General features: G+C 37.5%; 5 protein-coding genes, 1 long non-coding RNA gene and 1 pseudogene across 7 annotated transcripts; 4 read left to right on the top strand and 3 right to left on the bottom strand.

Moving 5' to 3' along the window:
* Positions 1–14411: 14411 nt before the first annotated feature.
* LOC149187578 (uncharacterized) lies at positions 14412–15306 on the top strand. Its single transcript, XR_016255578.1, has 4 exons — positions 14412–14547; positions 14816–14873; positions 14967–15023; positions 15232–15306. It is a non-coding gene; the product is annotated as an uncharacterized LOC149187578 (long non-coding RNA).
* Positions 15307–19025: 3719 nt separating this feature from the next.
* Positions 19026–21078, bottom strand: LOC149187577 (uncharacterized). Of its 2 annotated transcripts, XM_089412854.1 has the most exons (3): positions 20579–21078; positions 20330–20426; positions 19026–19365 (listed from the first exon to the last, which is right to left on the bottom strand). In XM_089412854.1, exons 1-3 carry the CDS (start codon positions 20704–20706, stop codon positions 19255–19257), a joined length of 336 nt encoding a protein of 111 aa, XP_089268980.1. In that variant the 5' UTR covers positions 20707–21078; the 3' UTR covers positions 19026–19254. The 2 variants fall into 2 exon arrangements, 1 of the variants encoding a protein (XP_089268980.1); XR_016256204.1 differs by lacking the exon at positions 19026–19365 and having other exon boundaries at positions 19379–20489.
* A 143-nt stretch (positions 21079–21221) lies between these two features.
* Positions 21222–22108, bottom strand: LOC149187576 (uncharacterized). The gene is made up of 3 exons (XM_089412853.1): positions 21706–22108; positions 21508–21598; positions 21222–21294 (listed from the first exon to the last, which is right to left on the bottom strand). The coding sequence occupies exons 1-2, from the start codon at positions 21975–21977 to the stop codon at positions 21544–21546; spliced, it is 327 nt and encodes a 108-aa protein (XP_089268979.1). The 5' UTR covers positions 21978–22108; the 3' UTR covers positions 21222–21294; positions 21508–21543.
* A 6576-nt stretch (positions 22109–28684) lies between these two features.
* Positions 28685–40905, top strand: LOC149187575 (heat shock cognate 70 kDa protein 2-like; annotated as a pseudogene).
* A 3043-nt stretch (positions 40906–43948) lies between these two features.
* LOC149187574 (NADP-dependent malic enzyme-like) lies at positions 43949–46314 on the bottom strand. Its single transcript, XM_089412852.1, has 3 exons — positions 46283–46314; positions 44822–44896; positions 43949–44544 (listed from the first exon to the last, which is right to left on the bottom strand). Exons 1-3 carry the CDS (start codon positions 46298–46300, stop codon positions 44338–44340), a joined length of 300 nt encoding a protein of 99 aa, XP_089268978.1. The 5' UTR covers positions 46301–46314; the 3' UTR covers positions 43949–44337.
* A 265-nt stretch (positions 46315–46579) lies between these two features.
* On the top strand, positions 46580–48245 carry LOC149187573 (uncharacterized). The gene is made up of 2 exons (XM_089412850.1): positions 46580–47201; positions 47291–48245. The coding sequence occupies exons 1-2, from the start codon at positions 46936–46938 to the stop codon at positions 47937–47939; spliced, it is 915 nt and encodes a 304-aa protein (XP_089268976.1). The 5' UTR covers positions 46580–46935; the 3' UTR covers positions 47940–48245.
* Positions 48246–48359: 114 nt separating this feature from the next.
* On the top strand, positions 48360–50424 carry LOC149187572 (uncharacterized). The gene is made up of 5 exons (XM_089412851.1): positions 48360–48544; positions 48633–49592; positions 49684–49764; positions 49852–49938; positions 50119–50424. Exons 1-4 carry the CDS (start codon positions 48400–48402, stop codon positions 49935–49937), a joined length of 1272 nt encoding a protein of 423 aa, XP_089268977.1. The 5' UTR covers positions 48360–48399; the 3' UTR covers position 49938; positions 50119–50424.
* Positions 50425–72089: the final 21665 nt, after the last annotated feature.

The raw sequence follows: 72089 nt of genomic DNA, 5'->3' as shown, positions 1-72089 counted from the left end.
CGATAGGCTTGTTGTGCCAAGGTAATTCTTTTTGTGACCTCGCATTCCATGTTGACATTTTCTACTGGTAAAGCATCTATGGTTTTATTTGACTATTTCCCATTTTCATTTGCATTGCAGGCGTTTACTCTCCGGAGGGTTGCCCTGCTCTGACAAGCTATGTCGATGGACTCATTTAATGGTAGAGAAAGGCCAGGGTCGTAAGGGAAGGAATTCTCCAAAATCCTGTAATCACTTCTCTAGTTAATTCCTCAGAGTTGATCTAGAACAATTACCTCCATATTCCACTAGACTTACATATTTTCCTTGTATTCGGTATTGTGTAGGCTGGACTAAGTGGGGTTTCTGAAATTTTGTCTCCCAACCTTAGATATCTGACACAGGTGCTATCTTATAGGCACATAGTTTAAGATATATGACATTTTGGTCTAGGGTCTTAATTTGGGTTGCGTTAATATGTTGTTTAAGGGCCATGGAAGAGTTCCTGGCTCAAATTGCATTTACCAGTTATTATGGCAATGGGTTTTGCTTTCACTGGTGTAAAGACGTAAATGTATAATAGGACTATCTCTATTTTTTGTTGATTTTTAAGTTTCAAGACTCTAAGCTTCGAATTTTCTCTGCTTGAAACAAGCTACTCACAATTCTTGTATTTATTCATTCTTTTCCAGTAATATGTTATAATGGGGTTTTCATTCTATTTGGGATTTACCATTACTCTTTCACTTTCCCTTGGATTCTGCGTGTCATTGCATAGAGTTAAGCATATTTGCAGGAAATGGAATTATGTTAATGTACAATTATTAGCTTTGTTTGATATTTTTATTTTTCTGGTATTAACTGTTTAACTTTCTATTAATTTGCTTATCGCGCATGTACATAACCATGGAGAGGAGTGGACAGAGCCGCTGCCGTAGCGGTATCTCAGTCCTAAACTCTCCAATATAAGCCGGTGCGTTGACCTGAGCGTTGACAGCTCCTTTTGGTTCATGCAACTTTTCTTTGTCGATGTAGAAAAATTCAATTTCATTGTTAAATCAAACTCGAGTGCCATCTGGTTGGGGTCACAAGTTTCCATGCCACTCTAGTCTTGATAATTTTTTGTTACCCTCTAACCCTCTATTAGTTCCCTTTTGTCTATTCTATCAACAATATTTTAATCAAGGTTGATACCCTTCCTTAATATGGCCCCTACCAGACACAACAATTATCACGAAATTCATTTAGTAATTCCAGGTTACATTCACTAGAACACATAACTCAAAGTTTACTTACTCATTACAATTCTAATGCATAAAGTATTCTTAAAACAAAGCATGGATTATCAGATTACTTATTTGTTTGTAGCAATTTCTATGAATTCAGCAGGGTAAGACCTTTTCCACCCAACCGTAAGAAGGGCAATAACGTCCTCTTCTACCCCCGAGCTTCCACTCCAGAACAACAGGCAACAATGCTCAGTGGTTTTTTCTTTTTGAATCAAGTTGTAGACCTCAGGATTGCAATCCAATCTCTCAGCCTCTGATTCTTTTCATAACCAGGTTGTCCACTGGCTTCACCAACTTCAGACATATCCCTCAATTACTCTTTTCCACATTTCTTTTTCAGACCAACTAAACCTCCTCCCTTCCTCTGAGATCTCTTTTTATCTCTAGGAAGAAAGAGTATAATTGTAGGTTTTAACCCCATACAAAAATTACCTGCATACGAATTCTAAAACACGGAAAATAAACAATGCGAGAGCATAACACATATACATAGATATTTTCCCCTGGATCCAAAAACCGGGACTACCAGCTTGATTTTTCATTATGTTCCTTTCAATGTCACAATACATATTTATACATGCCGAAGCATTCAATACCATGGACTGAAAACCATTGCGTCCAAAACCATGGACTGAAAACCATCGCGTCCAAAACCATGTGCGAAAATCATGCACAAAACCATAGGTAGGTCCGCCCAACCTAATATAGGGTCCAAAAACAAAATTTTCCGGGGCATTGCCCCGAACCCCATAGAGGTGGGTTACCTGCACCTCTCAAACCCCTTGTGACCCCCCCCCCCGCTACGCAATTGACGCAACAAAGTGGGGGCCCCATCCCCCCTCTCACCCCCTGTTAACTACGTGGGCTCATCATGGAAAGAATATAACACAACCCAACATTCTCCCATTTGTTGTTTTCTTTCCATAGGGGGCCACAAGAGAGCTTAGTCATTTATCCAGCCCTGCAACACCCATTGTTTCTCTACACCAAGAGAACTTCTCAGAGCTCATAGATTTTGTCAATGCATCTGTAGTATTCTTCAAAGTGTCCACCTTTACTAGCAACACCTTTTTGTCTTCTATCATATCCCTCACAAAGTGATACTGAACATAAATGTGCTTTGTCTTTGAATGATATGCAGGGTTCTTTGCCAAGAAAATTGCACTTTGGTTGTTATAGTCTATCCTTATAGCTCCCTGTATTAACCCCATACTTGAACACAATCTCTACAACCAAATTGCTTCGTTGCTTGCATGATTGGTTGCCATGTATTCTGCCTCTGTAGTTGATAGTGTCGCTATAGATTGTTTCTTACTCATCCAACTGATTGCACCTCCAAATAGGTTAAACACATAGCCACTTGTAGATCTTCTCTGATCCAGATCTCCAGCCCAGTCTGCATCAACAAAGCCACGAATATCCAACACTCTGTCCAATCCTGGTCTTCCTTGGTAGCACAAACCATAATCACTAGTGCCACGCAAATACCTAAGAACCCACTTCACTATTGTCCAGTGCTCCTTCCCTGGTTTTGACATAAATATGCTCAATACTCCCACTGCATGTGCAATGTCTGGTCTAGTACAGACCATTGCATACATCAGGCTACCGATTGCACTTGCATATGGAGCACGGGACATGTCCTCTTCCTCTTCTTGTGTCTTGGGACACTGTTCAGAAGATAACCTCACACCTACAGAAATAGGAACCTTCACCGATTTACTATCCTGCATATTAAACCTCTGCAGTATTGTTTGGACATACTTCCTCTGGTTTAACCAGAGTTTCTTCTTTTCCCGGTCTCTTTTAATTTCCATGCCCAAAATATAGTTTGCAACACAAAGATATTTCATGTCGAATTTGGAGGACAATTGGGTCTTCAAATCTTGGATAATTTCGTTGTCATTTCCAACCAGCAACATATCATCCACATACAAGACCAGATAAATCACACGATCACCAATTAATTTAAAATACACACAGTGATCTGCTTTTCTTCTGGTGAAGCCAAGTCCTCGTATAAATGTATCAATTTTCTGATACCACATCCTTGGTCACTGTTTTAACCCATACAGAGACTTCTTACCAGTTCTTTCTTACCCTTCACCACAAAGCCTTCAGGTTGCTTCATGTAGATTTCCTCTTCCAAATCACCATAAGAAATGTTGTCTTCACATCCATCTGTTCTACCTCAAAATCAAAAGCAGCAACAACAGATAAAAGTAATCTAATAGAAGCTACCTTGGCAACAGGAGAAAAAATATCACCAAAATCAATTCTTGTCACCTAGGAATAACCTTTTTCTACCAACCGAGCTTTGTATTTCTCCACCTTTCCTTATGCATTTGTCTTCTTCTTGAATACCCATTTGCTGCCAATGGGTTTCCTTCCATCCGACAACTCCACCAGATCCTAAGCCTCATTTTTGTGCAAAGATGTGATTTCCTCAACCATGGCCTCTTTCCAGAGTTTGTCATCCTCTGAATCTACTGCTTCCTTCACAGTTATGGGATCATCATTAGTAACAGATAAATCAAAATTTGAACAGAAAGCAAATGGACTATACCTTTCTGGCTGCCTTCTTTATCAAACTGATCTTCTCACACTCGGAGTTTGTGGCTCTTCATCTTCTTATTCCTCCTCTATTGTAGAGTCTAATCCTTCCTCCTTAAGCTCAAACTCTATTTTATCAGATTCCTTTGATTGGAATTCATGTTTAATAGCATCTTTCACCTCTCTGAACACCACATCTCGGCTGTACACAGCCTTCCTTGTTACTGGGTTCCAAAGTTTATAACCCTTTAAACCATCCTTATACCCAATAAGGATGCACTTTTCAAATTTACTATCCAACTTGGTTCTTTTCCTTTGGAACATGTACATATGCATCACATCCAAATACCTTCAGATGTGAAAGAGAGGGTTTCTTACCAGTCCATACATCTTGTAGAGTCTTATCCTCCAATGTTGATGAAGGTGATCTATTGACTACGTAACATGTTGTCTCCACCGCCTCTGCCCAGAATTCCTGTCCTAACCTGGCACCACTGAGCATGATTCTTGCCCTTTCCATCAATGTCTTGTTCATTCTTTCTGCAACTCCATTTTTCTCAGGTGTGTATGGTGTAGTCTTTTGCCGTGCTATACCACACTTCTTATAAAATTCTTCAAATTCCTTGCTGCAAAACTCTCCACCATTATCTGTCCTCAACATCTTTATCTTCTTTTATGTTTGGTTTTCCACCAGAGCCTTAAATTATTTAAACCTGTCAAAGACTTCAGATTTCTTCTTAAGGAAATATATCCATGTATTCCTTGAGAAGTCATCTATAAATGATACATAGTACACAGATTTACCTAGTGATGGAACCTTCACAGGTTCAAACACATCATTATGCACAAGTTCTAATATATGTTTCGCCCTTTTACCACCATAGGGGAAACTCACCCAATTCTGCTTCCCATATACACAATTTTCACAGAAATCAAAATCCAGAGAGCTATTACTCATACGTTCTACCATACCTTTACCATGAAGTATTCGAAGGCCCTTCTCTCCAATATGTCCAAGCCTTTGATGCCACATCATGGTCTTCTCTCCAGAGACCACTAGATTTTATGCTCCTCTTTCAGGAACCACAGAACTGTTACACCCATCAACAACAGTGCTACCTTGCAACTTGTATAGAGTTCCAATCCGAACTCCCCGCATCAATACCAGTTCTCCCCGAACCATCTTGCAGGTATCCTTCTCGAACACTGTTTTTACACTTGCATTATCTAGCTTGCTTATGGAAATTAGATTTCTTGCCAATGCAGGAATATGTAAAACACCCAGAAGTGTTCTAACCCTTCCACCTTGCAACTTCAACTTTACTTTTCCATGACCAATGATTCTAGCCTTCCTATCATCCCATAAGAAGACATCACCACCATCATATTTCTCATACTTGCAGAACCACTCTCTATGGGGAGTGAAGTGAAAGGATGCACCTGAGTCAATCAACCATGCCTCATGATCTACATGTGTACTTGAAGAAGCCAAATACACATCCCCACCTTCATCTGAAGTGGTTTTCGCCTCTGCAGAAGGAGCATCATGAGATCCCTTTCCTTTATCAAGAGCTTTATATTTATAGTCCCTTTTGTAGTTCCCTTCCTTTCCACATTTCCAGTACACCACCTTTACAGGTTTTCCTGGAGATTTAGATCTCCCTCTAGATTTAGACTTCCCACTCGATGAATTATTTTTATTTTTGCTCTAGGATCGTCCTCGTACAAACAAGGCATCACCATTCTGGCTCTCCATATTTTTCCTTCTCATTTCCTCCATCAGCAAGGATGAGACTATTTCATCAAACTGCAAGGCATTTTCATTGCTACCTATTGCAATAACCAGACTATCCTGCGAATCTGGTAGAGAACACAACAAACTGATGCACTTATCTTCATCTGAAATTTTAATATCAACATATAATAACTTACTTACCACAGTATTAAATGCATTCAGATGCTCTGTCACTGAGTCTCCATCTTTCATCCTTAGGTTATCCAACTTTTTCCGTAGGAATAGTATATTCACTAGAGACTTAGATTGGTACAAAGTCCCTAACTTGTCCCACAAAGCCTTCATGGTAGCTTCCCCTAATACATTCAGCAATACTGATTTTGAGACACACAATCGTATTGTGCTCTTTGTCTTCCGATCAAACTTCTTCCATTCTTCATCAGACATTCTCGTTGGTTTAGTACCTGGATCTACCGTGATCCACTGATCTTTATCCACCAACAGATCCTCCATCTTGAGTTTCCATAACTCAAAACTCTGGCCATTAAATTTCTTGATCTCTATCTTTCCACTGCTCGTCGTCTTCTTTCACCACCAGAATCGATCCCATAGATCTCCCACTGAGCAGGGTCTACCATAGGCTCGAGCGAAACCCCTCAGCAACAAAGGCATCCCCTTGAAGCCAAAACAACTCTGATACCAAATGTAGGTTCTAACCCCATACAGAAACTACCTGCATACGAATTCTAAAACACAGAAAATAAACAATGTGAGAGCATAACACATAAAACACATATACACAGATATTTTCCCCTGGATACTAAAACCGAGACTACTAGCTTGATTTTTCATTATGTTCCTTTCAATGTTACAATACATATTTATACATGCCGAAGCATCCAATACCATGGACCGAAAACCATCACGTCCAAAACCATGGACCGAAAACCATCGCATCGAAAACCATGGATCGAAAACCATCATGTCCAAAACCATGTGCGAAAATCATGCACAAAACCATAGGTAGTTCCGCCCAACCTAATATAAGGTCCAAAAACAAAATTTTCTGAGGGTTACCTGCACCCCTCAAACCCCCTGTGACCCCTCCGCTACGCAATCTTCACAACGAAGGGGGGGCTCTGCCCCCCCCTCTGACCCCCCGGTTAACTACGTGGGCTAGTCGTAGAAAGAATATAACACAACCCAACAATAATTGTTTAACTGCTCCTAACTGCTTGGAGTCTGAATTCGTTTTTGGCGTTCCCCACCTAAATTCTGAAATTTCAATCTATATATATGTGTGTGTGTATTTATATAAAAGAAAGTAATATAAAATGTCATTTAATTATCAATCCTGCATGTCATGGAGTTTTCCTGAGTTTTATTTTTATTTTTAACTCAACAAAGAAAGTAAATATAAAATCACATAGTTTGACTGTTACCTGAAATATGTCACATGCATCCACATGTGTTGTAACATACTTTTTATTAAATGCTTTCATAATCTTCATATATCATACCTGATTACATATTTATTTGACATCTCTTCACTTTTACCATATTGTAAAGTTTTCTAAGAGACTTATGTTTAAAGGGTTGTAACATTCACATCGTGTGTTCGACATATTTTTTAATTTTAATGGAAATGTGGAATTAGTATGAAATTTCAAAAAGTGTCATTTAAAAAATATATAAAATGGTTATAAAAAGGATGCTATTATTATTTTTTCTATGTGGTTCACAGACCCCGAAGATCGGTGACCACTACATCCAAATAATATTTGTACGGGAATATCCACTTGAAGGGATCACTTCTTACCAGTTCAACCCCAAAGGCTAACCCTAAGAATGTATTGAGAATTGAACCCATGACATCTCAATGGCAAAGGTGCTTACTCAACCAATTGAACCAACCTTCGAGGCTAAAAACCAAAGGACTTTATTGTTGATTTAAAGGAGAAAAAAATATGATATAAATGTTATTGTGAAAAAACGATCCATTATTTTATATCAATGGAGGTGTTATAATATATTATTTTGTAAATATAATTGTTTCAACGGAATGATCGTAACATTTGTAAAACATATTTTTTATTTGTTGTAGTGAGTTGAAATATTATAATTGAGCATATGTGTTGTAGGGGGTGCATGACCTGTTGTGTTCTTAGTAATTTTATATGTATATATCTTGCTACATTTTATCAAAGAAAAGTTTGAGGCTTAATATTCATAGGTGGGTTAATTTTCGATGCTTTAAATTATTTTTTGCCAATTTTATCTTCTCAAAAAATGATTTGACCAAATTTTATAATATAAAATTATTTTATAGTATAAAATTATTTTATCTTAAAAGTCACCAAATATAAAATCACTAGAATTTTGAATATTGAAAAAAAAATATATTTCCAAACATTTTATAGATTTCATATCAGGGACTAGTAAGATTCACCAAGGTTTCTAAGCTTTAAGATAAATTTCCATCCTCAAAATTCTCCCTGCATTTTATCATCAATCTAGGGTACGCAAAATGAATCTATACCTCCATAGTTACAACAATTATTTGTAGTACATCCACTTTCTTCCATCTCTTCTCATAGATATAATTTTATGATACTATAAATCTAATAAATTGATTTGTTGTCTTTTGTATGGTGTTTTAATAGAATACTTATCTCCAAAGTTCATAGCTATATGATCTCAACCAATTTTAAACAAATCACAATGAACCCAACAACGAGTATAGGTTTGCCTCATACCCTTAGAATTTCCATTTATGAGTTAAAAGATAAAAAAAATTACAATAAAAATGTATAGCTACATTTGTTCCTTTAAATTGCAGTTATTCTAAGGAAATCCATAGGAAAATAACAAGTAAATTGCAACTTCTGTGGAAAAATCCATAGTCAAGTAGTAAGTTGCATTGAGAATTAAGAGTATTAGGTGCTTGTGGGAAAATAATAGGAATTCTATAGTCGCGAAAGATGTTGATGCAATAAAGTACATGATAGGTGCTTGTGGGAAAATAATAAGAAGTCTATAGTCGTGAAAGATGTTAATGCAATAAAGTATATGGTTGGTGAAGTGGGGCCTAGTTGGTTTAGATTTAAATCCATTTTTGAATATGCCACTTATGCTTTTATCCTTAATCTTTAACTACAATAATCATTGGCAATATTAACTTTGCTTTGAAACCATGCTCTATGTGCTAAAATAATAAACCACATTACATTAGCTTTATATGACAATAAATCTTAATGCAGTGGAGCCACCCCTTACATAGTGGAAAAATAGAACAAAAATACTAGCTAAATGAGGGGTGAGAATAATAATTCTCACACCTTTAGAAGATGTAAAGTTTTGTATTTAGAAAAAGACTCCACAACATAATTCATGGTAATCAAGCAAATCCTAACTCCTTTGCATCAATAAAAATATTTTCCAAATTTTTAAATCATGCAACTTACCACTTAATGTTATTATATAATTTTTTTTTGTCAAAATTAAATAAAAAAATCTTTTGAGTATCCAATATACAGAAATCACAAAAGCATAACAAAATGATTTAGAAACCCTAAAGCTTATAATAATTAAGGCAACTATTTATTTTCCAAAACATACCTATACAATCAAAATTTCAATGTTATTAGTTATCCTATATAAAAGATTGACATCCACCCGTTCGATGTCAAAAATCTAAATACATTTTTAATACAAACAAATGTCACATATAGAAATGGAAATTTAGGTGGTCAACCAATTATAAAATAGTTAATTAAATTTTAGAAAATTAATTAAAAAACTATAATCAACTATGTTTGTGGGTTAAAAAACTAATTACATTTTATTTAAAATTAACTAGCAAGCAACTAATAATTAGATTTTCTTCAAAGTATCAAATAATTATTATTATCTAATTTTAAGGTCATAGTCTAGCCAGATACCATATTGGTATATGAGACCTCTTTGTTTGTGGGACAAGGGACCCACCTCGATGTAATGATTTGGCTACTAAGTCTACAAAGGCATACATACTCTTCCCCACTCTCCTCTTAAAAAGAAACACATATTCTTAACCATTAAGCCCACTCAAACTATATAATAGTGAATAAAATAATTATCAAACTAAAATTTAAATTCAAATTTAAAATAAAAAACAATGAAATAAAAAATTCCAATTAAAATTTTTTAATCAAAATTCATCCCATCTTACCCAAGTTCACCAACATTTTACCATATCTTCTAATAAAATTTTTGATACAAAATCATCTCTATCTTATTAAAATTTGCAAATATTTTATCATCTCCTCTCTTAATTCACTTATGTACCAAACTTTATAAGTTTACTAATCTCTTCATATCTATCGTAATCTATGGCAATACTACATAGGCCTCATTTACTTTTTAAAATTCACTTACAATCTTATTAATTTCCTTTTATCTATCACAATCCTACATATGCCTCATTTATTATTTAACAAGGATGGCTGCGAAGCAGCTAGTCCCTGCACATAGTTCTATCTAGCCGCCTTTGAATTCGTATAGCAGCACTATATGCCGACAGTTTCCGAACTAGATCAGGAGATTCAGAGTTGATGTTTGAACGCAAATAAGCATCTTGGCTTTCTTTAGGCTTCTTTAAGAAGTGCTAGCAAGAGCTAAGAGCAAAATGCAGCTTCTGTATACCAGAAGTTTTAAACAAGAAAGAAAAGACAATCTGAGGATAAAAAGGCATGTTTGCAAGGCTAGCAAGAGCTAAGAGCAAAATGCAGCTTCTGTATACCAGAAGTTTTGAACAGGAAAGAAAAGACAATCTGAGGATAAAAAGGCATGTTTGCAAGGCAGAAGAAATGTATTCCTGCAAATAGGCTCGTTTCAATTTAATTTAAACTTGCTAACATTTGACACTAATTTCACTATTTACAAGATTTCTCCCCAGTAAGAAACTCTTCATGCTATAGCAGGAGATATAATTCACCAGTTTCAGTAATACATAAATCACACAATTGCAATATATATAGTCACATGAACAAGTTTCAGTAATACATAAACACGATTCAAGATACACCAGTTTATGTTGCTAGCCCAAAATGACACAAAATGACACAACTGCAATAGAAATAGTGACATGAGAATACAAGACAAGAACGAATGCTAAGAATTAGGACATTAGTGCCGCAGTCGAGCAGAGACGATAGAAGCATAAAAAATGCGAGTTGCAGCACCATGGCGGACCCAAATGCATATTTGAAGCATCCGTCGTACACCTGTAACAGATAAGGAAGCGGGGAAATAAGACATGTGAAGAATACAAGACAAGCACGAATGCTAACAATTAGGACATTAGTGCCGCAGTCGAGCAGAGACGATAGAAGCATAAAAATGCGAGTTGCAACACGATGGCGGACCCGAATGCATATTTGAAGCATCCGTCATACACCTGTAACAGAGAAGGAAGCGGGGAAATAAGACAATGCGTAAGATGATGCAAAAGAGATGTTATTGTTTTTTTGGTTTCTTTTTTCTTTGTCTTTCGACTTTTACGATGTCAATAATCAGAAGAGTCATGAGAATAAGTGCTAAGAGAAACAATGCTGTGAGTTCAGTAAGTTGGCTTATGCTAATGGATTCCATGTTATGTGAAGTGGGGAGGTGTATGTGAATATCCAGGTGCAGAAGAGGTCAATTTATACAAAAGTTCAACGTGTTTGTAAGGTGGTTTTAAGTGTGAATGGAGCTAAAATACTTGAGGCTCGGATGGAGCAGGGCAGAATTTAATGGTCGGCATAAAACGAAAAGCTTACGTTAAGTGAGCAATCAGTGCAATTAAGTGGTCGATATGACATGGGGAGCAAATGGCATATCGAATGATGTATGTGGCGGCAGAAGTAAATGCGAAATTAGGTGATGTATCTGACGTCGGGCAATCTTGGTGGTAGATTGGGTCGGATAGGAAATCTATGTCAATATCTAGGTGCAGAAATCTTGAAGATAAGATTGGAGCAGGCCAGTATTTAATGATGGGCATAAAACGAAGACCTTACGTTAAGTGAGCGATCGGTGCAATTAGGTGATCGATCTGACATCGGGAGCAAATGGCATATGGAATGATGGATGTGGCGGCAGTAGTAAATGCGAAATTAGGTGCCCCTACCTAGTCTTTATCATAGCTGTATAGCTCGTATGTTAAGTATGCGTATGCTGTCGTACATCTCCACCACCATTATAGGTGTAAGTATGCACTATGTGCTTTGAATAGGCAACCCCTGTTGACATCAAGGGATAATAAAAGTAACACAAAAGCTGGAAAAGACACAATGCTTGTGCAACAGCTTTCAACATGTAACTTCTTACCAAACAAATTGCCAGCTGGACTCCACACAACACGGTTGTCATACCTGTAGAGACCTTCTGTTTTCAACATTGCAAACGAAAGATTCTGCCGAAGACTCTATACCCTGATGTCTGTTGATTCCATGGAAGTGCCATCAACAATTTCGCATATACTAAAAGTACCAGCTGAGAGCTCCAGTGCTTCTTTACATAGTTTACTCCAGCACTTCTTAGATAGACGATCTGCCTGGGACAAAGTGGAGGGTTAAACAGGTATTGTTTATTCATTTCAAAAGTTGAATTGCTAAAAGCTAGCTGCCTTAAACTAGATCCAAGGAGTGCAGCCCCCCTCTGCACAATAAAACAGAAGAAAGTTAAGGTCATAGGCCTCTCAACCACTACAATAATTCAGGTTGCTAGCTTTGCATCTACTTATACTGACCTTGTTGCAAATCTATTTGTAGTAAGTTAATTTTTATTATCCTTTTATACATATGATATTTCTTTCTGGATAACATAAGATGTATTATTTCAAAAAAACAAAATGTCTCTTGTCAACCTAGAGTGGGAAGTACCTATCATTAAGAACAATTCAGTATGGGATTGAGTGTTTCCTGTTTTTCCTACAATGGTCCCTTTACCCTGCAGCTTGCATTTTTTAAACGATTCTTTGGAAGCCAATTCATTTTTATAGCATATGAGTCATACCCTGGGATATTATGAATGAGGATTTATAGTTTTAGGGACTTTTGAAACAGGCCCTGGTGATTCAGGGCATGTGCAAAAACAATGTAAAGCTGGAGACAGCGTGGTAAAGATTGTCTGCAAATTGACATATAATCCATTTTTAACACAAAAGCTTTGCTCCTAATGGTCACATACAATAATTTCAAGTTGCTCCTAACAGTAAGAGACAATAATTTCAATACAATAGCTACACAGAACATAAAACCTACGACTCATCATAGGCCTATATCTCTTAGCTAAAAGTGGTTCTATAGCATATGAGTCATACCCTGGGATATTATGAATGAGGATTTATAGTTTTAGGGACTTTTGAAACAGTGAGAGCTCCAGCTGCAGCTTGCATTTTTTAAACGATTCTTTGGAAGCCAATTCATTTTTATAGCATATGAGTCATACCCTGGGATATTATGAATGAGGATTTATAGTTTTAGGGACTTTTGAAACAGGCCCTGGTGATTCAGGGCATGTGCAAAAACAATGTAAAGCTGGAGACAGCGTGGTAAAGATTGTCTGCAAATTGACATATAATCCATTTTTAACACAAAAGCTTTGCTCCTAATGGTCACATACAATAATTTCAAGTTGCTCCTAACAGTAAGAGACAATAATTTCAATACAATAGCTACACAGAACATAAAACCTACGACTCATCATAGGCCTATATCTCTTAGCTAAAAGTGGTTCTATAGCATATGAGTCATACCCTGGGATATTATGAATGAGGATTTATAGTTTTAGGGACTTTTGAAACAGTGAGAGCTCCAGTGCTTCTTTACATAGTTTACTCCAGCCACGACGAATACCGGTCTCACATGACATCTTATTCATTTCACAGGAGCAAGAAATGTTTTAGGAAACAAACATACATGCGCCACACCAGCTTATTTCTTGGGGCTTTTTCATTTCATCAGGGCTTTTTCATTTCATCACAGAAAGCTGAAATAGAGACATTCTAATATATGTGCTGACTCAGAGAAGGCATCCCTGGTGACTAAATGCGGAAGAAAGCACCAAATAGCTTCCGGAAGCAGCAAATACGTAGACTGATTTTATTTCAAACTCAAATTGTATACTAAAATTATATTCATTAAGTGGAAAAATTTGAAAAGCGTTTTACAAGTGGCATGGGAGCAAGAGAGGAGACATTCCCCATCAAGTCTCCAGTCTATTACGCACTACAAAGTAGAGGAAAACACATATCAATATATAGTCAATGGCATAAAACAATGAGAGCATAATCATGATGACAAAGCTCCAGTGCTTCTTTACATAGTTTACTCCAGCACTTCTTAGATAGACGATCTGCCTGGGACAAACTGGAGGGTTAAATAGGTATTGTTTATTCATTTCAAAAGTTGAATTGCTAAAAGCTAGCTGCCTTAAACTAGATCCAAGGAGTGCAGCCCCCCTCTGCACAATAAAACAGAAGAAAGTTAAGGTCATAGGCCTCTCAACCACTACAATAATTCAGGTTGCTAGCTTTGCATCTACTTATACTGACCTTGTTGCAAATCTATTTGTAGTAAGTTAATTTTTATTATCCTTTTATACATATGATATTTCTTTCTGGATAACATAAGATGTATTATTTCAAAAAAACAAAATGTCTGTTGTCAACCTAGAGTGGGAAGTACCTATCATTAAGAACAATTCAGTATGGGATTGAGTGTTTCCTGTTTTTCCTACAATGGTCCCTTTACCCTGCAGCTTGCATTTTTTAAACGATTCTTTGGAAGCCAATTCATTTTTATAGCATATGAGTCATACCCTGGGATATTATGAATGAGGATTGTATCTATATGCTCTGTTCTTACCAGAGAGCTGAAAGTGACTTTAATGGCAGATTTGAGCAGTGCAGGCTGTATCCAGGGATTCTTATTGCACAGCAGCTGAAGGTCCTGTCACTCGACTCTGGTACAGTTTCTTTCTCTATGCTTATGCTTCCTAAACAAATTGCGAACCTCACTTTTGGTTACTGTGTTTGAGGAACTTAGCAACATAGCTTCTTGTATATAGGCTGGATGGATGTTTAAGCAACTTGGTCTCAGATTCCATTACAGTATAAGCATATATTCAAAATAGATGAGGATGCTCATTCTCATTATAGTTATACTGTATAGTGCCTTTGGAACAGACAAATATGAGCTAACACTATTCGTGCATGTTTGTGATGTGGATTCAGGCTTCATGATTTCGATAAACGGGCATTTGGGGATCGCACTGTTATGCTCTGTGACCAAGTACAGATACTTTCCTGTTTCATGCTGTTGCATATTGTTTGTTTTAGTCGTTTTGAGTAGTGAATGCTTAATTATCATATGTTGCATGGTCAGTGTGAGAAGGATTTCCACGTTGGCTGTTTAAGAGAACGGGGCATGGCAGATTTAAAAGTAGGTCAAATCCTTATGTCTGAACTCCATATGAGAAATGCTACTCTTTTAACCAATTTAAGGATCATTGTAAATACTTTCTGTTTTATTTCTTTGATGCAAAGGATTGGTTTTTAATTAAGAATTCTGAGCAGTTTAGGTATCTGACAGAGTAGCGTTTTTGTTACTTTATTGTGTTAATCCTGATAGGGATTTTTATGTGCAACAGGAATTGCCAGAGGGTGAATGGTTCTGCTCCAATGATTGTACAAAAATTCATTCTGCACTGCAAAAATTGGTTTCACATGGACCAGAAAGCCTACCTTCTTTTATAACTGATGAGCTGATGAAGAAGCGACGTGATAAGGGTCTGGAAGAAGTTTCTAGTGCCAATATATCCTGGCAGCTTCTTCATGCCAAAACAGGGGACCCTGACAGTAGGGTACTACTTTCAGAGGTTGCTGCTGGTCTACAGGTGAGGCAATTTCGCAGACTTTAATGCCATGAATTGCCTTTTGCTAGTGCTTATGCTGCCACCGTTGTGGCTCTTTTTTCTGTAAAAAAAGCCCTGTTTGTGCATACATGAGCTTACTATTGAAAATAAATAAATAAAAGCAGACAAAAGACTACGGTGATCTATTACGCATTTGCTATGACCAAGCGGGGCGCCATGGCAGCCATTACTTACATGACTTGCGCAGGTTCTTTCTTAAAATCCCTATTATCCTTACGATTCTGACTGTAAAATAATAAATTCAACAGTTCTGTATGTGCCAATCTCAATGATAGTTTCAACGCTAGTTATCTCTCTACATATTTTAATAATTTTTCCTATATTGATGTTAATATTTCCTACTGTGTATAACTGGTTGAATCACAATTACAATACTCACCGCAATGTCATAAATTGATGCAGTTAACCTGGAGTCAGAAGTAGCCCTGCCAAAGCCTACTAAGGATTTCTGAGTCGTCACTCCAGAAAATAAGCTATCAAACCATGCATGAGGTTCTTCTCCTCCTCTGGTGTGAACTGATACAACTACAGTGCTATTCATCAATGCAACTTCAAGTTTTTTGGGATCAACTGGCTTGACAGAACCATCATCCATAATCTCAGGGAATTGATCACAATTCTGCTGGGTGGTTCTCAGAAGGGCTGCAAGCTTATGTACATTGACGTCCAGTGGATTGGTGCTCACATGGATTGGAGGAAGCGTTACTCTTCTGGAAGATGGCTGGATGCCTTCGGCCCTTACAATTGTATTCCTTGGGTTTAGTATTCTCAGAGGAGATGATACCCAGCTTCTATATTTGTTCAATTCATACGTTTTAGCGGCAGAAACCGGTGCTGAAATGTGATATGGTTACCTCTTGCTTAACCATGAAATGGCTAGGCTGACGAATCTTCTTCCGTCTCCTTCAAGGGAAATACAGGATTCCATACAAGATTATTTTCTCACCTTCAATGAGATTTTGTATCACAATGTTGTAAACCAGGAAGCTTAAAATCTGCTCACGAATCTTCTTCCGTCTCCTTCAAGGGAAATACAGGATTCCATACAAGATTATTTTCTCACCTTCAATGAGATTTTGTATCACAATGTTGTAAACCAGGAAGCTTAAAATCTGCGTCGAGGCTAAACCATATTTTCTCATCGTCTTCACAAGAATGAAATGCTTCTGCCATTTAAATGTATTATTATATGAGGCTTTGTTGTGAGTCGTATCTTTGCAGCTTTATGTTGACGTGCCTTCGGACTTTCAGACAAGACTCAAAGCGTCGTATGCGGGTATCAAGCCTCTCTTCTTCAAAGGGGTAACTACAGAGTTCAGTGCCACGAAATCCTTCACAAGTTGACAAATCTCAGCTCAGAAGCATACACCATTTGGTAGACATGCAGGTTGTGGTTCAGCATGAGCGATACGTGGCTGTGTTTATCATGAAAAAACAATCATGTGGGTGCCTTATTGCTTTGACACTAGCACAGGACGGTGGGACCTTCTTTTGTGACGTGGCGTCTCTTGCCTTGCGTGATGTGGCTGGATTCAAGAAGTGCCTTATCCAAACTAGACCCAGAGACCTCACAGCGAACCCCAGATTGAAACTGTCCGTTCAACCCAGTTGACCTAACGCACTGGGTAAGGTATGACATCTGTTTATGTACCGAGATGTTAAATTATATGTCTATAGGTCTCCTTTTATAGCACGTCAGGTTTCTTTTTTAATATGAAGGGTTTGAAGCGCAAATACGTATGTAATGCCATAATAGCATAACTAGATATGGTTTACTGGTGCTCTATGTGGTTTGGGGAGTTTAACGTGCAAATTAAGAAAAAACAGATCTGTTTTCTTTACCCAGCAAAAAGTCATAATCAGTGCTGAAAAAATGGGGAAAATGTCTTGTTTTCTTCTCTGTTCTACATAACATACAGCATGCGAGTTTTTTCCTTGGCTAAATAGCAATAATATTAGTCCAGTGCACAAACCCTGTCATCACAGAGAAAATCAATATAAACAACTCATGAAAAATACTCTTATCGTCAAGATCTCTGAAGTAGATAATGAAATATCCCCAAGCATGAAGAAAAATTGTAAAGTCCTCAGTGCTGTAAAGTTTTATCCACCATTCCAGTACATCTGCAAACAAGCAAATACAGTTGAACTTGTAGATCACAGTGTCTTCTTTTTAATCCTTCGAAGCTTTGATAAGTTTCTCTTTGCTCTAAGACAAAACTGGATCTTCCTTGTAGTCTTGCAATATTAGTCACTGCTTTTTTTAAAATTGCAGCCTCTCTTTTTGAGTTTGAGAGCTAGACACAGAATCATACAATATTACTGTGTACTCTGTTTTATTCAACTAGTAGTTGGTCAGATGTTTATGATCATTTTGGAAGAAAATCTGCTCACAGATCTTCATACAGATGACAGTGGCAAGCTTAGCAGAAATGAGTTACTTGAAAAATCTTATGTTCCAGCAGTTGGATGTGAATAAAGATGGTAAAGTTAGCAAATCAGACCTGCGGTCTTTAGAAGCCAATGAAACAGTTGAAAAATCTTCTCAGCAGGAAGTCTCTTTTAACATTCGGTAAGAAAAGGAAAAGGCTCATTCACAGCTGTAGAATTTTGAACACTTTGAACATTGTGGCTGAGATAGTAGATACTAGTTTGCTAAATTCCATGGGTAAGGTTCTCCAGTCTATCCACTGCCGAGACAAATAGCATTGTGCATTTTTTGGAAGCTGCCAGTTCTCACAGAAAATGAAAATGCTGCTTGTTTGGCTGAGAAAATTGCAGAACAGTTCAAAGGTCAATCTTGTAATAATGCTAGTTGTAATAATGCTACTAGTGGCAATGAACCTCAATTTTCAAACTATTCGCAGTTACCATAGCTATGACACATCACGTATTATGCAGGCTCCACTTTATTTATGGCTCAATAGAGAAGCCCCATATAGCAAACCCAATTCAGAGCACTAGTCCATTGTCTGTCTTGGACACTAGCTCTAGCTCATGGAAAACCCCCAGCTTTAGCCCAGAAACTCCAATGCCAGGGTGCGCACGAAGCAAAAGGTTAAGAGCCCCTGCTTGTGTAAATTGAAAGCATCATAAAGTTAACGATTGATTGTGTAGGCATTTTGTTGAAGGAATCTTCATAAATGTATGGTTTTAGAGATTAACTTTCCTTCATGCAATAGTCAATGTTTACCAAAAGACACAAGTATGAATTAAGATCACTGTCTCAAAAGAGTGAGTGAATGTACAAGCTCTGTGAATCAAACAACAGAAGTTGAATATGCAAGTTTTGTAAATTAGGCAACCACAAAAATTAAATATGCATACTCTGTTTCACATCAATACAACAGGAATCAAATAATATTATCACAGTGTTTGCATTAAAGTTACATCCAACTAATGGTTCCAAATCTCTTTTTCATTTCATCACAGAAAGCTGAAATAGAGACATTCTAATATATATGCTGACTCAGAGAAGGCATCCCTGGTGACTAAATGCGGAAGAAAGCACCAAATAGCTTCCGGAAGCAGCAAATACGTAGACTGATTTTATTTCAAACTCAAATTGTATACTAAAATTATATTCATTAAGTGGAAAAATTTGAAAAGCGTTTTACAAGTGGCATGGGAGCAAGAGAGGAGACATTCCCCATCAAGTCTCCAGTCTATTACACACTACAAAGTAGAGGAAAACACATATCAATATATAGTCAATGGCATAAAACAATGAGAGCATAATCATGATGACAAATCCAAGGCCTTGTAGGAATATATATGGCTCCAACCAGAACTGGGATCAGCATCCTCAGCGAGGAGACATTCCCCATCAAGTCTCCAGTCTATTACGCACTACAAAGTAGAGGAAAACACATATCAATATATAGTCAATGGCATAAAACAATGAGAGCATAATCATGATGACAAATCCAAGGCCTTGTAGGAATATATATGGCTCCAACCAGAACTGGGATCAGCATCCTCAGCCTTAGAGTTGCACAAACCTCTAACCACTCTTACTCTTTATCTTCCACTGTTTGGGAGATAGAAGGAAGGAAACTGGGATGACCTGGGAAATGTGGTATCACAGTGATTACTGTCACCAAAAACTAAAAAGAGACTTAAACAAGAATGCTAAGTTTTATTCATATGCTATAATTTTCAAGGCTATTTGAGCTCCTAATATTTTTGCACACAGTATGAGCACTCGGCTATGCTCTGAGAGAGAGAGGGGAACCAATCACCATACTGGCACACAGTCCACCTCAAGGAGAGGTGAAATTCTCAATCCAATCCATTTTCAATTAATGATAAAGACAACGACTAACCATCAAGAAAATGTTCAGTTTATCAACTTGCATTTTACATGGACAGCAACATGTGTTCTAGCAGCAAGGTTGTCAAGAATGCCAGATACTGGTTGGAGGGAGCTAGTCAAAACCAGGCCCATCACTATTGAAATCGTGTGCTTGGATACACTACTGTGCTACCTATGTAACTGCATCAATTAGTACCTACTATATAAGTTCAGTTATGCCACACTTGCACCAAGTGATGCTACTGCTAAGAAATTTTATAAAAATAGCTTTCAGCTAAAATGAAAACTGGCATCCTTTACAGTTCTCTGTTTTTTGACAAAAGTACAATAAACCTTCCATATTGCATGGAAAAAGACGCGGCTGATAGGAGGTCAAATTCGTTATACATAAGCTATAAACAATGATCTGCTCAGTTTCTTAGGATCCGTAACATATGAAACGCCTCAGCATTTTAATCGCACACAAGCAAGTGTTCATGTAACCTTATTTGGGCATACCTTGTCTGCAGGAACATCATCATAAACATTTACTGAGCCAGAATAGAAAATTGTCAGCTGTGCGCCTGCTGGCTTTTCAGAAACACTGGCAACAGCCCTTCAAAACCAAAAATGCCCACAGATTTGTCAATCCACAATGAAGCTAAAGATAATTGGCATTCTGCATGAACCATACAGAGAGTAAGATAATATATTTACAAACCTTAAACTAAAATCACAACTTAACATCAGCATTGACAATCATATTACCCTGGTATAGTGGTTCTGGTGGAGGCTCCAACAACAGGCAAGAAGGAATGTTGTCCAGCTAAGGGCATTCCTTGAAACTGTCTCACCAAAGTAGTTGTTATTATATTTAAACATAAATTGAAGTTCATTAAAATTATTAGTAAAGTGAATATGCCGGTTAGAAAAATGAATACGACAGGCTCCCAAATGTTGCATGCGCAAAGAAACGTGGCCACATGTTAGCAACGTAAAAGCCAAATGTTGCATGCGCAAAGAAACGTGGCCACATGTTAGCAACGTAAAGTAAAACATTCCGTATCACCGCCAAAGTATCGCTGCAGCTACCAGAGAAAGGAATTTCCACGACCCGAATACACGTTCATTCAGAAACTCTCTTTCAGCAATCTAACATCTTCTTCGCTGTCGATCATCCCGTTTATGAAATCGGTGTATCGTGTGAAAACCAGCGCACCCGGAGCCGCAGAAGATTCAAATGCCACCAGATTTCTCAAGATTAGGCAGTCTTCTCATCAAATTGTATTGTGGTGAGGTCGCCGTCCGTAGCAACGAATTTGACTCCCGCAGAGGATAAAGCGGCCACGGATGGAACAGCTAGTTCGTCTCGTCAAAACTCCAACCCATATAAATCTCCCTACTTGTGATTCTTGGGCTTCACCACAACAACAGGGCACTGTGCATGGTGAACGCAATAGTCACTCACACTGCCAAGAACCACCCTGCAGATTCCAATATCATCTGCTTAAACAATATTGCAAAATAGAAACGCAATAGAAACCTGAAAATAGAACTAACAGTTTCACAAAATAAAACCCTAATAGTAAACTGAAAAGAGAAATGCCAGTTTTTCAAAACAGCAATGGCATGAATCATTCTGAATCATGCATATCAGTAACAATGCTTAATTTGCAGATGCAGCACTAATACAGCACCTCAAGCACATTCTGGAGAAAGCTGCTCCCGCGCCCTCACAGAGCCGCCCGCGCTCTGTAATCGTCACCGCTATAAAACCCTAATAGTAAACTGAAAAGAGAAATGCCAGTTTTTCAAAACAGCAATGGCATGAATCATTCTGAATCATGCATATCAGTAACAATGCTTAATTTGCAGATGCAGCGCTAATACAGCACCTCAAGCACATTCTGGAGAAAGCTGCTCCCGCGCCCTCACAGAGCCGCCCGCGCTCTGTAATCGTCACCGCTGCAAACAGAGCCGATCCACAGGTTTCTTCACTATTTCCACTGCTGAGCTCGCATTGTCGAGCCGCTCTTTCTGAACCAAAACCTTGAACAGCGATGCAGCTGTTAATACCCTGCAACAACACCTGGACAACATGCAACCTTAGCATATACCTTACCAAATAACGAAACCTGTTTACCAAATAGCGAATTAATGCTAGCATTAACGCTAACGGTTGACGGTCAGGGATAATGAAACTGGCCACAATTTGCAACTTAACCTATGTTCGGGCCTCTTCCGCCTCGGGAAGAGGCCAAATAAGATGGAAAAGGTTAAAGCCGAATCCCACCTTGGTTATTTGCACATAACACCGCACATAACACCTCACAGAACTTTGTTATAAGCGCATAACAGACAGGGAAAGCACCACCGAACTAATGCTAAGTCCACATGAAACGATTACAATAGTCCCTGCCGGATGCCAGATGGCAGGGACTAAAAAGGTCATGGTGTTTTTGGATGTGATCCCTCTACTAGAGAGAACTACAAAAAGTTCTATTCGAATAAGGTTACCTAGGATAACATAAAGGGCAAATGATATGTTTGGCGGGCCTCCTAAGCAGGTTCACTTTCATATGGCATTTCTTTATTTTCATGGAGTACTTTTCGTCAATTCATTGGGTGTTGTTAATGAGACACACCTAAAGTTAACCGGTCGGGTATGAATATATATATTGAAAAACATTTTCTTTGTTAAAGGTGGCAGTCACGTTGAATATAAGCTGCTACGGTGTGTTGTCATATCGTCCAATCCACTTGGACATCGAGTTGGTGATCCGAGACCTTACATGTCGAGATAGAACTCTATTTTTTAAAAAGAGAATCAGAGTCAACAAATAATTCTACCGAATGAAATCGATCAACAAATTTCTAAATTTATTTTCTTAATTTAATTAAATTTAATAATGATGAGCGATAACAATAACAAAATTCAATAAAGCATAATGACTTTATTAGTCCTTGCCTGGGACTATTAGCGATCGCTCGATCGTTGACCTACCATTAGTTTATACTTTGATCGGTTTTTTTTCGGTGTTTTTGCATTTTAACCTAAGTTTGATGCTCTCAATTTCATTCAACAAAATTTTACGCAAAGTTTTTGGTTCGGAAAACAATTGAGATCTTATTACAGCCTTCACGTTGCCCTATGCAAAAATATTGAGGCAATCTCATCTTATCCAAAGTAGGTTGTGGTAGGCTGTGGAGGCAAAGTTTGCAATATCATCTTATCCTAAGTTCTTTTTGGGGCCTGTTCCACGTTAAGCCAACACCTAATTTAAACATTTGTTCATTGAGATATTTGCATGTTGACCACCTGTCAGAGCCCGTGTTTACCACCCAAGCTTACACAGCATATGGAACCCTGTCAAAGCTTATATCACAAGCAGAAAACCTTGCGAGGAGCCTTTCACCTCTGTGTACTCATTCCTAACTCTGGTGAGTTCTTTTGATCTACACCGAAGCCATAGCCTGCATGTGATGTCTCTGTCGTCTATAAACTCAAATATTGTGTTTCTAGATCGCAGTGCCGAGTACTTGCAGGGACTTGCTGATTACAATAACAGAGTTCTAAACATGTATTCGGAAATTATGTGACTCATCAATGGGTATTAATAATTGTAATTTTTCTGGCTTACCTTGAGGTTGAATCTCAAGTGAATCTGAAATATCATCTACGCTAGCATCACTAGAGCATGTGGAAATTCTTAGGGCTTGTCGATATTCCTTGCCCCTGGAAGTCACGGTGGCAGCTCATTGATCTACTGCGGAAGAATTTGGACCCGAGCAAAGGGATGCTAGTCGAACTTGAACTGGCTTTGGATATGCATTATTTGGAACGTAAGTAGGCTCTGGAACAGGCCCCTCAGGTATTTATACAACCATACACCTAGCGAAAGAAAGCATGTTTATCATTTTTCACTGTTTGTGCTGTAGTTGTTCTGTACTTTGTGGAATTCGATAACCCTAAGTGTGCAGCAACTGCTATGGAATCTTTACAAGGTTATGGGTTTGATGAGAATGACAGAGATTCGCCTTCCCTAAAGTTGCAATTTGCAGTTTCTTCAATTACAAGAAACAGGAATAGGAATGGGTCGTTCTTTGCGCAAGATGAAGAACGAGGTCGCGATTATTATCGTCCTCATCGATGATTTTGCGATTGAGAAAATCAACCTTTGTTGGTTCGTCCAGTCGAAGTTCAGCCCCTCGTCTTCCATAGCTAGTTCCTTAAGTTGAATATATTAGTTTCATTTCCATTTTAATTTTGGGATTTGTAGATGGTGTTTAAGGGATTTTTTAATTGCGAAAAACTCTATTTGTTAGGATCATCCATAACTCACATTCGCGGAATTTACAGCAATAGGCTCTTACAGTGACTTATATATTGTGTTTCGTACCTTTATTAGAACATCTTTTTATCATAGAACCCGTGAATTTATGACGGTAATTCAGCCCATTCTTAGGTCAATTACATATTGCAGAGTATTTCAGATATAGAATTCTCAGTAACAAGTGCATTGTCTAACTTGGTTCTTTCCTTTTTAGGTATTTATTTACAATCAATATAAATTCAACTCATTAGTTTCCACTTTATTAATAATTGGAAATTTACAATAGTCATCTTTTAAAAAGAATACCATATTACAGTGGTGGAAGAAAAGTAGTGAGGTTTGTAGTTCGATGAAAATATCCAAGCCTATCAAGAGTCTATTCTGTAATCTACTCTGGTTTCAATAACTTAATGGAGATTAACTTAATTAAATTGTAAAAGTAAAGCAAAGACCAGATGCTATGTAGCTTTTTCTTGTTTACAAGAGCAATTGCCAAAAATTACATTCTTTTAGTCTGTTTCCAGCAAATTAATGGAGTTGAACTAAATTGCAGATTAATGAAACTTAACTACATTGTAAAAGCAAAGCAATGTCGGGACTGACTGTCATGCAGCTTTCGCTTCAAAGCAATTGCCCAAAATTATTTTTTTGATAAAAGCTAAAACGATTATTAATGCAAACAAATATATATTCAAGAAATCTATTTGTGTTGTGTCTTGCATCCGTATTTTAATTTTAATGCTTATTTTTCTCTCTTAAGTTAATTAGCGTAACACAAGGGACTAAGGGGTTTATCGATTGGCTGGAGATTGCAGAGAATTAATTATGAGCGCTAGCTATGGTTCTAAATGGAACCCAAGGTGCGAAAACAGCTTAGTTTCCTTATACGATTTACCTTGATTTGGGTCGAACCTCTATCTCTTTCAGAGGTGAATAGCTTGGGAATTGAAACAGGGTGAATTGGGAAAACAATTACATACCGTTTTCTCGGATTGAACAAATTCTTGCATTTATGCCGCCATAAGCCGACCTCGGGAAGGTGAGGGGCGTTGATGGAGTCCATTTACAGACAGATAACAATACCAAAGACATATGTTTCATCCTCCTTAGGTTGTGCTGCACTACCTTGCCTCAATCGCAAAGGTTTGAACAACCTGTGCTTACTGTAATCTAAAGGAGGCATGAACAGACCAGCTAGTTGATCCTATAAAGGCTATGGCTCATGATGCATCAATGGTTGTAGTACAAAAAAAAAATGACTCCTTATTCGAGCCAACAGTGGTCTGCATAGATTTCCACCTGTTTCAACAATGCTTTGCCGGGATATCGATCATCAATGGTGGTCCACATAGGTGTCCACCTGTCTCAACAATGCTTTGCATGGATATCGATCAACCATGCTCTGCCTGGATGTTGACGTGTCAATCCTTTAATACAATGGATACATCATAATGTCAATCTTTCGTAGGAGTCCTTAAAGTAATAAAAGGGTGTTGCAATATGTTATAATCCCAATCTTTCATAAGAATCCATTAAGTGACAAGATGGCAATGGTTTCTTTTTCAAGAGCTTTCAATAGATCTTTCGAATAAGTAATAGAATTAAAAAATCAACGCTGACTTTTTATAATTAAAATTCAATATGCTCTCCAACTCCATAAAAAACCATCTATTTTTATGTCTTTCATTATGAACATCAAGTTCAACATCTTATAGCATGTATTTTAGAATGAATGAGTTATGAATAACAAGTTCAACGTCTTATATCATGTATTTCAGAATGAACGAATTATGAATAACAACTTCAGTGTCTTATATCATGTATTTGAGAATTAACAATTAATTCAGTAATTACATCATGTATTTCATAATGACCAACAAAGTTCAATGTCTTATATCGTGTATTGTATTTCAGAATGAACAATTAATTCAATAACTATATCTTGCATTGACATAAACTAAAATGAGAAGAGTCAGTGTTTACTTACCTTGGATTTGGGTGTTTACTGATTTCTAAATTTCAAAAGAAATCAATGTTTTCCCATTCATGGTTATACCACCACTGCTTTGCCAACAATAGACAAGACATATATTTATTAAAAAACAAAAAAAATTACTTACCTTACGATTTCAGCATTGTACTCTGACCAATACAATTCGTTTAAAAACAAATCTGCAAAAATAATTTAAAAACCATTTCGACCGACATCTTTTTATTACAAAATAAAAAACTACTCTTACGATTTCAGTATTGTACTATGAGTAATACAAATCATTTAAAAATAATTACGGTAAAATTTCGGCGAGTATGCCATCTGCAACGTAGACCTTCTTTATGAGTACAGTTAGAAGGTTTATATATGCGTTTCAGAAATGTCTTACGCATAAGATAACTTGTAGGAGTCGAAAGGACTTCAACGTCTAGATCACAAAACATGTTAGAGATCATAGTATACCAGTACAAAAATTAGTCATATTCAAGGTTGATAAGACAATGAATTATGGAAAAACTGCAATGGTTATTTGTGCCATAAACTTGAAAGAGAATCATCACCATATGCCGAGCATATGTAGAGTATAATGGGAGATGCAAGAGATGCTACAAATTGGGCCTCTTGCTCTACTATTCAACATAAAATGGTATGTGGAAATGTAGTTGATGTTTTCCCCTAAACATCTTTGTTATTTATTTAGATTTCTCGTTATAGTTATCCATAAATATTACATAATGTTATCGTAGATTACAATTTTCCTTTATCATGTGAATAGTATTATAAAACATTTCTAAAGAATCCTTCCTTTTTCTTTCATTGGAATGATGTACTTGTTAAAAGAAAATCGTTATAAGACGCCAATATCGGACATCTTTGAATGTTATCATAGATCATAATTTTCTTTTATGAAGGGGAATCGTATTATAAAATCTTTCTTAAGAGCTGCTCTTTTTTTTTTTAACTGCTGGACCATTATAAAATTGTATTATTTGGCGAATCTTTTACTGCTCGACCATTTATATGATTGTTCATTTAAGCCTATAGCATACACATAATATCTAATTCTTTTAGTAAAACTTGATTTGCAGTCAAATAGTCTGGAAAGGTCTCCGCAGTCTACCTTATCTGCAGTTGGCAGTTGGTCTAGGGGAAGCTCGAAGGGTCCTTCACAGGTCTCATCCCCGCCAACAACTCCTTTGACAGAGAATATTGATGCATGGGATTTGTTCTATGCAGCGGCCGGCAAAGTTGTCAGGCTGGAGATATCAACATCTCCGATGCATGCCCAAGGGTTTCAAGGGCATGTTAGAAGGCAAAACTTCTCTGCATCACAGTCTCCAGCTTTTCTGAATAAATACCTCACGGGAAAGAGCTGTAGTTTCTCTCCAGAGAACAAATTACACACTGAATTTGCAACGCCATGCAGACAGCAAGATCTTTCAGGGAAGGTAGCAAGTTTGTTCGACAAAGGCAGCTTTTTAGCGAAACAGAAAGCTAGGCACTTTGTTTTCTTTATTCAAGACTCCTTTTGGACATAACTACATTGATCTACGAAAACCTTTTTCTGGCACAAGCTACACAATAAGTGATGGGCACTTGGTTCAAACCAAACAGTTCTATGATCTCTTAATATGCTCAGTAATAGAGTGAACTTATGAGCATGAATTACTAGAATAATTGGACATATGATAATTATATTGAGTGTGTAGACATGTTGCACAGAGCATTTGTATTGTGTTGTTGTGGCAGACCCCGGCAGGGACTACCAGCTGCATGCAGCACTTGTTTCATTTCAACGATGAGTAATGCACATGAAAGGTCAATTTGTTTATGCAATGTCAAAGTTCATTGTTCTAATGGCTTGGTTGATAGTGTTTTTCTAGCAAATTACAATGTTGGTACGTTGTGGTATGGTCAGAAAGGTAGACATTCTTTGTTAGTGGGACCTCCATGTGGATTTGTTTGTAGCCGTCTCTGTCGTTGCAAAATCATAAATTTCTTACCGGAACTTCCTAACCGTTCGCATTAGCTTAAAGGTTTAGTGCTCTGAAGCATTTGCATACCACCCTTATCCTCGTGAGTGGAATTTGAAATATAGATTGTCGATCACGAGATGATCTTTCCATATTATATGGTTAAGAAAAATCTCATACTTGTTCAATTTCTTCAACTAAATTGTCAAAACCTGTATTTGGGAGTTTCTTGATATGGGTGGGTTTGAAAGATAGTGAAGTACACATCGAGATGGATTATATCTCCGTTGGTATTAGAGAAAGTCATCATTAAAATTGAACTATGTTATGTGTAAACACTTAATGAAAGGAATTATTATCCTCATTAACTTCCACGCGAAGAACCCCTTTAGACGGAACGGATATGCACCCATGGATACACCATCCAACGTCAGTTTTCCAAATATTTAATGTGTGATGTGGGTGTCGAAAATTTGAATGTTTACGGTGTGACAATTGAAGTTTTTCTCTCTGGTCCTCGACCTCAACCTCGATCTTTTTCCAATTGCCCGTCTGTGCTACTATGAGTTAGAAGATGAATAGAAATGGCGAAGGACCGGCGATGGGTGTCGATCTGGGGACGACGAATTCGTGTGTGGGAGTATGGCAGAATGGCATGGTGGAGATCATCCCCAACGATCACGGGAATCGAAACACTCCCTTTGTCATCGTCTTCACTGATAAAGAGCGTCTAATCGGAGAGTCCGCTGAGATCCAAGTTTCCAGCGATGCCAACAATACAGTTTTCGGTCAATATTCATCAATTACTTATCTACACGATTTTATTAGTTACATTCTTCCCCTTTTCGTCAGATTTGTATATGTTTTTCATGTCTGCCGTTATATTCTGATTAACTTTTCTGTTGGTCTTTTATCTTTATGGCAGATACAAAGTTGCTGATCGGATGGAAGTTCTCTGATCCGTCTATTCGAAGCAATATAGGGTTATGGCCTTTCAAGGTCAGTCCAGGAGTTGGTGATAAGCCCATCATATTTGTAAAATACAAAGGGGAGGAGAAGCGTTTTGCAGCCGACTTGATATCTTCCATTTTTAGCAAAGATGAAGGCGATTGCTTAAGCTTATCTTAGGACCACGGTGACGAAGGTTGTCATAAGTGTTCATGCCTTGTAAATGTGTTAAAAAACCTGCACAAATGAATCTAACTAGTAAAGGTTGAACACACACCTTTGTAGAGCAAAAACACTAAAAGAAAGTCGAAAGAACAAAAAGAATTATTGATTTCAGAAAATAGGTTACAATGCTCATGATATAGCATCACTGGGTGAAGATACCGAGGTAATGCACCATAGTGGTGATCAATGAGAGGACTAGACACCTACAGCAAGTTTCGGAGAGAACTAGCTAGTTCCAGAGTGAAAGGAGGAGCAAATCAGGGAGTAAATCACGCAGAAAGGATCTTGCATGTAGTCCCATGCATGCATAGACAGTCAAAGGCACCAATCTAGTGAAGATTCCAATGTTGAAGCCTTGCATGTCAGTGAATGCTCTAACTAAGTGTTTGCATGTGCCAGTAATGAAGGTCCTAGATGTGTAGTACCTCCAACACCCCCCCCTGAACACCACTATGGGGAAAAATAGAAAATGGGCCCTAGAAACTAAGGCCAAAGGTCACCCAAAATACAGTGAAACTTGTACTAAAATTGAGGAAAGAGGGAAAACCTCGTGGGAAAAACCATCCCTCAAAATACAATGTAATCAAAAGAAAAGAGGAAGAAAAGACAGTTGTTAAGAAACTGTGTCCTTCACTCCAAGACGATCGTGCAGAGAGTGAAACTTCTGCTCAGCGAATGTCTTGGTGAAGATGTCTGCAGTCTGTTCTACTGAAGGACAGAACTGCAAATCAATCACCCAATCATGTACTAAGTCTCTGATGTAGTTCATATGGATCTCTATGTGCTTCGTTCGTTGCCATTGTACTATATCCTTGTAAAATTTGAGAGTGCTTTGGTTGTCACAGCAGATGACAGTGGGTTGGTGGAATTGGATGCCCAACCCAGTGAGGAAGTGTTGTAGCCACAGAGCCTGAATGGTGATGTCGACTACTCCTCTGTACTCAGCCTCAGCTGAAGAGAGAGCAATAGCAACCTGCTTCTTGCTCGACAAACAGATAAGGCGAGGCCCTAGACTGCGTGAATATCCAGAGGTGGACTTGCAATCAATGTTGTCGCCTGCCTAATCAGAATTTGTGAAGCCAAGGAGATTCAATGCAGTGCCTGTTGCATAGTGAATCCCGAAGGTGATGGTGCCCTTCACATATCGAAGGATGTGCTTGGCACCTTTCTAGTGTAGCTCATGCGGCTCCTACATGTATCTGGAAACTGTCCCTACTACATATGAGAGATCTGGTATGGAGTGGGTAAGGTACAGTAAGCTCCCCACTAGCTATCAGTAGAGATTACTGTCAACCAATGGAGTGTCACTTCCATCCTCAAGGCGGACCCCATACAGAAAAGGAGTCGGTGTTGGCTTGCAGTCAGTCATGTGAAATCTCTCGGGGAGATCCCGTGTATACTTATCCTGAGAGAGTTTGGTGCCTGTGGCATCCTGGCTGATCTCAAGACCAATAAAGAAGTGTAATGAACCCATGTCGATCATCAAGAACCTATCATGTAAGGTCCTCTTGACTATAGCAATGGCTGAAGCTGATTTGTCGGTGATCAGGAGATCAGCCACATACAAAACTAATATAAGAAGAGAGTCATGTGTCCTGAGCATGTAAACATTCAGATCAGACTTACATCTTTCGAAGTTTTGTGATAAGAGAAAAGAATCAATCTTCGCATACCAAGATCTTGGGGCCTGCTTAAGGCCGTAGACAAACTTCTTCAGTCTGCAGACCAAAGATGAATCGTGAATGAAACCATGTGGCTACTCCATGTAGATCTCCTTAGATAGGTCTCCGTGAAGAAAGATATTCTTCACATCCATCTGATGTACTTCCTATCCCTGGGCAGCTGCAATGGCAAGTGCAAGGCGTATGGAATCCATCTTTGCTACTAGAGCAAAGGTCTCATCATAATCAATGTCATGCACTTGCTGAAAGCCTTTAGCTACTAGCCTGGCTTTGTTTCTAGTGATTTTCCCATCTGCAGCACTCTTGGTCCTGTAGACCCATTTGCATCAAACAAGTTTCCTTCCTAAAGGAAGGGGGACCAGATCCTAGGTTTGGTTCTCGAGGAGGGAGTTGTACTCCTCCATGGCGGACTCCCAAGAAGGATGCCCAGTAACCTCAACATAAGACTATGGATCAAAAGACTAAATCAAATGACAATGTTGGGATGGCGTTGGTTCAGTGGCAGTGAGGGCAAGAGGAGGCTCAATAAACTCTGAGCTAGTCCTCCGCAGATTAGAATTATCCCCCACAAGACCATTTCTAGTAGTTGGGTGGTCTTGTGCATATATCTCACTTAAGCTCCTTGTTCTCTGATTTATGACAGGGGAAGTTGATTCACAGCTGGAAGCCCGATCTGGGCTTAGATGTGGATCATCATATGCATGCACTGGATTTGTATTTGAAGACTCTGTCTCTGCATCTACATGCTCTGTATTTGCATTTGAGTGTACTGAGTCATCAACTCGATCGTGAGGTAGATAAAAGGTGTCTACATGTGGCGATTGAGGTGCATGTGAGAGACTTTCCTCAAATTGGACACTTCGCTCAATGATGAGCTTGTCCATAGAGGAAATCAGGAGTCGGCATCACACCATCGGGGTATCCAAAAATATGCATTCAATGCTCTGTGGATCAAGAGCTTTCCTCTTTTTAGAGGGGACCCTAGCCCATGCTCGGCAGCCGAAAACACGAAAGTGGGTGACCTTTGGTTTAGTGCCGCTCCAAGTCTCAAAGGGGGTCTAATCCTTGACAAATCTATGAGGAGATCTATTCTAGATGTAGTTAGTACAATTAAGTGCTTTAGCCCATAGCTTATGAGGTAGTGACTTAGCATGCTGCATGCAGGAAGCCATCTCTTTGAGAGATCAGTTATTTCTCTCAGCAACTTAGTTCTGTTGTGGAGTGTATGGAACTGTGTGTTGCAATTATATGCCGGACTCAAGACAAAGGTTCTGAAGTGTTGTGTTAACATATTCCCCCCCATTGTCTGTACGGAGGAATTTGATCTTTCTCTCTGACTGTGTCTCAACTAGTGATTTGAAATCTTCAAAGTGCGTAAAAACTTCAGATTTGGCCCTAAGAAGATACACCCAAGTATACCGTGAGAAATCATCAATAAATGCAATCACATACCTTGCTTTGTTGATGGAAGGATGAGGAAAAGGCCCCATGAGATGACTATGGATCAAATCTAGAGGAGAGGATGCTATGTGAGTCTTGTCGGTGTCAAACTTTTCTCTAGAATGTTTGCCAAGGACACACCCTTCACAAACTCCTTTGGAGAAACTAATATTTGGCAAGCCTTCCACCATCTCATGCTTGCTTAGCTGTTGCATATACCTGTAATTTAAGTGACCAACCTCTCGTGCCAAAGCCTACTACTATCATCAGCATGTGTAAGCAATAAGGAGGATTCAAATTCAATAAATTCAGAGAATGTATACAGTCTAGCTCCATTGTTTACCTCACCAGTTGCAATTTTGGAGCTGATATGTAGGTCATATATGTTCACTGTGTCTAGAGTGAATTCCACTCTTTCTAGTGTCGGAATGAGTGATCTGATAAACTGAAAGCAAGTTTGCCAAAAGTTTTGGAACATGAAGCACATCTTCAAAGATTCCATGTAAAAGTTCCACTCTACCTTTTCCGATGACCTGAATAGGTGAGTCATCTCCCATGAGGATGGGAGGTCCTTTGCATGCATCCAAAGAGGAATAGACTTCCTTTGCAGCATCCATATGATGTGATGCATCAAAATCTATAATCCATGCATCAAGGGAAGAGTTAATTGCAACTAAAGCATAAAAATTGTTACCTTTCCCATGTGGCGGATCCGCAGTTTTCTTCTTGGCGCCCTGAGGGATGTGGTCCCCAAGGTTGTGCTTCTGAAGGATTTCTACCATTTGGTCAACTTGTTTCTTCATGTAAGAGGATTCCGGATGGAATACTCGGTGATAGTAGGTGCATTTGTCTCCTTTCTTCCCTTTCTCATTTATGGAGCTGGAGGAGTCATTGAAGGGCTTGGTGTACCCTTCCTTCTTTGGATGGGAATGTGCTTTTCCCTTGTATTTTTACTACTAATTTTTCTCATTTGAATTAGATCTGTGATTTTTATTGTGGCTACCATCATTCACAGTGAGTGCATGCGCTTTTCGAGGTTTGATTTTTCCCATGCCAATGAGTTTATCTTGCTCAAAAGTAAGGGACTTCATGTACTCTTTGAGAGAAGGCATAATGTAGGATTTACTTGTTGTGAGCCTTACTGAATGAAATGTAGACACAAAGACGGAGTATTTTGGTCCGAGTGTTGACATAATAGAGAGAACTTGGCGACTCTCCTCCTTGGATTTGTCAATTCCTCAACCCTTGAGTTGCAGCAATAGATCATTATATTTGGTGAAGAAGTATTGAATTTTGTTGTAGTTCCGTGGATCCAATGAGAGCAACTTCACTTCGAGCAGATGTCCTTTCATCTCATCTTGTTTCCTGTAGAGTTCTTCAACCTTTTTCAAAATTTCATTGCGAGTACTGCAAGCAGATAGATGAAACTGCAACTTTGGGGATATGCACATGCATATGGATCCATGGGCCTCATCCATGCGGTTGAGGTACTTGGATTTCTCTATCGCTGAAGTGGGTTCCACTTCTGCAGCCATGGTAATCCTGTACAACCCTTTCTGACGAAGGTATTGAGCCATTTGGTCCTTCCATTCGTGATAGTTGTACGATGTTAGGATTGATGCTTTGGGAAACTGTTGGGTCCCTATAATACTAGTGATTACCCCATTACTATTGTAGTTATACCCCTTATTTATATTTTTGTGCCCCTATTACCCCCATATTGTTATTTCTGTGCCCCATAGAATCCCTCTATTGTTATTTTTGTGGCTTTATATTATTATTGTTAGGTCGGCTGGATTATATTGTGACTCCTTAGACTCCTATATATAGAAAGGAGGTTTTGTCATTTGTATCATCCAAGAATTGTTCATTTATGTAATGTAAAGGAGGTTGCCCCCTCGAAGAGGCTGAATTCTTAGGCGTGGATCTCTCTTTTCTATCTTTCTGTGAGCTGGTTTCATAACAGAAACTCCATTTTTCTGTCGATCTTCGATCTCCACGCTGTAATACTTGCAAAATAAAGTACTGGTATGCCTTTTATCTAGTAACCTGTGGGCTCTGATACCATGTAAATGTGTTAGAAAACCTACATAGATGAATCTAGCTAGTAAAGGTTGAACACACAGCTTTGTAGAGCAAAAAATATAAAAGAAAGTCGAAAGAATAAAAAGAATTATTGATTTCAGAAAATAGGTTACAATGCTCATGATATAGCATCACTGGGTGAAGATCCCAAGGTAATGCGCCATAGTGGTGATAAATGAGAGGACTAAACACCTACAGCAAGTTCTGGAGAGAACTAGCCAGTTGCGGAGTGAAAGGAGGAGCAAATCACGGAGTAAATCATGCAGAAAGGATCTTGCATGTAGTCCCATGCATGCATGGATAGTGAAAGGCACCAATTTGGTGAAGATTCCAATGTTGAAGCCTTGCATGTCAGTGAGTGCTCTAACTAAGTGTCTGCATGTGTCAGTAATGAAGGTCCTAGGTGTGTAGTTCCTCCAACATGCCTGATTCTCAGAGGCAGGCAACAAAAAATGCGGGTGTCATTGTTGGCTTGAATGTTATCAGAATTATCAACGAGCCCACGGCTGCCGCTGCCGCTGCCATTGCCTATGGACTGGACACGAAGGCTAATAGTGTTGGTAAGATCAATGTTCTCATTTTTTACTTGGGTGGAGGTACCTTTAATTTTTCTGTTATGACAATTGAAAGTCGTCGTTTTGAGGTGAAGGCCACAGTTGGGGATAAAAATTTGGGAGGCGAAGATTTTGATAACAAATTGGTTAACTATGTACGAGATATTACGACAAAGTATAGAATGGACATCACAGCAATGCTAGAGCCCTAGCGATGCTGAGAAAATCGTGCGTAAGGGCAAAGATAACTCTCTCATCAACTGCCCAGACCAACATTGAGATTGATTCCCTCTTTGATGGTATTGACTTTTCATCCACCATTAGTCAGGCCATGTTTGAAGAATTTAACATAGATTTGTTTAGGAAGTGTATGGAGCTTCTTGAAAAAACCCTACGAGATGCCAAGATGGATAAGAGTTCGATTCATGATGTGATTCTTGTTAAAGGGTCTACTAGGATTCCCAAAGTGCAGTCCTCATTACAAGACTTTTTTAAATGCAAGCACCTCTGCAAGAATATTAACCCCGATGAAGTCCTCACATACGGAGCTGCGGTGCAGGCTGCTATTTTGAGTAGATAGGGTGATGAGAAAGTTCGGGATATGCTTCTTCTGGATGTAACTCCTCATTCACTAGGGTTTGACGTTGTAGATGGTCGTTTGAGAGTACTCATCCCTGCCAACAAAAAGCGAGTGTGTTTTACTGTCTCAGACAACCAAGCTAATTTGTCGTTTCATGTGTACGAGGGGGAGGGAAGTCGAAGCCAAAACAACAACTGGTTGGTCTGCGACATTCCCCTAGCTCCAAGAAAAGTTCCCTGGATCGATGTGCGCTTTGATAATGATGCCGATGGTATTCAATGTCTCTGCGATGGACATGATGGTCACTGATGAGAAGAACAAAATCGCCATCATAAGTGACCAGAGTAGATTGAGTAAAGAGGAGATTAAGAAAATGTTTCACGATGCTGAGAAATATAAGTCCGAGGATGCAGAGCACAAGAAGAAAGTGGAGGCCAGGAACTCCCTTGAGAATTACGCTTACAACACTCGGAACTCTGTCCGAGTGATCGAGGATGCTCTCGAAAGGACAATCTAGTGGCCGAGCATGCCAAGGCCGACGAGCTTGATGACAAGATGAAGGAGCTGGAGAGTGTTTGCAATTCCATACATCATGAAGAAGTGCATAGGTGCTCATATGGGTTTTTTCGCTCGAGTCAGTCATTTTGAAGCATCTTGATGGATGAAATTATAGATTATGTATAAATTATTTTACATATTGTTTTTTAGTTATGATTATTAAAAGAAATGAATAAAATAATTTATAGAGTAGTTTTTAAATTAATTTATTTTTTTTAATGTATTTATATATTTTTTATTAAATTGTATTTTTTTTGGTTATTTAAATTAATTTTAAATTTTAAGTAAAGTTAAAGTTGTTTTTTAATTATGATTATTAAAAGAAATGAATAAATTAATTTATAGAGTAGTTTTTAAATTTATTTATTGTTTTTAAATGTTTATATATATATATATATAAAGTTCTCAATTGAAGTCTCAAATAATAAAAGAAATAGCAAAACCAATCCTTGGTATGACAAAGATTGTAAAAATGCGAGGAGAGCAATTAAGGAAGCTGTTGATGATTCTCTTAAAATGGACAAGATAAGAATATACAAAGCCCTAATTAAAAGGAAAAAGAGGCAATACATTCGTCAAAGACAGGAGAATCTCTTACACCTCTCTAAGGTAGCTCCTAAGAAATTTTGGAGGCAGATTCTGACTAGGAAGACTAAGGATAATAATAAAATTGCTCTTCACGATTGGAATTCTTATCTTAAAAAGCTTTATGAATCTCCTAATGTCACGGATAATTTGGAAACCCTGCTCACAACGAAAGAAGTCTTCTCTTTAGAAGACATTAAGTTTGGGGTTAATCGCCTCGCGAACGGGAAAGCTAAGGACATTGAAGGTTACCAGGCAGAAATCTTAAAAATTGGAGGCCCTGCCCTCATCCCCCACATCCACAAGCTTTTTAATCAAGCTGTTAAGCAAGGGTTCCCTAAACCTTGGACTGAGAGCCTCATTATCCCTATTTTTAAAAGTGGAGATACAAATAACCCCTCTAATTATCGAACAATTATGATCAGCCCTCTCTTAGCCAAATTATATGGTAGTATTCTGGAAAAAAAGTTAAGCATATGGCTTGAAAGTGAAGGTAAGCGGGCTAAAGGCCAAGCAGGTTTCAGAAGGCATCACTCAACAACAGACCACCTTGTTACGCTAAGGATCATTGCGGAGGAATGTCGTAATGATAAATCCAATTTATTTTGCTGCTTTGTAGACTTTAGAAAGGCTTTCGATACGGTTCCTAGATATAACCTTTGGAAGAGGTTAGAAGAGCTAAAGGTTCCTCTTGAGTTAAGAGCTGCTGCTATAAGGCTATACGAGAATGTAATTGCCAAGTTAAAGAACAATGAGGGGTGGTCAAAAGATATTAAGTGTAACATCGGAGTTAAACAAGGTTGCCCCCTCTCCCCTACTCTTTTTGGCATTTACATCGATAAGCTCGAAGGTTATTTAGAAGAAGCAGGATGTGGTGGCACAATTTTAGCTGGGATAGTCATTACCCTTCTTCTCTATGCTGACGATATTGTTCTTTTGGCAAGGTGCCCTTCTGATCTCGATAAGCAACTCAAGCTTCTTAAGGATTTCTGCTCTACCATGGGTATGACTGTTAACACAGACAAAACAAAAGTTATGATTATCAAATCTAAGAAGGACACTTGCGCTAATTTTACGTATGACAATAATAACTTGGAGGAAGTGTATTCTTACAAGTACCTAGGAATTGATATCCATCACAAGCTCAACTGGAACCATAGCATTGAGAAAAGGATCAATGGGGGATGGAAAGCTTATTTTGGTCTTGAAAATAATTGTAAAACAGCAAACCTCGTAATGTGGGATAAAAAGAAGTTCCTCTTTGAAACTTTAGTCACTCCTGTTATCTTATATGGCTGTGAAGTTTGGGGCTGCAGCATCTCCAGAGAATCATGGAGGAAGATTGAGCAAATCCAGAAGCGTTTTATAACTTATAACATGAAAATTAAAAGCAATACACCCTATCCTATTCTCCTTATAGAAGCAGGTCTTTCTTCTATTGAGAGCCTAGCTATGCTCAGGTTTCTGATGTACAAGCACAAGCTCAATAACGTAGACAATCATAGACTTCCTAAGCTAGCTTTAAATTCCAGCCAAAATCAGCTAAGGCTTAACCGAGGATGGCATAAGGACACAAGGGCCTGGTTAAACTATTGGGAGATCAATGAGAATGATGCTTTGCAAAACATAAATAACATTAAAGATATTGTTACTTCTAAGTTCAAAGAAAAATTGTGGTGTGAGAAAGATTTAGCGTCTAAAAGAAAATTAAGTTATTATAAGAAGGTCATCAACCCCACCCTTGAAGATCAAAAGTATCTCTCTATTCTAACTAGCTCAAGAAAGAAAATTAATATAGCAAAGATTAGAACGAATTCTCATGAGCTCCATAGTGAAACTGGCCGCTGGGCAGTTCCTAAAACGCCATGGATAGAAAGGATCTGCCATATTTGTGAGAATAGGAGCATCGAGGATGAAAACCACTTCCTCTTAGAGTGCCCTGCATACAACCACATTAGATCTCAATTTCACAACCTTTGTTACAATACTGACCTTCCTAGCCTTTTCCAATGCCAAAATTATAGTGAACTCGGGAGGCTTCTCTCCAAGCTTTTTGAGCATAGGAATAAAATCTTAAATCAAAATAAATAATTTGTCTTTTTAGGTCCGATAGATCATTATTTGGTCTCAGCGGACATTAACCATCATCATCATATATATATATATATATATATATATAGATATATATATTAAATTGTATTTTTTTTAGTTATTTAAATTAATTTTAAATTTTAAATAAAATTAAAGTTGTGAAAATTCTATAAAATATATAAATTACATAGATTGCTAAACTTAAATATCTAATTCCACCGGAATCTCGATTAAGATAAAAATTAAAATATATATATATATATATATATATATATATATAAACTCCCTTTTTTTTTTCTAATTTCATATTTCATTTTTCGTTTTTCATTAATAATGGTCTTATGCATTAACATCATTTAATACATCACTGAACAACTTGTTTAGAGCAAAAGTAAATGTTTTTCCAATCATTTGAATTCTAAAGAAAGAGCTTTGTGTGACTAATTAAGGAAGTTTGTAGTTAGTTGTAATTTTGTTTTTTATATATTTTGTCTGCAGTATTAGATAATATAATTTTTAGTGAAATTATAATTTTTTATTATTTAAAATATTTAATATATTTTTTTAAATATTTAAATTATATAACTTGAATTTTTAATTAGAGAAAATTTTTTTAATTACACACTTACAAAAATAAATAAAAATCTCTTAAAAAAAAAATTATTTAAAAATTTAAATAGAAGTCTCTTTGAAAAAATTCTTTCCTTCACATGGCTTTGCGGCTATATACATCTCTGCAGCTATATCTCGGAATTTACCGTCTTTGCGGCTCCAGATATTACCGTCTCTGCGGCTGTTAAAGTTTCTTTGTGGCTCGTCTCTGCGGCTATAGATCTGCGGTTCCTTCCGTCTCTGCGGCTCCAGATATGCGGCTCTCGCTGCTGTTTACAATTTAGTTATTGGACATATCTGCATGTATATCACCGTAGATTTGGTTAGATATGCATATGAAGAACCCGGATTTGAAAAGGCAGTTGGCTAATTGATGCAGTGGCAGATAGAGCTTTGAACGCATGTGGTCGATCAATCTATAAAGTCAAATGACGAGGTATCAAATCTCATAGAATAAGAAGACTCGAGTAAGGAGCGAGAGGTCACGCCACAAATTTTATTTATATAAATAGTCTCCAGATCTGCGGCTCTTGATCTCCAAAAAGCATTTGCAGAGCAGATCTTCTGTCTCTGCATGAGCAGATCTGCGCTGCGGTCTTTTGTGTCGTCTCTGCATGAGCAGATCTGCGGCTTTTCCGAATTCCAGATCTGAAGCTCTTATGAAATATAATATAAATGGTAATGTGTAACCAAGTCGTGATATAGATCTGCGGCTCTTCACTTCTATTCTCATTGATTGGGCCTTCTGCAGTTTATAGATCTACGCCTCTTCTTTATAGATCTGCGGCTTTTCACTTCTCTTCGGCAATCTCCTGTGGCCTTCTCTTCAGCAATCTTTTATACTCAGCAGGAGAGCATTCTCCAGATGGCTCCCAGCTTCGCGAAAATAGCTGCTGGCTCAGTTCCGTCCGCCTCTGGGGGGCAAGCTCCGACCCATATCGTCAATGAAGCCCCAGCTCCCACTGTCCAAGTGGTCCAGGCCTCACTCGATGAGGCTTTGAAGTTCTCTGAAAGTGCCCTAATCTGTCGATTCAATGGTTTTTGGCTGCGGCTTACAGCTCTACACAGTTGGATCTCGGAGGTATGGAAGCCTCTAATTCTTGATGCGATTAATATATACCCCTGTGTTAAGGGTTTCTTTATAGTAGATTTTGAAAACCCTGAAAGCAGAGAATGTATTCTAGATTCCGGCCCTTGGTTTTGGGAAAAATCAGGCCTATTCATGAGGCCATGGAACCCATCATTTGATCCCTCAACAACAGTCATAACCTCAGTACCCATTTGGGTGAGATTGCCAAACCTACCCTTGCATCTATGGAATTTCTCTTCGCTAAAAGCCATTAGAAATGCAATTGGAAACTTTTACTGCAGGTGCCCAGAAACAGAGGAATATGCCAGAACCACAAATGGACTTCAGCGCGGAATTCCCAGCTGAAATACACCTAACAAGTAAAGACTATGTGTGGAACCAGAAACTTGATTATGAAAGTGTCCTCTTCACATGTCGATCCTGCTTTGAGACAGGCCACCTAGCCAAAAATTGCCCAAAAGCCTCCCAGAAAAACTCTGCTAGAAAAAATCACTACAGATCTACATGGTGGGAAAGAGCACAAAAAGAACACTACACTGTCATCAAAGAGGAATACTCTCAAGAAAACTCTGAATCACAAGAAATCAGGCAAGAAAGAAACAACTCTCAAGACATGCAGGGGGAAAGCCCCGCCCAACAACAAAAGAGGGAGCTCGACAACCCCTCAAGCATCAACAGTTATGAGGACTCGAATACCGCACAAAATAAATCTTCATTTAATAGCGAAGCAAATCTCTTAGACCAAACTTCTTCTCCGACTATCTTCAAAAGGACAAACACAGTAGATCGCGACGCTAAGACACCAATGTCCCAAGAACTAGAAGAGATGAAGGAGATGCAAGATATAGAAAGTTGGAAGAGTGTAGAGAAAAAAGAGAAAGCTACAGCCTCAATCTCGCCAAGAAAGACGAGGAGCCATACAATTAGAAACTAAGAAAGTTATAGGTCCGATAGACCAATTTGGTCTCAGGTTAACCACCATCATCATCATCACTAAATTTATTTAAAAATTTATTTTTTTAAACATTTCAATTATACAATTTATATAACTTAAATTCTTAATTAGAACAAATTTCTTTAATTACACACTTATAAAAATAAAGAAAAATCTCTTAAAAAATTCTTTATTTAAAATTTTAAATAAAAATCTCTTTTAAAAAATTCTTTTTTCAGAAATTTAAATAAAAATCTCTTTGAAAAAAATCTTTCCGGTATACTAAATTTATTTAAACATTTATTTAGAATTATAACAAACCTCAAAATGAAATGACTCTTAAAAAAATCCTTCAATTTGTACAAAGCTTTTTTTAAAATCCTTTTTAACCTTCTATCTTTATGGCATCTGAAAATCGGATTGGAATAGTCTACGGAGGCAGTAGAATGGACCCTTTTCCGGCACCGGCCGGAAAATCGTCCGGCTCCGGCTGCCGGAAATCTCCCCCTCTTCCGCCACCATCGCTCCTCCCGTTCTCCGCCAACCTCCCGGTCCGCCCTGACATTCCCTGACCGATCGCCGATCGCCTGACATCCTTCCTGCACAAGGGAATGCGCTGGCCGATCGGGGAGTAATTCGCCACGTACTCCCGCGCGCATTCATGCCTCCATTCATGCCTCCATTCGAATTCAACACCCGCGCGCTGTGCTCCCCTACCCTTACTCTGGAGCCATTCTACTGCAGCCATTGTGCTCTGATACTCTGCAAACTCCTTCGGCCACGTACTCCTCGCAGGTAACTAACTCGTGAAGCCCATACCCCTGTTGTGATTTGAACTTCGGCTTTTGTGGACTATTCCCATCTGCTACTTTACCTGCACACAACAATACCCCTGTTGTGATTTGAACTTCGGCTTTTGTCGACTATTCCCATCTGCTACTTTACCTGCACACAACAATTACTAGCATCAACAGCCTTCCTTGACACAAAACGAAAAACAGCCATTCAGATTCAATCCAGTCATTCAGCTTCAATAGTTTAATGGTACAGTGGTCGGAGTTGATTACAGTTAGTCTCGGTTTGATTCTCAGAACATTTCAACCAAATGCTTTGTGGATTTCTGCGACATGTTAATTCAGTCAAACTTGCGTTAATGATCGCATGTTTGTTAGCCAAACTGGATATACATTTCATGCTCTTTTTTTGATTTGGGGTTTAGATCTCCTCCCGAGTGAGCGGTTCAAGAGTCTCAATTCATAACCTGTTTTGGTATTCAGAGCCTCCCAGCAGAGCACAATCTGAGAGAAGGTTTTAGAAATACGAAGGAGAATCTGTTGGCATTGAATTTCTGAAGTTTCTCTTTGTATTTAGGTCTTCGAATTTTCATCCAGAAAGCAGTCAACTTGTCATCTTTGTATAGCAGGATATATGCTCGTGTATTTGTGGGAGTCATGTAAGTTAGCGAAATTGGATATATTTCATGGTCTTTTTTCTTTTTATATAGGAAGCCATCTAATTAAGCCAAACTCGCTATATTTCATGGTCTTTTTTGATTTTGGGGTTTAGATCTCCTCTGTGCAGTGTTCTTTATCCATGGTCTTCATCTCCCAAAACAGAAGAATGTAAAAATTTTGATGCCTGCTGGTTGGCTTCTTCTTTGGTGCTGGGCTGAAAATAAGCTTGAAAGATAGCCCACCAGTCATACTGAGACATGTTTGTGCAGCTCGGTGTGGGCCAAGGTTTGAAAGGAACCTTTGCATAAAATATTTACCATCAACCAGTGGCATTTTTCCTGCCATATTGTCCAGACCATACTTCTGTTTACAATGCCTAAATTTACACAATTGACATACAGTCCAGCCATGCATTTTTATCTGCTTATCATCCCTTTCAAAAGTTTCTTTTGACTCTGAGAAACACTGCAAGTTGACATAGTTAATGTCCATTTCACAGAAGGTAAAATTTCGTTTTCCTTGCAACCTTCCTCTTCTACATTCCTGGTCTGCAGGACTTCTTGAGTGGATAAATTTTGTTTTACAAGGCTGAGATTATTCATGACATTACAAGCATACCTAATCAGGAAATGATCTGGACCCTCCTCTTTGGTGACAGCTCCATTTTGTTGGAAGATTTGCTACCCTGTCAAAATTGTAGGCACTGACCTAGACTATCATCAGTTGTATCAATGGGTGACTGTAAAACTCCATCCGCTGCCTCAGGAAACTCATCACTTCCTCTGCCCAACAGCACCATTGACATTGTTGACATCAACAGTGCCACCAGCTGCATATGTATCATTGTTTTCTGCATCCTCTGTCTTGCTCTTTTACACATCTTCCATTGATTTAACCTTTAGTTTTGGCTGCATTATTTCTTTGGAATGCCTCACTCCCGGTTGTTGTACTTTACCTGCACACAAGGAATTCATCATATGCATGTCATCCCACAAATACATGGCAGCACCCACACATTTCAGAGAAACTTGTTTCAAGACACTTTACCAATGTGCATCCCAGAAAGAGGAGAGATGTTAATAGAACAGCACAGGAACTTGCACTTTGAAATCTGATTGTAGACTGATAAAGTACTTTACTTAGAAGCACACTCCTAAAAAAGTGATGGGGCTGTCCACATTGATTTTGGAATAAAGCTGTGTTGGACCACAGCCATAATCCAAAAGCAATATGGAGAGGCCCACCCAACACAGCTATAATCCAAAAGCAATACGGACAATTCGATAATAGTGATGGAGCCCCAAATACCATTGTGTGCACACTTCAAAGATAAATTGGAAAGAAAAAACAGCAAATAATGTATTGGATATAGAATTCATGAATATATGGTCAGGTGGACCTGGTTAGTGAGAAAGGAAAATAAAGATGATAGAAATATACATACTTTTCTTTTAAGCTTATGTAAAGACCCTGTGGATGCCTAAAAATAGTTCCATATTTTTGGCAAGCTTCTCCCACTGTGGGTGTATAGACTATAGGAAGCAACTCTTCGACATGATCAATCATGAGCTTGTAAAATAACCTTTCGTTCCTCTCCTGCCCAGAGATGCATAATGTTACTTTGCAGGCTAGTATAAGTTGATCGCACAGATGCTTCTTTACAATGGTAGGGTATGCATAAGAAGCTAAAACAAAAGTAGGGAATTGTAAAGAAAACATATGGGAAAAAGGGGAATAAATTTACGTTTAACCATATAAAATAATTCCAAATACAGCACTCTTGTATGGAGCTGTGTTGTACCATCCCTTGAACAAAGGATGGTCAGATCACTTGATAGTACTTAAGAAAAGTAATGTTCTAGAAAAAGAATACCTCAAGATCCATCAAAGCCATGTACTTCTGCAAGGGTGTATTGTATTGACGAATAAGATGCATTAAACGCTTCACCTGCAGCAAAATAGTCATAACCTTAGCGAAAATTCTCGTACCCTTTAGTCAACAAGAACATTAAAGCTGAGAAAGTGAGATAAAAATTGACTATGTCCAACAACAACTAAGGAGCGGAATTATACTACCATCTGCAGAGATTGAGGACCTAGAAAATGGTGTAAACATTGGTTTGAAATAAAACACTAAATCAATAGTACAATTTTTTTAAAGACTCTTTGATGAGTGGAGATCTATGATACCCAAGAGGAAATTTACCCAACAAGTTTCATTCAAAGGCATATTAGCATCCAGCCATGAGCTAAGTCTCCTATCCACCTCTTCATAAGAATACCCTTGTTTTTTATGCTTTATCATCTAAATTTTCAAATTAGAAATTCAGATCAATTTCGTACTCGTTAAAGATCAAAGATAATCAGCCATCTCTCATTTGCATTTCTCCTTTCGAGAAATGTGTACAACAGACTAAAAAACCCTGGGAACCGTGGGAATTAGCCACCACAAGATTTATGCATATTCCATAGCCTTTTTTCTACTATTGTTGAGTGCCATTTAAAACTAACGCTGCCACAACGAGAAGTCCAAATGCTATAGAAGATATGACATCACAGAAAGCAAACAAATGAACTCAAGTAAGGATGAAGGTGGCAGACTGCAGTAACGAGATGAAGCACTGATATCTGTAGATTGATTGGTTTCAAATCAGTGATGTAAAGTTGAACATACTCAAGAATGGCCCAAATAGTGAACTACATATAAATGCATTTGCAGGCACAATTGCATATGGGAGATTTGAAAATGAAGCTCACTGGAGCTTCAAGCATGAGTTTGTGCAGGATATAATAGGGGGCATAACGGCTTGTACACTTATAAATATAGATCAGCCATAAACAATATGTACACCCTGCACACACTACATGTTTTGCATTGGAGCATGATGATGCAGAGTTTCCACTGGAATTAAGTGACTGTGTGTGACACTCTAGTTTAGCTCGCAAAACTTTTAGAAATTACGATTGATTAGGGAATCAGCTGAAATACCCCTAGATTATTTTTATGAAGCATTCCTTTACTGCAGAACTTCAATTAAACTACAATATTTTAACAACACCTAGTTAATTAATCCCAAAGGTTAGATCAATCTGTTGAACCATCCACAGGCATGAAAATAGTCCTACAGGCATATTGCCAACAGAGGGGCCATAGGTCACAGGTTCAAAATTTGGTAAAATCCCTCAGGGTTACCAGCCGTTACTGTAGCTGGCGATTGAACCACTCTCCATGCAGATATTCCAAGAATGGGGATCTCATGAGTTTTTCCATAAAAAAGCCGAGTGAATTAAAATAACCATTCATAGCATAGAAATAGGAGAGGAAGCAATTTACTTGAAGTTCTTGTGACATGTGAGCAGGCGGTAGAAAACTGAATATTATAAAACAAAAATAATTGTGCAACCGACGGCTCACTGACAGCCATGTAAGGATTTTTGTGGCAGAAGAAGAGCACAGCCTTCAAATAGAGAAACATACACTCTGTTGTTCAAACAATTTCGCGTGAATATTGCGGTGGGAAGCTTCAATTTCATTGCAGACCACGCTTCTCCTCTGTCTCTGTGTTATAGTATGACCTGCTGTTTCACATTTGCTTAATATTTGAAAATTGGTAGACGGGAGTTGCTGTTTCACATTTGCTTAATATTTATGTTATGTTTTTTTGCTTCAGAGTTAGGTAAGCAGAAAACACGGTTTTGTAACTAAATCTTTGCATCTGTTCATGTTGTCAAAGGAATCTTTCCTTTAAGGAATGCCTTGTTGAAAATGAATGAGGCAAAAAGCAACATCTTAAAGGAAATGCTTGCATCCCAAATTTTTTGCATCCTTTTGTGCTATTTGTTTTTGTCATCATTGAGTGATTGATATTTTAGACCTCAAAAAAAGCATAAAAGAGGTTTTATATTTATATATATGTTGAATAACTTGCTAAGATCGAAATTTTGGTTTTGATGTCCTTGCATATTCTTTGACCAGATTAGTTCAAAATGGGCAAGCGAAAGAAATGGCAATATATCATGGATCTTGAGGTGCAAGACCTCAAAGGAAAAATGACTTTCTCTAATAAAGACTTGGTTTGGACAGAAATAAATACAAAAAACAATGGTATTGATCGTGTTGCTGTAATCCCGTTACGACGGGTTGCTGACTTTATAAAAGGAGAGGAAGAAAATCCTATTGCTCCATGTAATTTCGTACGAAAAATAAAGGGTAAACCAAAAGAAAGATCTACTGCTGCATTGCAATATGATATGTGAGTATTTAAAATATATATTGTTTAGATCTTTTGAAACCACGGTTATCTTTCTTTGTATGTACTAACAATTTAAATTTTTGGTTTAGCTATTATTGTTCATTTGGCCCAGAGGACAAAAGAGGAAATCTTTCAGCTAAACGAAGGACTTCATTTGTGCAGAAGAGGGGTTGCCAATGCCACTTTATTGTGAAAGTTATGCATGAAATTCCTGATAGAGCAATATTAACTTTCAATATGTATGAACATGTAGATGGGGAAGGTTGGGCTTGTCATGGTCAATGTGACACTTCAGGTGAGACCAGGGCCTTGCTTAGGCCAAGGCTTTCGAGGGACATTGTTGCATATGTAGAGAGTTGTTTCTTTTTGGGAGTGCCTATTGATGTAGTGTATAGAACCCACGTTAAGAGACATGTTGACATCGATGTGGCAACTCGAGATAGAGATTTCTTCTTATGCAGGAAAGATATTGTAAACATTTATAATAGGTTGGCGAAGGGAAATTATCAACTTCACAAAAAGGATGAAATGAGTGTAAACCTTTGGTATCAAAAGCATCGGGAAGATTTTTTCTTTTACCAAAAGCCCAATGGTGTGGAGGTCCCTTTTATAATAGGGATTCAAACAAAGTGGATGTTGGAGACAATGGTCAAGCTATCGCACAATAGCTTAATAGCCATGGATTCAACATTTAACACAAACAAATATGGGGTAAGTCAGATGCCAATGATTTATTGAATATATTTATTTAAGTTGTATCCATTCAAAATGATTAATAACTTGTATTTGAATTTATGTAATGTTGAAAATGACAGTATCAATTGTATACACTCGTGGTATTTGATGAACAACAAAGCGGGGTGCCTGTTGCATGGGTCGTGGCATCACGAAACACATCAGATGATATTGCAATATGGCTGGAGCAGCTCATGCGCAAGTGTTTCCAAACCCGTCCTGATTGGAAAGTCAATGCTTTCATGGTTGATGATGCACTGGCTGAAATCAGTGCCTTGAGGTAACTTTAACATTGTCATGATATAACCAAACATGCATTTTTTCTAAAAATATCACACTAAAATGCATTGAATATGGCAGGAGGATCACAGGTTGCGATGTGATCTTATGCGTTTGGCATGTACGGAGGGCTTGGTTGAAAAATGTCAATCGATTGCCCACTAGTTCCATAAAAGCCAAAGAGATGTTCAGTGAGTTAGGTTTCATCATGAAACACACTCTCAATTATGAAGTGGAAGATGCAATCAATCAATTTTTTATCAAGTTTGCAGATGAAGAGAAGTTCTTAGACTATTTCAACAAGAATTGGGTCACTGGAGATAAGATTCGTAAGTAAACATTTTTTTCATATTATATGTATTTTTTTCTTTTATAAAGGTGATAGAGTGAGACTGACATCGTTCTATTTGCAATTAGGTATGTGGGTGAAAGGTTGTCGGGAGTTTCCTCATGCAAATCAGGAGACCAATAATGCTGTTGAGTCATACCATTGTTACCTAAAAACAACATTTCTATCTGATAGAAGGAAAAAATGTGCCCGGAGGATGGATTGGTTATTGCATATGCTACTAACAACAGTTGAACCTTGTTATCGGTTCAAGGAAATCTTAAAAGAAGAAGGATTCCTAAACAACTACAAGAGAGAAAAGCAGCTAGAATCATCAGTGGAACGAGCAAGAAAAATTATGGATACTGATTGTTGTCCTCATGAGAACATAACACATGCTTATTGGGTGAGAAGTCAGACAGATCGAGATAAAAAATACCTTGTCACCTGGTATCGTAAGGATTTTATAACGTGTGAATGTCCATGGTCTATCCGTGGAAACATTTGCAAGCATGCCATAAAGGTTAATTGGTTGTATTTCCAATCGGATAATTCAAATCCATTGCTTCATCAGCATGCAGAGGATAACATATGCAATGACCCACCTGAGATCAATATAGAGCCTCAAAACCATGATGAAGATGTCGATGCTACTCTTATGGCCACAAATGAAGTTGACGCAGATGCCGAGGCACTTCATTTGGCAAGGGAGAAGTTGTTTAGCTATACCCATCTCATTTTAGATAACCCTCCTACTACTTTGGCAAAGACAATCCAATTGACTGATATGCTTGAAAAAATGTTGGATGAAGCCAATAATTTGCACGTTACTGATTTTGACTTCACACCTGGATTGGAATCTCTTGATCCATCTTTGAAGAGGAAGAAGAGTTTCCTTAGCCCCACAAAGAAAAGAAGAAGCAGCAGAAAAAACAATGGTTTGGAAATTGATTTAAATGTTGATCCATCAGAATATGAACCATTTGAGTTTCGATACCTCAATAAGCGAGGACGTCATCGATCAAATAATGCCGTCTCTATGGTTCCAGGTTAGTTTCATGTGTTGAATAGAGTCATGATTTTAGATTTAAGTATTTAATCATCACTATTCTTTAACATGTTGTATGTTTATTTTTACAGCAATGCAACAATCCCCAACCATGGTGATAACCCAAGACCAAAGGGAGATGCAAGACCATCCAACCTTACTTTCCATGCCAGGTACATTTGACACTCTTTCATTGTGTGTGCACATATACCTTGATGCTCTAGAAAATTTCTTTGCGATAACGTTTGACATTTTTCTAGGTAACTATAGAATAAGTGGAGAAGCATCATCTTCAACCATGACTGATCATCTACAGAAGGACTTCAACTCTAGTGGGAATCAATGAGGTATGCACAAATAATAGATAAGCTAGGTTATTATGGCGTCGTCAGGTGGCCCTTTATCATATGATAAGTATATTTATGTTTTTCCATTGTTATGTTGTTATAAAAATACCTTTTTCATAATCTGTTCTCTGAAAGTTCATGAAACTTTGTGTTTTGACATGGAATGTTGTGTTGTTTCAGAAGGCTCTAGGTACATTGAGAACATGGGTGCCTGCAAAATTTGAGGAAAGTTTGAGCCTTCATCAGTGCAATTTTAAAAATATGGGTGCCTGATGAGCACCGAGGAATGTTTGAGCTCTCATCAATGCAAAAGTAAAAGTTCAATTATATGCCACTACTCTCCTGAAGTTTCATGAAATTTTGAACTTTGACATGGAATGTCAAGTTAATTCACATGGCTCTGTAATTGTTCAACAAATTCAATTGTCGGTTCTTTTTATTGCAATGTTTCTGTATTTTCTCACGTAATTGGTCTAATACTGCAGACTAAGCTATAACAATGATGTATACACACCACAATTTGGGAATGAATTATTGTTTTTGACATCAATCTAAATTGTTCTTCAAATATATTCTCAAATGTTAGATCTGTTATATGATCAAAACAAATCTGATTTTATTTATGGTGTTCATATTTAAGAAAGAAGCATATACTGTAAAGAAAATTGAGATAAAATAGATAACAGTGAGGATGACAATTATGTCTTATTCTGAGCACTAGGTGTCATCAATATGCATATACTGTATGCAAACATAACTTCAGCTGCTAATATTATGCGAAGCAGTTCCACAATCTTTTACACTGTAATGTATATAAGCCCTTTATCAAGTCATATTGTAGCTTGCATAAGGGCTCGGTTCAGATTCATATATACAACCTTAGCCTCGATTCAGGCATGTCCTGTAGCTCAAACAAAGTCTCGGCTTGTAGTCTTGCTTCTTCAGAAAACATGCTTTGTTGTAATCATAATGGTACTCTGAATTGTGATCCCACAGAGCACTGAACTTGATCATCCTTTGCACTAGCCTTAACAAGATCCAAACTAGAATATACATTGAACTGGGTCAAGTGCCAAGATCATGATTGAACTAAATTCTTCTCTTAGCATTGAAGTATATGATAATGTCAAGTGCCAAGATCATGAAGAATGTAATCAATGGACTACAAGGCACATGGGCAAGTAATCATCTGGTTGGCATCCTGGCATACAAGATACAGCTGTAGGGTGCTTCTCAGACTGCACAGCCAAGATAAATGGAAACAATAAAACAAATATGGCGTCCATTTAAACATCAGAAAATAAAATAGCCTTTAACTGGAAAGCAACATCATAGAACATCTTTATGTGGAATATATGTTACCAAATGTGGATTGAAAAATATTCTGAATTTGAGATAAAGACCATCTATCTTCTCAGATGATTGTGGTAGGTAAGATGAGACAGAATGCAATCAATGGACTACAAGGCACACGTGCAAGTAATCATCTGGTTGGCATGCTGGTATACAAGAGATACAGCTATGGGGTGCTTCTCAGAATGCACAGCCAAAATAATGGAAACAATAAAACAAATATGGCATCCATCTAAACATCAGAAAATAAAAAAGCCTTTCATATATATGCTTAGCTTATAGAAACCCTAAACTGTTGGGATTCTTTCCTTCATTTGCTTTAAATGAAAGGACAAGTATAGTATTCATTCTGATGAAAATATGATTTTTTTCAGAAATGTACTGACAAGTATAGTATTCATTCTGATGAAAATATGATTTTTTTCAGAAATGTAAACTAAGTACATGATGCAGTCACAGTGAAAAAGGAGTAGGTTAAGGACAAAGGCATGTGGAATGACAAGCCTTAACCAAAAAGGCTAGTACCCACTATCTGTCGGTGGTTTCGTCATCATTCTGAAAGATATGATAGTTTTGGTATTATTCTGATGGCTGGATCATTCTGATAGCTATGATAAGTTTGACAAAATCCAATGGTTATGATAATGTTAGCGTTGTATTCAGAGTTTGGATGATAGATTTGTTAGTGGTTGGTTATTACGGTCCATTGGGTGGTTATGTAAATGATAGCGTTTAACTTTTTTTGGAAGTTAGAATTCCTTCTTCACAGTTAGTATTTATTTTGGTTTTTTTTTGTTTCTTATGTTTAATAAATTTATATTAACTAATAATAAATAATTTTCAAACATCAAAGGTTAAGGTTTAAAGGTTTGAAATAACTAAATGTTCAAAGTTTAAGGTTTAAAAGTTGGAAAATAACTAAAACCTAAAAGTGAAGTGAAAGGATAGATGGCATCATTAAGAACCCTACAATTTTCTTTGATTCAGGTGTGAACTTGATCATGAAACAGTAATCATCATGTGCTGTGTTGTTACAGTTGATAATAATGTATGAATTAAAATAAAAGGGGGATGGATAATCCTGAGGTTGAAAAGCAAGAGCTATGTTCAAACACTAATCAGCTGCAAGTGAAGTGCCTGCTCTGCTCACTCTGCCAAAACAAATATGTCCAAAGTGACCACCCAGGTAAGCAGCAGCCATAGAACTTTATTTGCCTAACTCAGTACGTAATGATTGCCTTTTATTTTCCCTCTGTGGCTAACTGTAACTGTGACAGTGCTCGTTATCATTCACTCATCAAAAACCTAGAATAGTGGTAGGTCCTCTGTTCTCTGACAGTGCCACTGCATACACAAGTTCTTGTACTACTTTTCCATTAAAAAAATAATATGGTGAATTAAGGTTGCAAGGGTTGCAGTAGTAGACCTTGTGTGTATCATGGGCTTCCAACAGGATTTACTGAATAAAGAGTTGAGGATTGTATGAAGCCTGGCACTGGACACTGTTTGTGCGTTTCCAAGTTGTTCCAAAAGTGCAAAAGTGCATCCCGTGCAAGCTCTGCTATTTGATGTTTAATCTCACTTCAGCTTAAGGCCAAGCTAATACTACAATCATGCATGACCCATATTTTCACTGTGACTGGGATGGTGACATAAGCCAATTGTAAATCAAACTAGTAGCCTAGAAATCTTAAAAAGAAAGCTTTCTCACTGTAGCTTGGAAAGTCCACATCTGCTACTTGTAAATCAGAATACCATCGTAGAATTCCTTTTAAGAACAAAAGAGCTTTAGGTCCACATCCACCACTTGCAAAACACACTACACTTAATGACATGCTTTTCAGAACAAAGAACTTTCGATCTTCAGATAGGCTCAGTGCCAAAATGAAACTCCTTAAAATTCCAAGGTTATTAGACATCACCCATATTTTCATAGTGATTTGGAAGGCTTACCAGAGACATTCTAAATCAAATGTTGGGCATTGTAAATCAATCAAATATTAGACACTGTATCAAACATTACACATTGTAAATCAATCAAACATTAGACATTGTAAATCGAATTACTAGGGACCACCAACATCAGCAATTTGTAAATCAAATGGCAAGCCTAAAAATCCTGAACAGAGAGCTTTGTAACTGTAACTTGGAGGCTCCACATCAACCATTTGTAAAACAGGGCCTGGCCTAAAACACCTATAAGAACGAAGAGTTATATTAATGAAAATTGAGAAATCTTTTAATAAGAAGAAGTAGTTTAAGAACAGAGAACTACGTTGATATAGTCTAATCAGTGTTTCTAAGTTTTGGAGTGTGTTATAATCACGACAGTGCCTTGGGAGCCTGTGGAAGCTCTGTCATCGCATTTTTTAAAATATTTTAAGCTCTGCCCTTTATTAGGCATCCACATTCATCCACATCAAAAGAAAGCCTTCTGAACAAGTTATCTCACTGTAAAACAGACTCCTAGCCTAAGAATTCTTTAGAACGAAGAGCTATATTGATAAAAGTTGAGAAAGAGCTGGTTTAAGAACAGAGAGGTATGTTGATACTCCCGGCCTAAAAATCCTTTGAGAACTAGGACCTATGCTGATAAAAGTTGAGAAAGAGCTATTTTAAGAACAGAGAACTATGTTGCTAAAAGTTAACATACTCTGAGGAGTTTTTTTTAATATTGTAAACTCTGCGTCATGTCATCCACATTAAAATTCACATGGGAAGTGGAATCTAGGGGAGTGTTTCCAGGTTGTTGGAGAGTGTGCACTCACTGTCAACTTTGTTACCTGTTTTTTTAAAGATGTTAAACTCTGCCATTATTAGCCATCCACAACATAAAATCGTAAATAAACATTCACATGAATTTTCAATCAGGCTACTGGCCCAGAAATCGTTAGGGACAGGGAGCTATGTTGATAAATAAGCTCATTACGATAATGCAATGACCTAGTTTCCTGCTGCCAAGTCAATTCTATTTGATTTGATTCTCACGATCAGATGCAATTGAAAATTTATGATCTTTATAACAATTATTTATAAAGGGGAAAAATTGCTTTTTACAGGAAACCGCAGCGAAATTTTTCATAATGCACTTCATTCTTCAGTCTATTCGGACAACTGTTCATAATGATAAATTTTTATAAAGGCGCAAGAATGCTTTTTCCTATATGTCAATTTCAGCTTACTCTCTCTGAATTGGTTCGTAATCGGTTGCAAAGTGTTAAATTTGAAGGTATTGAATTTGAAGGTATCAGAGAGTGAAACTTAAATTGAAGGGATTAGCGACTGTAGGGTGAGAAGACCAAAGGTTGACTAGACATCAGATGTAACTAGATGTGAGCATCCATGCTTGGTACGGGAAGTTTGCTTATTAGGTAGCCATCTGAGATTCAGAGAAAGAAAATGCATATCGTTCCTACTGTTATTCATCCGTTTACTTTGATAAATGCTGCACAGAAATAATATAGCAAAGAAGCAATTCTCCATGGGAGCACATTTAATGAAAGCATTTCTTTAATCCCTTTAAGTGTACAGTAGGATGAAAGACTGTAAAAAGAATCAAACAATGACAAATTTTCTTAATCCCTATCTCTACATGTAGCTCACAATTTCAACCACGATTGAACCCTGTTGTGGAAGTCCTGCTCTTCTACCATCCCAGACCCAATTTTGTTCCCTAGCTTCCCAATCTTGATCCCTAGCTTACTATCTGCTTCGTCTTCGCTGCTGCGAGACAAATGAGTGAGGCTATTGTACAGAAACAGTCCGGGGCGCGGCACGGGATCGTGATGGTCTGTCCACCATGATTGAAAGAAAGGAAGGCTGATTTTGCTATGAGCTTCAGCAGCATCAACAACATCAGTAGCAGCAGAAGCCATGTGAGAAAACCCCACTGCATCATTAGCAAACTTACAATTGTCATCCTCCTCAGCATCAGTAGAAGCAGGCAAGTTGAGATCCAACAACTCTCCTCCAATTCCTCTCCCACCACTAGTCTGGGGCAGCAGGGGAGGCTCCTTGGTGTTACTGGAAATGGTGCTAGTCCACCAAGGTTAAGACTATAATAGGCTGGTCCATGTCTAGGTTCATTTTTTTTTTGTGAGGAGGGAGGGGTGGTTAGCTGGTAAGATAGGATTTCCTTCTCCAAATTGTTGAATGTGAATTTCAGCTGAGAGGGCCTGGATTAAAATGCACACCTTACACTCTTCTTCACTGGTCCATGTTCTAGCATGGCTTGGGGATTCTCTGCAATCTGCAGATATGATTGAATATAAAATCACTACGATGAACAAGTGGCATAATGGACATTCCTTTTATCATGTCGAAATGGCAAGCACTTTTCACAATTGAAAGGCAAGAGATCTCCCAAACAGCTCCACAGGAGGAAATCATCCAATTTACTGTCTATACATATCCTACGGTAGGCACCATCTCCACCAAGGTAAAGACTGCCGATTGTTGGGATTTGCTACCGATCCAAGCTGGGAAATCTATTCTACTACCATATGTTATCGTTGGATACAAACTGAACAAGTGTATAGCCCTGTTCAGGTAAAATTTTGGCTAGCATAGTCAACAAAAACAAGTTTGTGATCAAATCAAATCTCAAGATAGGAGCCCCTTCTCCAAATTGTTGAATGTGATTTTCAGTTGAGAGGGCGTAGGTTAAAATGCACACCCTGCACTCTTCTTGACTGGTCCAAGTTCTAGCATGGCTTGGGGATTAAAATCACTACCATGAACAAGTGGGAAAATGGACATTCCTTTTATCATATCGATATGGCAAGCATTTTTCACAATTGAAAGGCAAGAGATCTCCCAAACAGCTCCACAGGAGGAAATCATCAAATCTGCTGTGTATGCATAGCCGACGGTAGGCACCATCTCCACCAAGGTAAAGACAACTATCTATTATCTAATGGATGAGGAGGACACATACGTAAAGAAACCTTTCATCACTGATCAACAACCAACTAACAAATCACATAGCATATCAATATCTCTCCAACAACATAATTTATTGATGATAATCAGAAAATCATGAACCAGTTACTTTTGTCAAAATACATTTGTCCATGTACATGGAATATATTACATTTGTCCATTAATTTGTCTCCCATACAAAAAACTGTAATGATTGCATGTTGGGGAATAATAGGTTCTTCTTTAGTGAAAGAACCATGCTATGATAGACCCCAGAAAAATGATAACAACAACCCATTCACACAATGGGGATTTATATTGATGGTGATCAATGATTTCTGTTGCAGTGGATGGTGATCCTATGTCATATTTGGCATCTACATATGTTCTTAAAAATGCCCTGGACATTATATCAGTGGACATCTTTTCAATATCTGCAGAGTGATTGATGGTAAAATGTTGAAATTGAAAACTCCAATTTAGTGCTTCCTTATGAAGAGGTTTTAAATTGTCCTTTCGAACCCGATAGATGCCTTTCATCTGATTACATATCAACTCCGAGTTGGTGAAGACTTCAATATCATTGACATCATGTTGTTTTGCCTCTTTTAACCCTTCAACAAGGGCAATGTAATATGCCTCATTGTTTGTCGTCATTCCAGGCACTTCTCTCTTTCCATAAAATAAATGATTTGTTGCCATATTGTAAAGGATGAATTTAATAACTGCTCGACCTGGATTTGGAAAGCAAGACACTTCAATGCATAAATGCCACTTTTGCACCATTTTTTACACTTCAAAAACCTGAAAAACAAATAACAATAAATTCATGTTAAACAAGTAGACATGAATTATAAGTTTCAGTGGTGTTCTTAAACATATGTAGCATAAACAACACATGATGTTAACAGAAATTAGAAGGTTAATAGCCATTCCAGAGTACATATAATTAAAGGCATACATCACAGAAAAATCGGCACGACACCGTGCAAAGCACTTCGAGGTCGATTATAGTGCCTGTGCGAGGCGGCCGTAAGTTGATTGATTCGGATCAGATTAAGTTACAGCAAAATCTTTAAGATGTTTAAAATGATCAGTAAAAATACAGACAATGTTCAACTAGTTCCTATTTTCTAATTCCTATGTCTTCAAAATCAATAAAAAAATCTGATAAAAACACATATGGTAAATTTCTAATTCTTGTATCTGAACTAACAGGAAGGTTCAAACACTGGCAAAATAAAGAAATAAGAGGAAAAAGATAAATGATCCCTTAAATCTAGCCTTTACACAGATTTTCCCCAAAATCCAAAGCTTTATGGGAATCAATGACATAATAGTCACTACAATCTTCTTTTCAATAAATTCTGTTTGGATTGGCATCAGGAATGGATCCTATTTGTAGCCATTGTACTTGAAGATTGATAAAGGTGGACCATTGTACCTTTGGACAACAGCCCGGATGGCAATTGTGAGGATACCCCTGATCTCATTGAGGAAATGCGAATGGAAAAGATTTTGTACTCAGAGTTTGAGAAAAATAGTATTGATCACTTCTTAAATGCACCATCCACTAAAGACATGGTTTTTAACCATTGGCAAGATGACGATGACAAAGTTGAAACCATAATCTGGCAAGTGACAATTATGACCATGATAACGGAAAATGTGGTGTTGCGCTTAGGATAGACTTAGGCCATGAAATACAACAGCCGGGAGTGAGGCATTCCAAAGAAATAATGCAGCCAAAACTAAAGGTTAAATCAATGGAAGATGTGTAAAAGAGCAAGACAGAGGATGCAGAAAACAATGATACATATGCAGCTGGTGGCACTGTTGATGTCAACAATGTCAATGGTGCTGTTGGGCAGAGGAAGTGATGAGTTTCCTGAGGCAGCGGATGGAGTTTTACAGTCACCCATTGATACAACTAATGATAGTCTAGGTCAGTGCCTACAATTTTGACAGGGTAGCAAATCTTCCAACAAAATGGAGCTGTCACCAAAGAGGAGGGTCCAGATCATTTCCTGATTAGGTATGCTTGTAATGTCATGAATAATCTCAGCCTTGTAAAACAAAATTTATCCACTCAAGAAGTCCTGCAGACCAGGAATGTAGAAGAGGAAGGTTGCAAGGAAAACGAAATTTTACCTTCTGTGAAATGGACATTAACTATGTCAACTTGCAGTGTTTCTCAGAGTCAAAAGAAACTTTTGAAAGGGATGATAAGCAGATAAAAATGCATGGCTGGACTGTATGTCAATTGTGTAAATTTAGGCATTGTAAACAGAAGTATGGTCTGGACAATATGACAGGAAAAATGCCACTGGTTGATGGTAAATATTTTATGCAAAGGTTCCTTTCAAACCTTGGCCCACACCGAGCTGCACAAACATGTCTCAGTATGACTGGTGGGCTATCTTTCAAGCTTATTTTCAGCCCAGCACCAAAGAAGAAGCCAACCAGCAGGCATCAAAATTTTTACATTCCTCTGTTTTGGGAGATGAAGACCATGGATAAAGAACACTGCACAGAGGAGATCTAAACCCCAAAATCAAAAAAGACCATGAAATATAGCGAGTTTGGCTTAATTAGATGGCTTCCTATATAAAAAGAAAAAAGACCATGAAATATATCCAATTTCGCTAACTTACATGACTCCCACAAATACACGAGCATATATCCTGCTATACAAAGATGACAAGTTGACTGCTTTCTGGATGAAAATTCGAAGACCTAAATACAAAGAGAAACTTCAGAAATTCAATGCCAACAGATTCTCCTTCGTATTTCTAAAACCTTCTCTCAGATTGTGCTCTGCTGGGAGGCTCTGAATACCAAAATAGGTTATGAATTGAGACTCTTGAACCGCTCACTCGGGAGGAGATCTAAACCCCAAATCAAAAAAAGAGCATGAAATGTATATCCAGTTTGGCTAACAAACATGCGATCATTAACGCAAGTTTGACTGAATTAACATGTCGCAGAAATCCACAAAGCATTTGGTTGAAATGTTCTGAGAATCAAACCGAGACTAACTGTAATCAACTCCGACCACTGTACCATTAAACTATTGAAGCTGAATGACTGGATTGAATCTGAATGGCTGTTTTTCGTTTTGTGTCAAGGAAGGCTGTTGATGCTAGTAATTGTTGTGTGCAGGTAAAGTAGCAGATGGGAATAGTCCACAAAAGCCGAAGTTCAAATCACAACAGGGGTATTGTTGTGTGCAGGTAAAGTGGCAGATGGGAATAGTCCACAAAAGCCGAAGTTCAAATCACAACAGGGGTATGGGCTTCACGAGTTAGTTACCTGCAAGGAGTACGTGGCCGAAGGAGTTCGCAGAGGATCAGAGATTGCCGGAAACCACAATGGCTGCAGTAGAATGGCTCCAGAGTAAGGGTAGGGGAGCACAGCGCGCGGGTGTTGAATTCGAATGGAGGCATGAATGGAGGCATGAATGCGCGCGGGAGTACGTGGCGAATTACTCCCCGATCGGCCAGCGCATTCCCTTGTGCAGGAAGGATGTCAGGCGATCGGCGATCGGTCAGGGAATGTCAGGGCGGACCGGGAGGTTGGCGGAGAACGGGAGGAGCGATGGTGGCGGAAGAGGGGGAGATTTCCGGCAGCCGGAGCCGGACGATTTTCCGGCCGGTGCCGGAAAAGGGTCCATTCTACTGCCTCCGTAGACGATTGACGCTCAAGTGGCGGCCGATCATTCCGGTGTCTTTTACAAGAACGATAGACGCGGCATGACGTGGGAACTGGTTATTCTGCCTTATCTGGATTTAATTAATATTAAATGATTGTCTGCTCATGTAAATACTGCGCCCAGTGACAATGGTTTCTTCCCGAAGTGGTGACGGGGCTTTTCTTCATTATCATCCTAATAGAGATTGAATCCTTTAGATGTTTTAAACTGGCGTTGTATAATTATTTTATGTTATGTTTTTGTTATTTTAAATGGGAATGGTGGTTGTTTTGAATAAGAATTTGGCCATTTATAAAATTTTAATTTTTTCTAATTAAATATGAAATTTTAAAAATAAAAATTAATAAATATAATATAATTTTCTATTTGATATAACAGATTTTCATTTTTTCATTAAAAATGTTTCATAATTATCGTACTTCTATATTAAATAGTGATAAATGTAAATTTTGATTAAAATTCACATTTTAACATATATATTAGTTAATTGGGGCATAAAAAATTAAAATTAATTTTTATTCTCATTAACTTTCAAGTATGGAATGATCTTCCTATTTTTAACCATATATATATCTATATCTATATATATATATATATATATATATATATATATATATATATATATATATATAATTTTATATTATATAAATTAGTATTTGTACCAAAAAGCATAAAAACATTGTGAAAGTGTTTTGGGTTTTTTACTCTATATATAGAAATAGAAAGGTTTCTAATATTTCACGGTTCAAATGCTCCAATGAGCAAGGAGATTGGCTAGTCGCACATGAATTCCCAACAATTCCATACACCATAGAGTTCTAAGAACTTTCTAACAACATAATTGATTTCCAACTTTGATATAATATAATTGTTATAGTTTTCTTCTCAAATAGCATTCCCGTAAAGCTTTGCATTTATTTGAGGGGACTTGAATTTGACGTATCTAATAGCCCATGTTAATTTGCATTCTATATGACTTTAAATTTAAGTTATGTTACAACATTCTAATTTAATTTCCAGATAACAAAAATGAAATTAACTTGAATAATTATCTTTCCTGAAAACAACAGAGTAATTCATTCTCGGAGGGTCGATTGATTTCTTTCTAGAATGGAACATTCGAATTTTAAGATTATTGCATTCCACAATAGCCAAATCCCCCTATTCGCGTTCCTTTGTACCTTTGTGTGAAAATACACCAAGGGAATAAAATTCTTGGAAAGATTATATGCACAAATAGAGCCCCCTCATAAGGTGTACATAATTTTTGTTTATGGTCAAATATGTTTAAAAAATCATCATTTACGGTCTAATATGTTGTAAAATAAACAATAAACAATCTTTAGAAGTTGAAATTTCAGTAGTTGATGTGACCAACATTGTAAAACTCTGATTCAATTCAACTACTCTCAAAATGCTTGACCAAAAAGACTGAGAATCTATTGTTACTTACTACAAAATGTGTTTTTAGCTCTCTAAAGAATAAATAAGCAGAGAAGTTTGCAGTCATTTTCCAAGTAGAAGAAGGACTCAAAGCCTATATCAGAGCCTCTCCATTGGAAAGTTCTTTGGACAAACTTTTCAACGATGTGTGGAAGTCCAAAAATGGACTCTTAGATCAAAAGATACTATCTGCCGAAGTTTCAAGGATTGAAGCCTTAGGAAGGAAAGAATATCGGAGATCGCATATCGAAGGTCCAGAGATATCAAAGATCAGGATGTCAAAGGTCTAGCTTAGCAACGATCGCATATCAGAGGTCCTACATATCGACAGTCGCAATATCAGAGCATCATTGCAATCTCAGCGCATTGCAACATCAAAGCATCAGGCATATCGACGCATTTCATATCAAAGGTCTTTCATATCAGAACATCAGCATATCGGAAGGTCGGCGAATAGGAGAATCAGAACTTCTTAAGGTGACAACCTTTAAAAAGTCGTGATATGAATAATGTGTTGATACTGTTAAAAACCATTTGGGAACGTCAATAAAGATTAACAAAGGATTTTATCACAAAACAAAAGGTGGACAGGTCCTTTTGTCTCTCCTCTAGCTGGACACGTGGCAACATATGGTTGGTTTCAATAAGCCACACATGGCAACATATGATTGGTTCCACTAAAGACACATGGCAACATATGATTGGTTTTGATAAAGCTACAGTGGCATCTGACGTTAGCACGACGTGGCAGTAAAGACATGACAACATATGATTGGTTCTAATAAAGCCACAGTGGAATCTGACGTCAGCATGACGTGGCGGTATGACATGACACATGGCAAGCAATTTTGGGATTTTGAGGGGCCTAAGGGGATAAATATGGGTGATACGTGTCACCACTCATGAGGTTCCACATGGAGTAATGATGTCAGATCAGAGGTCAGCATATCAGAGGTTGAGGATATCGGCAACGATCACATATCGGAGGTCATGCATATCAACGATCACAATATCGGAGCTTCAGGCATATCTGCGCATCACAACATGGGAGCATCAGGCATATTAGCGCATCACGTATCAGAGGTCCTACATGTCGGAGCATCGGTACATTAGAAGGTCGGCAAGTCAGAGAATCCGAACTTCTTAAGGTGACACCTTTAAAATTTTTTGATATGCATAATGTGTCGATAGTGTTAAAAAGCACCATGGAACGTCGATAAAGATTAACAAAGGGTTTCATCTCAAAACCAAAGGTGGATGGTCCCTTTTATCTCTCCTCTAGCAGGACATGTGGCAGTGTTTGATTGGTTTCAACAAGCTACACGTAGCAGCATATTATTGGTTCAGATAAAGACACATGGAAACATATGATTGGTTCTGAGAAAACCACTGTGGCATCTGACATCAGCATGACGTGGTGGTACGACAGGACACGTGGAAAGCAATTTTGGCATTTTGAGGGGCCTAAGGGGAAAAATTTGGGTGACACGTGTCACCACTCATGGGGTGCCACGTGGAGTGATGATGTCATATCGGAGGTCGACATATCGGAGGTTGAGGATGTCGACACTTTATAACAGCTGGCAATTGGAAACTTTTGATAAAGGGGCTTCAATATTGGGCTGGCACACAATCGCTAAGACTCAAAGAACCAAAGGCATAAGGTTGGGGTCGAGCACTAAGGGCTATGGGCCATATTCGAAGTGTGAAATATCATAACTCCTACGTGAATTCTCCAATTAGAAACTTCCAATGAGGGGAGTATGATTGTTTTCCATGCTTCGACTTCCACCCCATTTACAACAACAGTGATGCCAGTATGAGTTGGTTTTGGTAGATATGAAGTTCTGGCTTGCTCCAAATTCGCATTTAGCATTGAATTCCCCGAGTGAAGGCAAGTAGAAACAAACACGAAGGTTTTGGTGACGGAGAGAAGGGCACATTTAAAAAGCAACATCATACATACAAGCTAGCACAACAACAGCTCCCTGAAAATCAACCAACAAGAAGAAATTCGACGCCCAAGACTTTCACAAAGGAATTGACAGCTTGCGGAATTTGAATTGTAGATTTGATTGAGCGAAATTGGCAAAGTTAATCCAAGCATCCATTATCCCTGATGATATGACCACCGTCGATTTGATATATTAATTTTAGAACAACGAATCTACTACAGTGTTATGAAGAAAAACCTCATAATAAAACGTCTTTTAACATAATTAGAAATTTAAATTATAATAACACTATAAATTTATTAATAAAAAAAATTACAAATATTAAATATAAATAAAAAATTCATTAATAAATTTGCATGATAAAATATAAACATTCAAAAAAATCCAAGAAAAAAAAACATTTGTTTTTCTTAATGTTCTTATATTTTTTATTTTTAATAATACCAAGCTTATTAATTTATTATAAATAAAATTGTGTCAATACTTTGAGATTAAAAAATATACATTATTTATTTAAAAAAAAACTACCTATTTAAAAAAAAAAAAAAATTTAAATTATAAAAATACAATTATATATAGGAATATAAATTCATTTTCTGGACCATGTAAATATATCAAGAGAAGATTACAAATTGCGTTTATTTATTTAGCTATGTTTTCTCTTTATACGTTTCGCTTTTTATTTTTTGAAAATCAAACATTTTAACTGAATTTGTTAGATACAAATAAATATTATAAAATAAAAATAAAATATCATCGTCCAACTATTATCCCACAAATCAATTATAAATAAGATTTAAGTTATTTTTATTTATGATAGTTTTTAAAAATTTTATTGTTTTTATAACATTAATATAAATAGCATGATACTCAACGTGTAATTATTTGTGAAAATACCTTGTATTTTTATTGTCATGTTTTGAGTTTAAAATTTAAATGTATGATTTGTAAAATTAATAGTTGTAACAATATTTTTTATTTTTATGCAAGATGTTTAAATCGGTTATGTAAATGTAATATGATTATAATTAAATTATAAATTATAACATGTATACATTAGAGAGTATACTTTGTAGTTATATTTTCATGCTTTGAGTTCAAAATTTAAATGTATGATTTGTAAAATTAATATTTTAATAATATTTTTATTTTCATTTAAAATTTTAAAATTGGTTATGATTATGATTAAATTATAATATTTATAAATTAGAGATTTTATTTTTATTTTTGTTGTAGGACGAAATTTTAATTAGTTAAATAGATAAAATGAACTATTTATGTTTTTAATTGTAAAATTTTTAAATCGGTTATAATAAACGTAATATGGTTATATTAAATTATAACATTTTATTAATTAGAGATTATATGTTTATTTTTATTTTGAGACGAAATTTTTTATTTTTTATTTTTTATTTTTTTTTCGAATTAAGATTGATCTATTAACATAAAGGGAATAAAATTACAGCGAGACCGAAGTCAGCTACATTTCCTTGAAGAGAGGCAAAGGTGTCAAGATAAACATGGAATGAGACTGCCCCAGTTCAGGGAGCTTAGTCTTAAACCTTTTACTGAGTTTACAAAATTCAAAAAAGAGCTGAAATTCCATATCACCGTCTGAACAAAAACTTGCCCAATAGTATGGGCCGCCTCTCGAACTATCATGACAACATAAAACAAGCTAAACATCAGGAGGTTCTTCAATAATCCGGCACCAACTTGTATCATGCATGTCCCCTTCAGGAGCAGCTGTTGAGTTGGATGGACTAGGGTCAGCCGGTGCCATAACCACATTCGGAGCGCTGCTAGCTAGAGCCTTAGGAACCTGCAAAGACTCTCTACCAATCTTCAACTGGATGCTCGAAGTCGGAACAGAGACAGATCCTGGGCCCTCCTGATGAGAACTAGGCTCTCCCTCTTGGGCTTCCTCTTAGAAGACCACTGAAATGTGCACAGTGATTCTTGGACGGTTCAGAGCGCTGCAGAAGGTGAAGAGCGCAGAGCCATACAAGGGACACCCTCTTCCGCTTCGAGTGTGAGGATAGTGCCCAACAGAGAAGTCGCTTGAAGGGGGGGCGACTCGGTGGACGGGCTGGAAGGCACCCGCCTAAGCTAACCTCGTCGAGACCTCATTCCATGGCGACGGCGAGGCATCGGGACGACTGAAGCATCAGTAAGAGAGCGAGGCGGGGCAACAACGATGACCAAGCCAGTGGAGAGCGAGACAACAAAGACCAGGCCAACGGAAAACAAGAAAACGACAGTTTGCAGGCCTGGTGCCCGGGATAGAAACCAGAAGGAAGACAGAGGCAACTGTACCGTAAGACTAGAGCTAGGATACAGAGTCGCCTCCCCGTTCAATCCACCAGAAGCAGCAGTGAGGATGAGACCCACATAAATAATGCCAAAATCGGAGCTCCGTCCAGACTTTGGAGAATTCTGCGAGTGAATCGCCAGAATTTGCTCCCCCGCCAGCTCATAACTGAGCCTTAAAATATCAATCTCCTTCAGACCTCGAGATACATCCATCATAACTGCAGCAATGAATGGAGCGGGGGTCTGAGTCGAGCTGGAGCGTGCGGGCGCATCAACCAGGGTGCCGGACAGGGATGGAGTATCAGAGCCATTTAACAGCGAGCAAGTGAACTCTGCGTAAACCAAATTTCGAGAGCCTTCTTTTATGAACCGAGTGATCATGCTCTACTGGGTGGGCAGGTGTCGTGCCTCCTCACGCCACCTCTGTCCCAGCCAAATTGATAAATGTTTAAACACCCACACCCGAGGGACAAAATTTTATTTAATTAAATAAACAAAATAAATTATTTATATTTTTAATACTAATAATATCATATTTGATAATCCTGATCATCTTAATTGTATTTGAAGTTTCATATTATCATAATTATTTCTTCAATTTTTCTAAAAATAATAATATTTTTTACCAAATTTATTTATTTTTAAAATATATATAACTACTTAAAATAGCATATCAAAAAATACAAATTAAAATTATTATTATTTTTAAATATAATTTACTTATTTCATTAAATTTTAAAAATTTAAAAAATATATATAAAAATATATCTCAAATTAATTTTTATTAATTAAATTATAATTAGTTTTACTATTTTCTGATATAGAAAGGCGGGCTTGATATAAATTTTTCAATTTGGAAATAATAATGGCATCTCAAATTAACTTTTATTAATTAAATTATAATCAATTTTACTACTCTCTAATATAGAAAGGTGGGCTTGATATAAATTTTTCAATTTGGAAATAATAATGGCTTTTCAAATTCCAATACCGATCACAATAAAGTTCATCACATAAAACCCATATTGGATTGAGCCTCTATGTTATTAAAAAGATCGTTTTATTAATATATTAGGCTCTACGTACATATTTGTGTTTACCTATTATGTGGCATCCATTTAAGATTGGCTACACTTACATGGTTCACAATTGTTTGTCTTATGCAGTGGAATATGTAATTACTATTTCTATGGATGGTTGACACTACTTGGCTACACTTACATGGTTCACAATTGTTTGTCTTATGCAGTGGAATATGTAATTACTATTTCTATGGATGGTTGACACTACAAGTTATAACTAAGTATAGTTAATCCGTGTTAGAAGGTATATTTTACGAGTTATAACTAAGTAGAGTTAATCCGGGTTAGAAAGTATATTTTTAGTATTTGGGAGGTGGTTAGTTTAAAGAGATATTTTTTAATTAATAAGTTTTTTAGATTGGTATTTGGTTGAGATATTTGTTTAATTATGTGATTGTATGATTAAGAGTGTTTGTTTATGTGAAACAAACATTGTGTTACTTTGAGTTAAGATAGTACTCAACACAATTTTGTGTATATAATAATGTCTACTTTTCAACCATGATCAACCAAAGTCAACATGGTCAAACATAATCACATATTAATATTGATAATCAAAGATAGTCAACCACATTGATAGGGAATGTTTAAATAGTTAACCATGATCAAACTTTGTCAATACTATGTTTACCATATTTAACTATAGTCAACCTTGTTCACTCATAGTTCCTGTTAGTTAACTTACCATATTCAATTATAATGAATAAGGTTTAATATCTAATAATAATATTAGGGTCCATCAATAAAGTTTAATATTGAATAATAATATTAGGGTCTCGATAAGGTTTAATAGAGTTGACTAATAATAAAAACAACAACAATAATATTAATATTAAGGTTGACTATAGTTAACTATGATCACCATGTTTTACTATGGTCATAGTGAACCATAGTTAATCATATTCAACTCTATATTGACCATACGAAACTCTCCTTAATTGTAACTTGAACATATTTAGCCATAGTCAACCATCATGTACTATTTCTCTCCATGTGCTACTATTTTTCCCTATCCGTGTTAGTTGTCAACTAACTCAACCACATTAGTAAATATGGTTGATATACACTGGTCGACGTCATTTTCCACCTTTTATACACTAATAGGTGTATGAAAATGACATTGATATATCAACCACATTTACTAATGTGGTTGTGCTATTTATGTCATTGTGTGATCAAGTGCGTTTGTTTATGTGAAACAATACTTCATATATTTATTAGTGGGTTGTTACATTTAGCTACGAGAATATTCAACAGAATTTCGTGTGTACAATAATGTCTACTTTTTAATTTTTTAGTCTGATATTAAAGCAAGCTTAACTCTAAAAGAGTAGATCAGGGTGTTATATTTTTGTGTGCCTCTGGTTTGTTTGTATGAAAAGGTTTGTTGTTTGTTTGCATGGAAGGATTTGACAGACCTGAGATTTGGTGTTCAGTTCGGGAAACAAACCCACTTAACACTGGCCCTTTTGGCATCACCCACAATGTGGATGATGAAGTCTCACCCAAGGTGCTATGGGGGCCTGTTGGAAACACGTCTCTGCAGTCATATGGGATTATTGTGGTTTTGTGACACCAAGACTTCGTCTTATTGCACGGGGTTTCAACACCTACTAGATAAACACCTAACAATCATTTTGTGATTATGTGTCGTGTGAGACTTTGCAAACTCTTACACTAACTAGATAGTTTGTTGTTCATTACCCTTGACGTTATTACAACCAAAGCATTTCATCCCTCTCAATAGTGTTTCCAATAGTATCAAAGCAACTCACCATTTAACATAAATACGATTATTGTGATAAAGTTATACCAATGTTATCAAATCCCCTTATTACACAGAATATTAAGAAACATTGAATTAACATTTATCATTAGACAACAAATAATAACAATAACAAAACACATTCATACACCAACATATTGGGAGCAACTTTCATTACTTCAAATTAAGGGGATAGACACAATGTGATACAATAGAAGTTACTTAAACTCGGCTCACTAGCCTTACTGTATTTACTCGTATCACAAAACAACAACCATTACAATTTAAAAACACCATTGACTCTACTACGAACTGTTTTCTCTACAAACATGTTTCACAGTAGCTACAAATACACAAAACATATAAGATATTGACTATTGTAACAAAAGACATGATCTTAGAAAATCTTCATTCTCCTCTGGAAAACCCTCAAATTGTGTTGGATGAGTCCTCTTATTGATCTTCCATAGCTTCTTGGTCCTCCTCGGCTTGCTTCTCCTCCCTTCCAACTGTCCTCCATGTTGGCTAACTATTTTAGATATTCTCTAACAACTTCTCTCCAACTGACCCATGTTGTTTAACTCCTAGTAATGTCCACTGAAGATATCTGCTACCATCTCGTCACCATTCCACCGAATTCTTTCCTTCTACAAATACCTTCATATTCTTCTTCCATGGTGACGTTCCTCTCCTTTGATAATGATCCTGAAATCCTAACAACCATATTTATTTACATGCATCCTCGACTGCTCGATGTTGTAGTCTTCCTCACGCGATGCCTTCATTTGCTACATCTCCTCTTTCTACGCCAGTCTTTCTACTGCATGTTGGACACTCCTCTTTTGCATCTCTCTCTTTTACGCGGTCTCTTGCACTAATACCGATAAAAATAAAAATAAAAACAAATCAACCTCCAACAGGACCCCAATAGCCTCACAGATCCTTCCTCTCATATCTTCATCTAGGGTGGTGTCGTTAGCACGATCGCTCATGAGTTCTCCATATACTTGTCGTAGTACTACATGCCATTTCTTCTAGCTTCTTCTCTTGTTGTAGTCGTTCCTGGGTTACCTTTGTCTGATCCAAATCTTCCCTAGTGATCGTCGCTCGATTACATAATTCTTAGATAGTGCTATGCGGCAACTAATATAGACCATCGAGAGTCAACTGGGAAATTATGAAGTTGATATGTGTGGTAGTCGTGACATTCTACTGCACCCCTTTGTAACAAATCTCAATAGTTTCAATGGACAGTCAGAATAATCGATTTGGTTGCTCTGGTAAGTAAGTCTCCCACATAGACTCAAAATACCGTGGTTCCCTTTTCGTGGTGGAATGGACCCTAGGTTCTAATGAAAGTGTTTGTATTGCTAGCCTTTTGCATAAGTCACCCAATATCTGCTGTAATTTATAGAATCTTTCTTTGGTGACATCCTCCATATTCTCACTAATCCTCTCAAAATCATCCTCTGATAATACAATTTGAATTAGGGGAGCATTTTTTACCTTCTGCTTCTTCCTTGTCTAAGTCGTAGATGCACTTTCTGCACTACTCTTCAATATTATCTTTTTTCCCAGCATCACTTCCCTTGCATGCAATGGTTATTCTTCTTGTGATTCCTATTTTGGAATGACATGAGAATGTGCCTCTTTTCGTTATGGCTCCCATTGGGACACTTCAGTCTCCTCACTACTTGATATTTGCTCAATGTTCGGTGTAGTATCCAACAACACCTTCTAATTTTCATCCCACGTACTCACCATTTCTTGAACTTTGTGTGTGGTAACTCTATAGCTCATTCACATCCAACACAGGTGCAAATCTCTACATGTCAAAATCCAAATGTAGTGTGGGCTAGCCTTGAATATAACAATTCATTTGAATTCATCCACGACTTCCTTAGGTAGACGTAGGGTCTTTCGAATTATATTGTGCAGCATATCGTCGTACAAATAAAACATAATCATGTTGTTCATCTTTCGGTCTAGATCATTAGAGACCCATAGATTCCTGAACAAGGCAACTTGGATGGGTTGAGATGGATACACTCCGACCTTTCCTAGTTGACCAAAGCAATAAATATTAACAACCAACGATAGTGGAACTCTGCATTATGTTCCTGGGTATTTAAGCAGTCTTGCTGAAATTGTTTCGACAAGTACGATGCCCAACCCATATTCTCCCCCTTTGCACATCGGTTGGCTATGATGATGGCACTTGTCGACACTTCAGGTTTGCTACATTTACGCAACACTTTACAGGCTAGGGCCTATGTAGGGAAACTGGTGGCATGATTTTTTATTTGAGGAATCCTCTAACCATGACTTCCCCTAACTGTTCCATAATCCTCAATCACCTATGCTCCAATATGTTTTTTTGTAATTATCATTTTTGAATCGTCTCTCTTAATGGGTAGCCCCTTAATGTCATGAACCAAAGTAGTGGTCAACTCCACCAGCGTGTAAAGACATAGTCTCCATGAATGTAGGCTAGTAAAATTTTGATGACTGTGTTCACCTTGGTCCCTCTTTCAAAATGTGGAATAACGAATAGATTAAGAATACCATTGTTCTCTAGATTCCAAGCCTAGTCTTGCAGCTCTACTCTTAGTCACGCTAGGATCAACTATCTCTACACAATGCAGATAGCCTTGTAAATCTAGGAGTGTGGTGGGATCACATATTGTGATCAAAATACTTAAGCCTCTCAAGATAACTTCACATCTTTCCTTCGCTTTGAACAACAGGTGAAAGAGGTGGTATCTCCACTAAGTACTTCGAGTTGCAGGGAACTAAAATAGGTGGATTTATTTTCTTCCGTGGTGGAACATACTACGGTTCCTCCTGGTATCATAGTGCCAGAGATGGCCAAACAGTCTCGTAAATCAACCCTACACTAGTATCCTCTTGGCCTATCACTAAGCCTTCTACTCTGGGAGACAGTTTCTTCTCGCGTTTATTTGGCATCAACTTTCCGAGGGAACAGGGAACACTTAGTTCATGGATTCTATTCCCTAGCGATTTTTCTTTCCCCATCACTTAGTAATGGTTATTCCCCAATCTGGTACCTTGATTCTTGGTTAGCTTTGGTTCTCTCCACCATTAGCTTTGAGTTGTGCTCATCTCTCGACCTTTATATCCCAAATTTTATATCTGCACAAATGGGTTGCATGCACACAATTTTTGTTCTTATGCCCATGTTCATCATTATCCCACTCTCGAGCCATCACTTTGTCTCAACGATATAATCTGAGGAAATTTTCCACTTACCTTAATGTCTTCACATCATAGGTGAGCTATACAAGCAATGTTTCCAACTATGATCATGCCTTGACAATGATGGTTTCTACAATGATTACCCATCTTTCTTAAGACTTATGGAAAGGTTATCTCATTTACCATTGCTACATGTCTGTCGGGTTATATACTCCAAACATTCCATTTCGTCGGCTTTTCGTTGGTTCATCGGTAGTTTCGCTGTCATGTGTTTCCCATCGATGTGATTCTAGCTTTAGTCTACCACTAAATTACTTCCATTGAATATCGTGCCATCGATGTGATTCTAGCTTTAGTCACTATATGACATTGTCGTATAGTGACTTAACTTC

Source organism: Pinus tabuliformis, chromosome 3_1 (assembly GCF_031772625.1).
Source record: "Pinus tabuliformis cultivar Carrire ecotype Pingquan chromosome 3_1, CPIR1, whole genome shotgun sequence".
Taxonomy (NCBI): Eukaryota; Viridiplantae; Streptophyta; class Pinopsida; order Pinales; family Pinaceae; genus Pinus; species Pinus tabuliformis.
The sequence above is the reverse complement of the archived record's forward strand: the minus strand, read 5'-3'. Positions and strand labels throughout refer to the sequence as shown.

Coding starts and splice junctions, on each gene's coding strand:
- LOC149187576 (XM_089412853.1), bottom strand. CDS start 21,977: ATGCTAGCATTAATTCGCTATTTGGTAAACAGGTTTCGTTATTTGGTA. Junction 21,599..21,705: donor TTCTCCAGAATGTGCTTGAG/GTGCTGTATTAG, acceptor TTCTCTTTTCAG/TTTACTATTAGGGTTTTATA.
- LOC149187573 (XM_089412850.1), top strand. CDS start 46,936: ATGGGCAAGCGAAAGAAATGGCAATATATCATGGATCTTGAGGTGCAA. Junction 47,202..47,290: donor GCTGCATTGCAATATGATAT/GTGAGTATTTAA, acceptor TTTTTGGTTTAG/CTATTATTGTTCATTTGGCC.
- LOC149187577 (XM_089412854.1), bottom strand. CDS start 20,706: ATGAACTTCAATTTATGTTTAAATATAATAACAACTACTTTGGTGAGA. Junction 20,427..20,578: donor ACCAGAACCACTATACCAGG/GTAATATGATTG, acceptor TTGGTTTTGAAG/GGCTGTTGCCAGTGTTTCTG. Junction 19,366..20,329: donor ATGATGTTCCTGCAGACAAG/GTATGCCCAAAT, acceptor TCTACTTTGTAG/TGCGTAATAGACTGGAGACT.
- LOC149187574 (XM_089412852.1), bottom strand. Junction 44,545..44,821: donor TGGCTTTGATGGATCTTGAG/GTATTCTTTTTC, acceptor ATCTCTGGGCAG/GAGAGGAACGAAAGGTTATT.
- LOC149187572 (XM_089412851.1), top strand. CDS start 48,400: ATGTTCAGTGAGTTAGGTTTCATCATGAAACACACTCTCAATTATGAA. Junction 48,545..48,632: donor GGTCACTGGAGATAAGATTC/GTAAGTAAACAT, acceptor ATTTGCAATTAG/GTATGTGGGTGAAAGGTTGT. Junction 49,765..49,851: donor AACCTTACTTTCCATGCCAG/GTACATTTGACA, acceptor ACATTTTTCTAG/GTAACTATAGAATAAGTGGA.